Source organism: Vicia villosa, linkage group LG1, assembly GCF_029867415.1.
Source record: "Vicia villosa cultivar HV-30 ecotype Madison, WI linkage group LG1, Vvil1.0, whole genome shotgun sequence".
NCBI lineage: Eukaryota > Viridiplantae > Streptophyta > Magnoliopsida > Fabales > Fabaceae > Vicia > Vicia villosa.
The window spans coordinates 150,747,748-150,819,836 of NC_081180.1; the positions used below are offsets into that span (position 1 = coordinate 150,747,748).

Here is a 72,089-nt window from a genome sequence, read left to right on the forward strand (position 1 = left end):
AAATTAATAAGCGAATAGATTCTAACCTGGCCACTGGTGCAAAGGTTTCAGTATAGTCAGTTCCTTCTTGTTGACTATATCCCTGAGCCACCAGTCTGGCTTTGTTTCTTACCACTTCTCCCTTCTCACTAAGCTTGTTTCTGAAAACCCACTTTGTACCAATGATGTTGAATCCTTTTGGTCTAGGAACAAGATCCCATACATTATTCCTTGTAAACTGATTTAGTTCTTCTTGCATGGCAATTATCCAGTCTGGATCTTCTAGAGCTTGATCAACAGAAGTTGGCTCGATCAAAGAAACAAGACCTAATTGACATTCTGCATTGTTCTTAAGGAATGCTCTGGTTCTGATAGGATCATCTTTCTTTCCAAGGATCACATCTTTTGAGTGAGCTGAGGTGAGTCTAGAAGATCTTCTGACTGTTGGTTCTTCAGAAATTCTGAGATTCTCTAAAGATGCAGCAACTTGATCTTTTGATTCTTTGCTTCTGAGATTTTTCAGCTTCTGAAACTTTGCTTCTTGGTTCTGCAGCTTCTGATATATCAATATCTATATCTGCAAAATTCTCAAACTGCTTTGGCTTTTCAAGACCAAGCTTATTATCAAATCTGATATTGATTGATTCTTCTACAATCAATGTTTCAGTATTGTATACTCTGTAGCCTTTAGAGCGTTCAGAATATCCAAGAAGGAAACATTTTTGTGCCTTAGAATCAAACTTACCAAGATGATCTTTAGTATTCAGAATAAAACAAACACATCCAAAAGGATGAAAATATGAAATGTTGGGCTTTCTGTTCTTCCATAATTCATAAGGAGTCTTATTTAGAATAGGTCTTATAGAGATTCTATTCTGAATATAACATGCAGTGTTTATTGCTTCTGCCCAGAAATGCTTAGCCATATTGGTTTCATTGATCATGGTTCTAGCCATTTCTTGTAGAGTCCTATTCTTTCGCTCTACAACTCCATTTTGCTGTGGAGTTCTAGGGCAAGAGAAATCATGGGCAATACCATTTTCTTTGAAGAACTCCTCAAAGAATCTGTTCTCAAATTCACCACCATGATCACTTCTGACCTTTATGATTTTGCACTCCTTCTCAGATTGAATCTGAGTGCAGAATTCAAAGAGCACTGAATGAGACTCATCCTTGTGTTTTAAGAACTTTACCCATGTCCAGCGGTTATAATCATCTACGATGACTAATCCATATTTCTTCCCTCTGACAGATGCTGTTTTGACTGGTCCAAACAGATCAATGTGCAGAAGTTCTAACGGCCTTGAGGAAGAGACAACATTCTTAGATTTGAATGCAGGTCTGGAAAACTTGCCCTTCTGACATGCTTCACAAAGAGCATCTGATTTATATTTCAGATTTGGGAGTCCTCTGACCAGATTTAGTTTGTTAATCTGAGAAATCTTTCTCAAACTAGCAGCGTGTTCTAATCTTCTGTGCCAGACCCATTGCTCTTCAGAAACAGACATAAGGCAAGTCAACTTCTGCTTCTCAAGATCTGAAAGATCAATCTTATAAATGTTGTTCTTTCTCTTGCCTGTAAATAGGATTGAGCCATCCTTCTGACTTACAGCCTTGCAAGACTTTTGATTGAAGATTATGTCATGACCATTGTCACTTAATTGACTTATGGACAATAAGTTATGCGCTAATCCTTCTACAAGAAGTACATTAGTTATGGAAGGAGAGTTACCAATACTTATGGTTCCAGAGCCAATAATCTTGCCCTTCTGATCTCCTCCAAACTTGACTTCTCCACCAGATTTAAGCACCAGGTCTTGGAACATAGACCTTCTTCCCGTCATGTGTCGCGAGCACCCAGAGTCCAGGTACCATGACATTTTGTGCTTTGTCTTCTTTGCTACTAAGGATATTTGCAACAGAAATTATCTTCTCCTTAGGTACCCACAGTTTCTTGGGTCCTTTCTTGTTAGTTTTCCTCAAGTTCTGATTGAACTTGGCTTTAGCATGATAAGTAACAGGAGGAACATCATGATATTCTTTAGGCTTGGCAGCATGATATTTTTTAGGTTGTGTCACATGCTTCTTGGTGTGTGTAGTGTTAAAGCTTTTGGCATGTGAAGTGAGCCTAATATCATGTGAGTGGCCATATTTGAACTGATCATACAATGGCTTGTATGTGATTTTCAAATCATCAACAGGTTCAAATTTTTTTGAGGTATCACCCTCATAGCCAACGCCAATCCTTTTGTTTCCAGAAACACCATATATCATAGAAGCAAGATGACTTCTGCCAATACTTCTAGATAGAAACTTCCTGAAGCTCGAGTCATATTCTTTCAGAATATGATTGAGACTAGGAATGGATTTTTCTGATTCAGAAGGAGATCCAATATCTTTGGATAATTTTAAAACTTTTTCCTTCAGTTCTGAATTTTCCACTTCCAGCTTCTTAGTTTCAAATTCAAGTAGCTTTTTCAGCTTTTTGTATTTGATACTAAGATGAGCCTTGAGTTCCAAAAGTTCAGTTAAACTGGAAACTAACTCTTCTCTAGAAAGTTCAGAAAATACCTCTTCAGAATCTGATTCTGATGTAGATTCTGATCCGTCATCCACTGTGGCCATCAGTGCAAAGTTTGCCTGCTCGCCTTCAATGTCTGATTCTGAATCTGATTCTGAATCATCCCATGTTGCCATAAGACCTTTCTTCTTATGAAACTTCTTCTTGGGATTCTCCTTCTGAAGTTTTGGACATTCATTCTTGAAGTGTACAGGCTCATTGCACTCATAGCAGATGACCTTCTTCTTGTCAGATCTTCTGCCTCCAGAAGATTCTCCTCTTTCAGGCTTCTTTGAACTTCTGAAGCTCTTGAACTTCCTTTGTTTGCTCTTCCAGAGATGGTTCACCCTTCTGGAGATCATAGACAGTTCATCTTCTTCTTCTGATTCTGATTCTTCAGAATCTACTTCTTCAGCCTGAAAAGCGTTAGTGCATTTTTTATAATTAGATTTTAATGCAATAGACTTACCTTTCTTCTAAGGTTCATTAGCATCCAGCTCTATCTCATGGCTTCTCAAGGCACTGATTAGCTCTTCCAAAGAGACTTCATTCAGATTCTTTGCTATCTTGAATGCAGTCACCATTGGACCCCATCTTCTGGGCAAGCTTCTGATGATCTTCTTTACATGATCAACCTTGGTGTAGCCTTTGTCTAGAACTCTTAATCCAGCAGTTAGCGTTTGAAATCTTGAGAACATCTTCTCAATATTTTCATCGTCCTCCATCTTGAAGGCTTCATATTTCTGGATTAGGGCAAGAGCTTTGGTTTCCTTGACTTGAGCATTTCCTTCATGGGTCATTTTCAATGACTCATATATATCATAGGCAGTTTCCCTGTTAGATATCTTCTCATACTCAGCATGAGAGATAGCATTCAGCAAAACAGTCCTACATTTATGATGATTTTTGAATAGCTTATTTTGATCATCATTCATTTCTTGTCTTGTAAGCCTTACGCCAGTAGCCTTCACTAGATGTTTGTAACCATCCATCAGAAGATCCCATAAGTCACCATCTAGACCAATGAAGTAACTTTCAAGTTTATCTTTCCAGCATTCAAAGTTTTCACCATCAAATACTGGTGGTCTAGTATAACCATTGTTACCATTTCCATTGTATTGCTCAGTAGAGCCAGATGTAGATGTATTTGTTGGATTTTCACCAGACATCTTGACTTAAGCGTTTTTCTCTTCCTGAATCTTTTCTAAACACGGTTAAGTGCTTGCACCTTAGAACAAGGCTCTGATACCAATTGAAGGATAGAAAAACACTTAGAAAGGGGGGTTTTGAATAAGTGTAGCTTTAAAACTTGTAAGATAAAAACAATTTGCACAATGATATTTATCCTGGTTCGTTGTTAACTAAACTACTCCAGTCCACCCCCTTGGAGTGATTTACCTCACCTGAGAATTTAATCCACTAATCACACAAGATTACAATGGTTTTCCACTTAGACAACTTCTAAGTCTTCTATAGTATACTGATCACAACCTGATCACTCTAGGAACAATCTGCTTAGATACCCTCTAAGACTTTCTAGAGTATACTGATCAACAACCTGATCACTCTAGTTCTTACAACTTAATGTAAACAAATTCTAAGAGATACAATGCTTCTAATAAAGCTATTATCACAACTGTGATTTTCTCTTAAGTTTAAGCTTAATCTCACTAATATATTACAACAACAATGTAGTGAGGTAGAAGATGAAGTTTGAGAGCTTTTTGAATTTGATAGTGTTTCTGTATATTACTCAGAGTTGGTTATTTTGCTTCTCATCAGAACTTCATATTTATAGGCGTTTGAGAAGATGACCGTTGGGAGCATTTAATGCTTTGCGTGATCCGTACAACATTGCATTTAATGTTTCACTCTTTTGTCAACTACCTCGAGCCTTGCTTTCGCTGTGTCTACTGACGTTGCCTTTAATAACTTTCAACGTTCCTTTTGTCAGTCAGCGTAGCCTGCCAGCTAGTACTTGCTTCTGATCTGATGTTTGTGTAAACAACGTTTGAATATCATCAGAGTCAAACAGCTTGGTGCAGAGCATCTTCTTGTCTTCTGACCTTGAAGTGCTTCTTAGCGTGATACCATGAGAACTTCAGTGCTTCTGCTTCTGATCTCAAGTTCTTCTGATGCTTCCATAGACCATGTTCTGATTCTGCTTGACCATCTTCTGATGTCTTGCCAGACCATGTTCTGATGTTGCATGCTGAACCTTCTGAGTCAGTGCTTCTTGCGCTGATTTTGTGCATACTCTTTATATAATTCCTGAAATGGAAATTGCATAGTATTAGAGTACCACATTATCTCATACAAAATTCATATACATTGTTATCATCAAAACTAAGAATATTGATCAGAACAAATCTTGTTCTAAGAATATGGAGAAGTGTTGGAGCTTTTGAAACAAATGGACAAAGAAATTGCGAGAAAGATGATTTGTAATGGAAGATGATTTGTAATGCATTTGTGTTATATCAATGAAAGATGTTTTACTATGTTTTGAAGTAATAGAAGATGATTTGTAATATATTTGTGTTATATCAATGAAAGATGTTTTACTATGTTTTGAACTAATGGGAGATGATTTGTAATCTAATTCTGTCATATCAATGAAAGATGTTTTACTATGTTTTGAACTAATGGCGGATGATTTGTAATGTAATTCAGTCATATAAGTGAAAGATGTTTTTTTGCCAAGTTTTGAACTAAGGCAAAATGATTTGTAATGTGATGTTGTCATACCAGTGTACTAATGGAAAATGATACATAATTTTTTCATACAAAATGAGTTACAAAAGGGCACATTATGTGCATACCAGATTTGTTCCAAAACAGGACATGGTAACCAAACCTAGTTGTTACAAAATAACATAGTTGTTACATATTTGTTTCAAACCATTGACACATCAAACTAACATAGTTGTTCTAAAACAGGACATAGCAAACAAGCATACTTGTTCCTAATCCACTACATAGTAAACATAGATGAGACATAGTAAAAACCTAACTACTGAGTCATTCTCCTATGAATATCTTCCCATTCTATTGGTCTATTTACAGTAGCTTCGTCTTCTCCATCAACAACCATTGGTGCATCAGAATTTAAACCAGACCCATCCCATTTTTTAGCCATAAAAATAGCTTTCAACCTATCATTTCTCCTTTTAGGTCTTTGATTTACAACCCTTTTTTCTAATCAACAGTTTTGCAAAGCCTCTTTTTCTTCTTCTGACTTGGCTCAGGTTGTGCATCTTGTACTTCACTTGGTGCAGACACACTAGTAGGAACTTGCTCAAGTTGTGCATCTTGTACTTCACTTGGTGCAAACACATGAGTGGGGTTGCAAACTTGAGATTGCTAAACTTCATATGTTGTCATCATCTCATCAAGTAGTTCATCTAGCTCAACTTCATTTAAGCCATCCACAGTTTCAACAACATTTGACTTAGGTTCACCATTAATTCCAGCAGAAGATGTTGATGCTTTGTTCCTTGGTGTTTTCCTCTGAACACAAAATAAATGTTAAAATAACAGTTATGTAACTCACTAGAACATGAATTATGTAGTATAAATTATTACCTTTCTCACCAGAAGTTGACCCCCATACTGTGTCTTAAGGTGACACCCATCTACTTCAATAAAAGGCCTACATGCCTTGGTGAAACCTTTCTTGCACCCATCAAAGCAAAAATAAAATCGGTCAAACCTAGGAGGTAAAGTTGGTAGTGGCCTCTCAGTGTCAATCTTCACCGTATTCCCATTACACTGCTTCTTCACTTCAGCAACATACCTCCAAAGCATGTTGTATTTTTCCTTTGCATCTCCTTCAATTGTTTCATCTGTTATGACTCTATATCTCCAATCCTCCCCTTTGGTTATACCCAAAGAATATTTTTGACTTAGTTCAGACATTATCTCAGATACCTTTACTTTCCCTTGAGACTTCCTTTTTCAACAACTAGCTTAGATACCCATTTTGCATTGGCTGACTTGTTATTTAATACCCGTGCACATGTATGTGACCCCACCTAAGTTTTCAATTGATAAGTGTGTTTGTCACCCATTTTTCTACACAAAGCTAAAAAACCACATTTACCCTTGCACTCTACCCTAACCCTATAACTCTCATTCTTGACAAATTTTATGTCACTTCCATTTAATATTGACCACTCCCTAATAGCATCTTTAAACTCAAGCAAAGAATTAAAATCCATACCTAGTTTAAATTCAAAGTCTTTGTTGAGCAGCTTACCTTTGAACTTCTCATACTTAGGCTTGGCCTTTTTTCCATCATTGTCACTTTCATCAGGGTCAGAGCTATCCGGTTCTTCACTATCATAATCCACCTTTTTACTTCCCACATTATTCCTCCTTGAACTAGACCCCATAACACTTTTAGCAACCAATACATTCACCTTGGGTGACTTCTCCATGTCTTTCATATTTTTAGGATCTTTGGATGCCACTCTCTTGAATCTAAAAGATTTCCCATTAACATGAACCCTACTACCTTGTTCTAGTCTATCTACTTCAATTTGAACAAATTATTCATCATCTACTTCAAATGTTCTTTCTTCTTCACTATCATTGAACCTTATGCCTCCATCATCATCAAAGTTGTCATCATCACTGCACTCACTAAACTGATCAACTTCAGGCTTCGACACTTTTCTATTCATGTCACTAACACAATGTTCAACCCATATATGCCCATCTACATTACCACTTATGCAGTGATTAGAAGCTCTCCAGCTTGTACATCATCAATGACTTAAGTAGACTATTCATCCCTTCCTAGAATCTTTCTCCAAAGCCAGAACCCTTCATACCCCCAGTCTTTCACTAAGCTCACTCCTCGAAGTAACTCCACATATCAGTGTCTTGCCCTTCCACGAAGGTTTCACTCCCTCCCCTGTAAAACACATGCTTATTTGCATAAAATTTCCCCCATGGTGGAAGACAACACATAATAACCCCATTTTCTACAAAGACATAATAACCTAGGAATAAATAATCTTAAAAAAACACATGCAAGGTGGGACCAGGTAGATTTTACAGATTTCAAGCATTTGGACCACTAAAATTACTGAAAACCATACCCTATTTAGTATAACAAGAGACTTGTCTTTGTCGCTCCATCAAGTTGCATCCGGTTAGCTTCACAACAGAAGAGAGTAAACGAATCAACGAACCTGATTTTTGAGTAAACATTTCATACCATAAATTACATTTGAACATGCATTATTAAAAATCTGGGTTATGAAGATTTAGGGATTAGGTTTAACAACGATGGCTTAATGGAAAGGTGACTAATTGAGAATAATTTTTGAGATTAGGTTTTGTTTCTAACCTAAAGGTAAAATTGTCCAAGTAAAATTGACTAAACACGGGTGGAAATAAAAAATAATGAAAAAACATTAAAAACATTGACACATCAGCATTTTTGGTGACTTGACCTGTCAAAGGGTTTAAGAGAGACTTTTTCCAAATGTTGGGAGAATAAATGTGACTTTTTTTTACGAGGAGATTTTTCAAAAAGGTTCCATATGACAGGAGCTAAATGAGTATTAACCCAAATATCTTTCTTTACGCGCTTAAAACTGATTCAGGTTCTGGCAACTTAAAAAAACTGAATTTCTTTAAAAAAAATTCACAAACAACCGATATTTTTCCAAAGGTTATTCTTAAGCATGGTAGTACGTGGAGTATTAGAGACGATAGTAACATTAAGGTTATGTATGATCTGTGGCTCCGAGAGAAAGGAAGTTATTATCATAATGGCCCGCAAGTCCAAAGCACATATGAACTCTTTGTTAAAGATCTTTTGCTTCCCAACATTAAGCAATGGAATATGCGTAAGATTAACCAAATTTTTGACACCGAAGGGGCTGCAATTATACTTAGAGTTCCTCTAATAAATGATGTGGGGGATGATAGGTTGATTTGGCAAGAGGAGTAAAATGGTGAGTATAGTGTGAAATCAGGTTATAAATTGTGGAAAGGGATACAAAGTAGCACTCGGTATTACAACATTGAGGGTAGTTGGAAGAATATTTGGAGTATTTATGCGCCATCAAGAGGTAAACACCTGTTATGGTGGATTTGTAGGGGTTGCCTTCCGACGCGTTCAAAACTACAACAACGTCATGTTCAATTCCCGTCTTTATGCCGTTGGTGTGATTTAAAGGATGAAGACGAGTGGCATATTTTTTTCGGATGCGTTTCCATCATTCAAAGTTGGCGGGAAGCAGGTTTTTCATCTATCATAGACCCTCGGTTGCATACTTTCCATGATGCTAAGTCCCTTATTTTTTATGTTTGTAGTTGTGAGGATCGTAGATATACGGTTCGTTTTGCTGTTTTGCTTGAGACCCTTTGGAGGAGTAGGAATAATGTGGTTTGGCAAGATACTCGGGATGATGCTTTGAATATTGGTTTACAAGCTTACCACAATTGGTATGATTGGCTTTTAGCTAGAGATGATCATAATTCGGTAGTGGTTAATAATTTATCAACATGTTGGACTCCTCATACGGTTAACCAACTGAAATGTAATGTTGACGCAGGTTTCAATAATGTGTGTGGTACAACAAATAGATGGTGGTGCTTTAGGGACCATTTGGGAAGGTTTATTTCCGCAGGTGGTCTTGGGATGTGGGTCTTCTTTCCGTTATCGAAGCTGAAGCTACCGCTTTGAAGGAATCAATCCAGAATGCAATATCTCTCTAGTTATCCCACGTCATTTTTGAAAGTGATTGTCCATATGTTACTAAGGCTATTCATGCGGCTCATGTTGGTTATTCGGAATTTAGCTTTATTATTAAGACTATTCAGAATTTGCTGTTTATGTTTCCGAACTTTGAGGTAAAGTTCATTAAGCGCCAAATGAATTTAGTTGCTCATACGTTAGCTAAGGCGGCCAATTTTTGGTCTAGACGTAGTTTCTTTAGAAATGTGCCTTCTTGTATTGAGCTTTGTTTGATTAATGAAATCAATTAAGTTTGTTCTTGTAAAAAAATAAAAAATGCCCAAGTAATCAAAATTTTATACCAAGTTAATAGAGTATTAAATATCTATTAATATAATGATTTGCTCAAATACATATAAATGTGTTTAAAAAAAATAAACACCACAATAACAAAATCCATCCAATTACCAAACCAACTATCAAGAATAATGCTTAAATTTCACCATCTCAAAGTTCTTCAAGAAATATGTAGTCACGAAAATTTTCTTGACAAAACTAGGCATCTTAGAATGAGCTTGCATCTTCTCCATTTTCTCTCTCGCACATTACTTTTGAAGAATTTTTAAGTGTATAACAAATATGTGAATCAATCAAATTTATATTTCTAAAAAATTTAGTAATGGAAAAAATAGAGACAATAAAATGGAGAAGATCTTCATTCTATGGAGGAATCTTTCTTCAAAAAATCCATCTTACTTACAATTCATCGTACCATATTCAATCACATTGTCTTACTCCAAGTGGTATAAGCAGCACAAGCATCTTTATCTCTAGCTTTTTCCCCCTTATTACATTTGGAGGTTTTGGGTGGTGGGGAATGGCTTTTTTTAGAGAGGGAGAGTGAACCTTAAGAATTTAGAAAGAAAAAGAATAACAAATAAAATGTGTTAGAGCCTTTGTATAAAAGTGGTGTTAGAAAACCGTTTCCACCTTGGTGACATTTGGTAGAGGATCAACATCAAAAGCCTTTTGATCAAATCAAGAAATATTTGGTAGAGACATTGATGATAATGTCTGCAAACCCAATGAGATCTTTCAAGTTGTATGTTTCAACATTAGAAACCACTAAGATTAGTTTAATAGCTTAGGATAATATCTTCTCGATTCAAAACCATAGAGGAAAATATATATATATATATATATATATATATATATATATATATAAAAGTTGAAATACATATTGTATGAGGGAGGTTCCAACAATAGGAAATTATTGGGGAACATCATTCATCAAAGAGTAATGTTATTCTTACACTCATATTATACACTAATACTTACATCAAACACTGTTCACTGTATTTATACGGTGAATAGTGTTTTTTAAAATAAAATAATAATATATTTTATTTTTAAAATTAAGAACGACATCGTTCATGTACGGACGTGCATTAACCAACTTCACTAGTGTATTAACCAAGTTTTTACATCGCATTAACCAAATTTGGTGACAACTGTAAAATACTGTTCATGGGTGTAAGAATAGCATTACTCAAATTTGGTTAATGCAGTATAAAAACTTGGTTAATGCAGTAATGAAATTGGTTAATGTAACATCCAGGTATTAAAAATAATTTTTAGCAGTCACCAAACTTGGTTAATGCAGTGTAAAAACTTAGTTAATGCGGTAATGAAGTTGGTTAGTGCAACATCCAGGTATTAAAAATAATTTTTAGCAGTCCTCAAACTTGGTTAATGCAGTGTAAAAACTTGGTTAATGCAGTAATGAAGTTGGTTAATGCAACATCCAGGTATTAAAAATAATTTTTAGCAGTCATCAAACTTGGTTAATGCAGTAATAAAGTTGGTTAATACACGTCCGTACATGAACAGTGTCGTCCGTAATTTTAAAAATAAAAAATATTTTTTATAATTATTATTTTATTTTAAAAAAAAACACTGTTCACCATATAAATACGGTGAACAGTATTTGGTGTAAGTATTGGTGTATAATATGGATATAAGAATAATATTACTCTTCATCAAATTTAGATAATCCTGAGTACATTGTCGATAGAAAACTCATATACCAATCTTTTAACTTTTTTTTGTTGGGAGGAAAGTTGTACCAAAGAATGTTGATGAAAATTTGGTGCTATATCTAAATCAAGAAGAAAATGTCTTAACATTTTTATAAGTACGTGAAGCTCGTCATGCTAGAGACAAAATGGGATGGTTTTTTTAAGAACCAAGTACAACTAGTTTACAATGAAAAGAGAGAATTTACATTTTTCAATAAGTCCGTGAGGAATCTGGAAGAAATATACACAGACAGTATGTACCAATAGATGAGCTAAATTCCATCATGAAACATTTGCTACTATAGAAAGTATAGATAACAACGGCTATATTATTACGGTCTTTTGAAGAAACAGGGTGATATTTCTAATTTCAGGTGTCAATGTTTTTTTTATCTTTTAATTAAAAATTGTTAACATATTATCATGATTGTTTAGAACAATCATGGTGATATCTTTAATTTTTTATGGTTTAATATTTTAGTTGCGCCTTTCATTTTTATTTGTTTTTAGATAAAAAATAAAAGTGATATCATTATGGTTGTTTAATCTAACTGTTGTGATATATTTTTAATTTTTTAAATAGTTAAAATCTGGCGCTAATTTATAAAATTACTTTTAAGTAAATCATGCATCACCACAATGGTTTAATCTAACCATTGACATATATTTTTTCAATTTTTTTAATTTTTAAATGCTTAAAACCTGGTGTTTTTTTTTATAAAATTTTATTAAATAAACCATATATCACCACGGTTGATTTAGATAACCAGGGTGGAATGACTTATTCACTTAAAAAAAGCACAGCTAGCTAACTTGTCTATTCACTTGCATTTTTTCATTTCCATTAGCGAAACAATGCCATTTTCAACCCTATCGAAACAACACCATTTTCAATATACAATAGATTTACACTTGATATACAATGCTCAAGCGCATAAGCAATAGACTTCTAACAACCTATCTTACAAATAAAATATTGATTCAGATTTACGCTCTATATACAACCAGAGGTGTAAACAAAATACAACAAGAAAGACTTTAAGACTTAAGAACATCTAAGAATGTGCAATTGATAAGAAGTTCTAAGTGTAGATTATGAAATAGTTTTGACAGAGTAACAAATCTTTAATTGTCAAGGCACAATGTTGTGTTTTATCCAAGATTCTTCAACTCCTTTTATAGAAGAACATAAAAGACATGTTAGAAAAGACTTCGTGCACAAGGAGTCTTCGAGGGAATCGTCATAAGAGATGTTAGAAAACTTCCTGATATGATTAATTCTGTTGAGAGGCCATAAGAACATCCTTTTTTACAAGAGGAATTATTAGTTGCAATCCTTCTATCTTGTGCAGATTTCTACTAAATCTCACGTGATCAGAAGAGGAAAAATTAACCTTAGAGTTAGATAGTGACTTGTCATAATTTCTTGATCTTTGAGCTTTGACTGGCTTTAGGTTCTGATTCTTCAGAAGACATATCTCAGCTTCTCATCCTTCGGACTTCGAGTCTTCAGAGATTGACTTAGTCTTCAAAATACAACTTTTTCAGAGTATGAGTCTTTAGGTTTTGATCCTTCAGAGGTTGACTTTCTTCAGGCTCTGGTCTTTAGAATTTGACCTCTTTAGAAGCTGATTCTTTGGATTCTGATCTTCAAAATCTGCATCTTAAGGTTTCTCTTTGAATGTTCAATTTAATGTTAGAACTGACTTTAAATCAAGGAAATCTACTCAAATTAAGAAATTTGATTCTTCTCAAATTTCAAACTTCAATTTAGTGTGAATTTGAGGAACAAAATCAATCACACACCTCACGTACAGTAGTGTTTCCCTAAACAAGAACTGGAGCTCTTGATACCAATTTGTTAGATTTCACACCTCCATTGATGCACACAAATTGAAAAAGAGGAAGACGAAAGACGAAAGATAAGAGAGGGAAAAAAATGTAACTAACTTTCAATCTCAATTTCTCAAATCAGAATTCTGTTACAAATGCAACAACTATGGGGTTTATATTCTAACATCCAAATTCAAATTAAACTCAATTTCAAACTTAAAATGAAATACAAATGCAACTACAATGCTGAATTTGAATTACAACTAACATAAATTGCACACCGTTTTTCTTTTACGCTTTTTTAAATTTGATCATCTTTCTATCCTTAAGCTATTTTATTTTCAAGTAAAAAAGTATAAATTTTTTCATATAAATTCACTTTTAAAACACAAATTTACTTTGAAAATATTTTTAAAACTACCATACTCATATATGAGTCTCCTACTAATATGTACCGACTCAAATTCTTCTCATAAATTAATGGGTTAAATATGCTATTAGTCCTTGTAAATATACCAAAAACTAGTTTTAGTCCCCCCGAACATTTATGTTCAAATAATCGTCTCACAAAGTTTTTCGTCCCTAATTTTTGTCCCTGCCGTCTATTCCACTTTACAGATGCTTACGTGGACACTAATTTGGAGAAAAAAAATTATTTTTAATAAAAGTAATGCTGACCTTTACATGCCACGTGTTTATTGTCAATTGGACAAGGTAAATGATTGATATATGTACTTGGAGTAAAATTAAGAAAGCACTTAGCACACAAAGGGGATATTCGTTGTTAGAGAAAACCCTAAGTCCATCGCTTTCAACTCTTTCTGCTAGGTCTGAGGTGATGGTTCCTTCAATAATCCATTGATTTCTTCTTTAATCAAAATCTTAAATTGTGTTCAACATACATTTTGTAACACTTTGTGTTTATTCATTTTGGTACCCTCTTTAGGGATCTCGTGAAGGATGCAGCAAAGGCAACATATTTTGAGGCTCGTGAACAATACATTCAGAAAATCAAGGAGGTCAGCATTGATGCTTTTGAACGGTTAGAGGCAATTCTAAAATCTTAGTGGTGTAAGCATGCATTTCCTTTGTATTCTAAGTGTGATGTCTTGATGAATAATTTAAGTGAATCCTTAAATGCAACTATCTTTCTTCAACGGGACAAAATAATCATAACTATGTTTGAATGTATTAGGTCTTATCGTATGGGTAGGTTTGCAACCTTAAGGGAGAAATTTAATGGGTATAAGGGTAGGATCATGTCTAAACCAATTAAGAGATTGGATAGAGATATTGAAAATAGTGCGAGTTGGACAACGACTTATGCAGGACAATTGACATTCCAAATCACCCATGTCATGTGTTACTGACAATTTTGTGGTTGACTTGGCTAATCAAACATGTTCATGTAACTTTTGGAATCTCATTGGCATTCCATGTAGACATGTAGTTTCTGCAATCCAGAGGAAAGTATATGATCCCATTAATTATGTTCATAAGTGCTATCACAAGTCAACTTATGTCAAGTGTTATGAAGATGGTATAACTCCTCTGAATGGTTAGAATAAGTGGCCCAAAACCAGTGATCCTATCATTTTCCCTCCTATGTTCAAAAGAGGCCCTGGGAGGCCAAAAAAACTTAGAATAAGGGAACCTGATGAATCAACTGCTACAAGATGGAAAAGAATAAATACTACTCATAGGTGTAAGACATGTTTGGAGTATGGTCACAACACTAGGAGATATAAGCAGAACAAATATATTGGTATACACAAGAACCAAAATATAACAACAAATGAACTACCTACACAGGCAAGTCACACAGCAAATGTTCAAAAGGCAACATCAAAAAAGGTAGGTATAATGCACTTTGCTTAGTTTGTATATAATCATATGATTAGTAATTGTATTTTATTGGTATCTATGTAATGATTTTCAGGGGAGACCTAAGGGGTCACTAAATAAGAAAGGCAAATGTGCTTCAAGTAAGGCACCAGGTCAGGGTCCAAGTCAGGCAAGTCATGCTCCAAGTCAGGCTTCAGGTCAGTCTCCAAGTCAGGAAAATCAAGCTCCAAATCAGGCTGCAAGTCAATCTCTAAGTCAGGCTCTAGGTCAGGCACTTAGTAAGACTCCAAGTCATGCTCCAAATCAGACTTAAGTGTAAGATGAGGCACCCATTTATGCAATGCAAGATGAGGCTGCCATGCAAGATAAGGCACCAATTAGTGAAATGCAAGATGAGGAATCCTTTGAGGCAATGCAAGATGAGGTTGCAGTGCAAGATAAGGCTCCAAATCAGGTTGTAGTGCAAGATAAGGTTGCAGGGCAACATGATGCACCACCTCTAGTCAATGAGGCATAAAGTCCAGATAGAGGAGGATACCTTAATGAAATAGATCTAGATATACTTGAAGAAATTCTTAATGATATCAACAATGAAGGGGATACCATTCTAGACATTCCACCACTCAATGTTGACTTAAGCCATATCAAACAATAACATGCTGAAAACCAAGTCCCTTCAAAGACATCTGGTGTAAGAACCCTCTTTGGGGCTGCACTAAAAGTCAAAACCTCCAAATCAATCAAACCTCCAAGAAATATTAAGGAAACTAGCATTGATCCTGTAAGTTTGAATAAATATGCTAACATGATTTTCTTATTTTTGTCATTTAATGTTGATCATGGTTGTTTAATGACCTGTAGGTTAAGTTTATGTCTCCAAGGATGGAAAAAGTCCCAACTGTTATGGTGCATACCAGGAAGAGTGAAAGACTCATGTATGTCAAAATAAAAAACATCAAGGGGCCTGGAAGACACCCTGAAGATCTAGTTGTACTCATTCAAGAGGATACCTCAAAACAACCAATAAAGAAGAGGGGTGTGAAAAGTTGGGAGAAAATTCATAAAGACTTAACTCAATGAGGCTGGAATTTAAAGAATTCGAATATTTTGTTGTATTTCTGATCAGTGACTTGTATTTTGTAAATTTTAAGTTGTATCCATAGAGGGATATTGAAGAATTACTATGTATTTTGGTTATGCTACAATCTATGAGCAGTGACTTGTAATTTTGGTTAAGATACAATCTAAGACCATGTATTGGATCATTTTGGGTGTGCTATTTCAAAGAATCAACTTAATGTCATTTTGTTGTCATATTGCTTGTCAAATTGTATGGTACAATATCTCTAATAAGGCAAACTCTGTGTACTGTCATATTGACCTCGAATTGTTGTATGCCAAAATTGAGGCCTAACTATGCCAAAATTGAGGCCAAACTATGTCTATCTTTTAGGCTAGACTATGCCAAAATTGAGGCCAAACTATGTCAATCTTTTAGACCACCTATGTCAATGTTTTAGAAGTGACTAAACCGATTTATATGTCAGTAGCAACAACCTGTCAAATACAACACATTGATTACATTAGAAACAAACACATCGATTGCATTAGAAACATAGTGATTACATTTCTCATTCAACCTTACTTCAACAATTACGTTTCATTACTAGGTACACATTGATCAAAAGGGAAACTACAAAACAAAAAAAATTAATTTTCCCAGCATATGCCTCTGCTCTCAATTTCGCTTGCAGCTTCATGTTCTTCTTCTTTGAACCTTCATACAACTCCCTAAATAGTTCAACCATCTCCAATTCCTTCAGCTTGTTGACATCTACCTGTTCAACACCGTTACTATCTTCTTCAACCAAATCTTCATCACATATGAATAAATCACATGTTTCTTCACTCAGCCAAAAAGGACATCTTCAGAAGTAGAGCCTCCATTAATTGTGCCCATTCTTGCAGACGTATGAAACCATTCTTGCTTCACAACCGCAATTCTTACCTCGATGACATCTTACGGAGGACAAAGACATGCTCATGGGTTTCGAAGAAATATTTCTGGAAATACAACATTAATGACTTGCTTTGATGATTGGGACTGAGGTTTGCGTGTGTGGAAGCTTGGACTGCGCCTGGTAACATAGAAAGAGGAATTAGGGCACAAATGGGAAGAAGTTGTCCAATTATTTTAAAAAAATTCTCTAATCAGCGTCCACGTAAGCATCTGTTAAGAAAAATAGACGACAAAGACGAAAAATAGGAACGAAAAACTTTGTGAGGACGATTCTTTGAACAAAAATCTTCAGGAGACTAAAACTAGATTTTGGAATATTTATAGGGACCTGTAACATATTTAACCCTAAATTAATCGATACTCTATATATCTCATTATAAGTACTATTTTAGAACACTTTTATGTCTTAAATTGTTTGTATGTTTAGAATTCCAATTCAATATTTATTAATTTTATTTATTATTATATTTTTAATTATGATTATTTGCATTTTTTATTAAATGTCATTTTGACACTTTTAAATATATTAAGAAATATAGTAAATTTATATGAAAAAGTATCACTCATTATTATAACTAGTGTCTTACCCGTGCGTTCGCACGGGTAACCGTCGTTTTCGCGCATTGTGATTGAGAAAAATAAAAGATATTAGTAAAAGATTAAGTTTTGGGTAAAATTGGAAAAGTTATAAAAATAGTAATATTTTATTTGACAAATTATAATGATGGAAAAGTTTTAAAATCGCAAATTCACAAATTATAATAAAGAAATATTCAATCAAATTATATAATTCAATTAGTGATAACTATTTAATATAATTGATTAAACTACAAACTATTAGCCCAATCTCAAACTATCAGCTAAGGAGAATCGATTATTTTTGGCTAGCTAAGGAGAAAATTAATTATTTTGGCTCAATTATAACTACAAACTATCAGCCCAATCTCAAACTATCAGCTCTCTTGTAGGCCAATGAGAAACCACTACAAACTCCTATTATAATAATGATTCATTCAAAATACATAATTAATAGAAAAATACGTTGACCAGTTACTTCATGTTCTTGTTAATATTCATTATTTTGATAAGTAACTTCGTATTCCCGTTAATATTTCAAATTTCTTCCCGTTAATTTTCAATATTTTGGTCAGTAACTTCATGTTCTTGTTGATATTCATTATTTTGATCAGTAACTCCTTGTTCCCGTTAATATTCATTATTTTGATCAATAAGTTCGTGTTTCCGTTAATATTCCAAATTCGTTTCCGTTAATATTCAAAAAAATTATCAGTAACTTAATGTTTCTGTTAATATTCAAAAATTTATCAGTAACTTCGTGTTCCTGTTAATATTCAATATTTTGTCGATAACTCCGTGTTCCCGTCAACATTTATTATTTTGATCAGTAACTTCGTGTTCCCGTTAAAATTTGTTCCCGTTAATTTTTAAAATTTGGATCAGTAACTTAATATTTTTGATAATATTCAAAATTTTGATCATTAACTTTGTGCTCCCGTTAATATTTAATATTTTAATCAATAACTTCGTGCTCCCGTTAATATTCAATATTTTGATCAATAACTCCGTGTTCCCAGTAATATTCAATATTTTGATCAGTAAACTTCATTTGCCGTTAATATTCAATATTTTGACCAGTAACTTCATGTTCCCCTTAATATTTTGATCAGTAACTTCGTGTTCTCGTTGATATTCAATATTTTGTTCAGTAACTTCATGTTCCCGTTAAAATTCAATATTTTGATCAATAACTTCATATTCCCGTTAATATTCATTATTTTGATCACTAACTTCGTGTTTCCGTTAATATTCCAAATTTGTTCCTGTTAATATTCAATAGTTTGATTAATAACGCCATGTTTCCGTTATTATTCAATATTTTTAGCAGTAACTCCATGTTTCCGTTAATATTATATACTTTGCTCTGTAATTTAATACTCACGTTAATATTCAATATTTTGATTACTAACTTCATGTTCTCGTTAATATTCAATATTTTGATTAATAACTTCATGTTCCCGTTAATATTCAATACAGTTTGATCAATAACTTTGTTTTCCCGTTAATATTCAATAGTTTGATCAATAACTTCGTTTTCTCATTAATATTCAATATTTTAATCAGTAACATTATGCTCTCGTTAACATGCCATTTTTTATCAGTAACTTCATATTTTCGTTAATATTCAATACATTTAATATTTTGATCAGTAATTTAATATTGCCTTTAATATTCAATATTTTGATTAGTAACTTCATGTACCCATTAATATTAAAAAAAACTATTAATATTCAATATTTTGATTAATAACTACATGTTCCCGTTAATATTCAATTTTTCTTATCGGTAACTTCATGTTTCTATTAATATTCAATATTTTGATGATATTTTTAAAACAAAAATAAATTAATTTTAACATTGTTTAAAAATATTTGATGATAATTAAAATATTTTATAATAACAAAAATCTTAAATTGACAAATTATAATGAAGAAATATTTTATAAAATTATATAATACAATTAATAATAAATATTTAATATAATTGATTAAACTCAATTTACAAATCAAATATATTATTCCATATATAAAAATATTTGAATCAATAGTTAATTATTCCTATATATAAATATTTTTGTTTTGGAATTATTTATAAAACTATTTAAATCAATTGTAAACTTATTCTCGTATTATTCAACATTTAATTAAATGTGTTAATATCAGTACCATATGCGTATACCATATAATTACCCGTGTGTATCCGTAATATATTATTTTGTATTTGGATAGAATTGACCCATTAAAGTTTTAATGGTAATATTTCAATTATATTATATTATATATAGATAAATATATATTGATTATTGATGAACTTGTCCAGTTAAATTTTTTAATTTTATAAATGACAAATAAATTGTATGATTAATACAAAATAGGCTAAATTACTGTTTTGGTCCTCCTATTTTGGCCAACTCATGAAATCACTCCCCCTATTTATTTTTTAAACAGTTTTGGTCCCCATGTCCATTTTTCATTCAAAAAACACTGTTGTGTATTATTTTTTAGATACGTAGCATACTTTTATTGACTTGGAATAAGAAATATTAATTATTGACGATGTTTTCCTCCTTTAATCGTCTTCTTTGATCGTCGTCTTTTTCTCTCAGCTTGCTTGTTCATCTCTTTCATTCTCCAAAAAAACGCTCTCTACGTTCTCTCTCGTTTAGAAAGTATTCCAGGAATACAAAAAACTAAAAAAATCAATATTTTTTGGACGAAAAATGGACATGAGGGACCAAAACTGTTTAAAAAATAAATAGGGGGACTGATTTCGTGAATTGGCCAAAATAGGGGGACCAAAACTGTATTTTAGCCTACAAAATATCATACAATTTTGATATTATTTATTCATATATTACTTATGTTTCATTCTATTACTATTTATTCATATATTACTTATGTTTCATTCTATTACTATTTATTCATGCAGTACTTATGTTTTATTCGATTACTTATGCTTATTAACATCCATAGTTATTTTTATATATGTTTTTTTTTTTAAAAAGTCAATAAATCTAATATATTTATTTTATTTAATAATCTCTAAAAAATTTCACACATATATATATATATATATATATATATATATATATATATATATATATAACTTTCAGATTTTATATTTTAAATAATTTAGTAGTATTAGTAAGAAATCTTATTAAAGTGGAAATAGAAAATAGTAGTTAGTTTTTCTATACAGAGAATGACGATGGCACATGTTGTGTTTTAAATATTTTAAAAATATATTTTATTTTTATAATAATAATTATGCATTTTTTATCAAAAAAAGCCATACAATATATAAAAGAAATGATATGCCTAAAACACTTTATTAAAATATGTATCTAATAATATTTATCCTTTTGTTAAATGAGAGGTTAGAAATCTTCTAACCATATGAAATTTGGTTTCAAAATTATGTTGATAAATTCATTATTTTGGAAAGTTTCTATTAAATAATTTTGAAGGAAATCAAAGGGAGATAAATTATTTTTATTAATTTTTAATGATAATTTGATTCACTCAATTTTTGGTGATACAACATCAATATAATTGGAGTACTAAATATATTTGTAACGTATTTATTTTATACTAATTAAGATATTGGTAAGTAATTGATATAATTTTAATGTATTGATTTTATATCAATTAAATTATTTCCAACGTAATGATTTTAACGTAAGGGTCATTAAAAAAGCTTTTATATCTTACAAAATTAGATAATTTTAGGTAAATCATACAAAAGTACAATATTTTCTCAAAATTTTTTTTTTAAGGTAAATGATACAATATTGTAAAAACAGTATAATTTTGTAAGATATAAAAGTACAATATTTTCTCCAATCTAATAATTTAAAAATATATATTATAAGTACTAAAAGAATAAGAAATCAAAAGTTACAATCACATGCATTAAATCATAAATTAAGAGTTGCAATTAATCGATCAATGAATACTAAAGGTAATTATGATATTTAAATTTTTTATAGGTAAGTGATTTATAACTTTACATGCTAAACTCTTTATTTACCTAAAAAAATGTACTGTTTTTTTCTTTATTCTTTGATTCTATTTTCATATACATTTCAAAATTATGTATATATTTTTAATTTGTAATATTTTATTATATTCTATCTTTATTTTGTTTTGTTTTGTTCGACCTTACAATAAATAAATATCAATAATATTTTATAAAAATAACTTTATAAATTATATATATATATATTGATAAACTTAATTTTTTAATTTGACCTAACTAAAATATTCTTTAGTTCTATGAATTAATATATAATATTATGTTATTTATATATTATAATATCTATAATTTTTATAATTACCACAGTAAGATTTAATATAAATATCACTCAAACATAAAATCAATTAATCAATGAAATTTATTTATTAAAATTTGCAATAATATACCAATTATTTCCATATCAAGAAAATAGGTGTCATAATGCTTGGACTATTATGGATAAGAAGTTAAAAATTGCAATCACATTAAATCAAAAATCAAAATAGTAAATCAAAAGTTGCAATCAGATTAAATCAAAAATTAAAGTTGCAATCAATTAAAGATGATTATGATATTTAATTTTTTTATAGATAAATGATTTATGTCTTTTCATTTCAAAACTCTTTATTTACCTAAAAAAATATACTGTTTTTTTCTTTATTCTTTGATTCTATTTTCTTATAGATTTCAAAATTATGTATACATTTTTAATTTGTAATATTTTATTATATTATATCTTTATTTTTTGTTTTGTTCGACCTTACAATAAATAAATATCAATAATATTTTATAAAACTAACTTTATATATATATATATATATATATATATATATATATATATATATATATATATATATATATATATATATATATATATATATATATATATATTTCAGGGCAGTCAAAGAAGAATATTTATTTCAAACGAATCGTATAGACGAAGTTTGCTACTGTCTGCACCATAAAAAAATCCAAAACACATGGATTAGGACAATATTTAAATTGTTACTAAAAGAATAGAAAATAGGGATTGGAAACAACCCATGTAAAAAACGAACCATATACTATGGAATGACGCCAATTGGTACTTCAGAATAATACACTACAATTTCAACCTGCAAATAACATGAAACGCCAATTGGTACTTCAAAATGATATACTACAAATTCAACCTGCAAATAACATGAAAGATATTTTCTATCGAGAAAAGAAAGGAACAAATGTTAACATGAAACGCCAATTGGTACTTCAGAATGATATACTACAAATTCAACCTGCAAATAACATGAAAGATATTTTCTATCAAGAAAATAAAGGAACAAATGTTAAATACCGATCTGTCCATGAATAGTCGTTGGAATGGCTGGAATTGCAAAAATAGTATAAACCAAAATTTCCACGATTAGGTTTGATGAACATGATTGAGAATGTGAAAGGATGATCGGTTATATATAGTAATGATAAAACCGTTTCGGAATGTGGAAGGTGGAGGGCTTGGAAGGCAGAAGGGTTGGAAGAATAGAAGGTTGAGGCTGCTGAAACTTTTCTTATATGATAGATAAGAAATAATATAATACTATTATAATATATTAATACTAGAAGAAAGAGAAATTAAAAGGAATGGAAGAAGAGAGGTAACAATACTATGATAATTATTTTTCACCTTGATTAGAAAAAGAATTTTATTTTGATAGCGTCGAGGTAACATAAGGTGTTATGAAAATTGTGTCACTTTTCCCTCGAGTCACTAGCCGAGGCAAAAAATTAGAAAGTGCGCCAGTTTTCCCCTCGATTAAGGTTTATCTGAGAGAAAGTCTCTGACTTTTCACATCTGATGAACTGTGAACCAAGATGATGTCCTCCATTTTCCCCTCGATTTGGATTGTTAACCATGGAGATAGGGGATAGTAGACCACTTTTCAAATCGATTAGCATCACAACCGATATGAAACACATTGTTAAAATATAATTTTTTAAAAATGTTATATACTTTGTTATAAATTGTTTTTAGTAACATAACCTTAATTAAAAAGGAACAATAACGTGTACAAGTATAATTTTTATTTATGATTCATAGAAAAATATTACAAAAGTAATGTATTATAAAAACTTTGATTTGTATATATGGTCGTTTTGTTCTTGTTTTTGAAAAGGAAAAATACTATATTTAAAAGAACGGGTTGTAGAACCACTAGATTCAATAAGAACTTCATAGCAAGTGCATGATACTAAAAATTTAAAATAAAAAATATAATATATATATATATATATATATATATATATATATATATATATATATATATATATATATATATATATATATATATATAAAAGAAAAACTCTCTCCAGATAACATGTTGCATATACCTGCATAAGAAAAAAAGTATTCAGATTTATAAAAGATGAGAAAATTGACAAATAAATGGAATTTAAGACAAAAGACATTGTTAGAGTTACAGGAAAACGTTATCATGTGATCTATGAAAAGAATCATATCCAACATTAGGTGAATCAAAACAACATAGTAGTGAATAAAGTGAGCCATAAGAGCATAATAGCCTTATGGAAATAAAAATTTCCATAACTAAGCAAATGACCTACAATTTCGGGTGGATGATCAAACCCACTTTGAAAAAATCCAATTTTCCGTCGACACTTTATTGATTTGTGATGATTCTTGGAGAAATATTTGGAGCATTAAGGTAATTCTTAGAGGTTTTGAGTTGGCTTCCGGGCTTCGAGACAACTTGTCCAAAAGTAGGCTTATGGGAATGAACTTGGAGGGGAATTTCATTCATGTGGAGGCTACTTTCCTTAATTGTAAGTTTAGTTCAACAACTTTCAATTCTCTAGGCATCCCCATTGGTGTGAATCCAAGAAGAAAGGAGGTATGGAAACCTATGGTCTCAAAGTTAAAACGTCGGATTTTGAGTTGGCATAATAAGCATTTATCTATTGGGTTTGGATGGTCCTTTTTAATTCTATTTTTTCATTAAAGAGAAAATTATGCTTCAAAGAGTTTTTTTTTTGGAAGTGTGGAAGAGAGTAAGAAGATCAATTAGGTGAGTTAGAATAAAGTGTGTTTACCAAAATACAAAAGGGGGGTTTGGAGTCAAACATTGCAGAGTTTTCACTCTTGCGCTTCTTAGTAAATGGAAGTGGAGGATTCTAAATGAGGATAATTCCTTTTGGACTAACATTCTTTTTTATAGGTATGGTGACATTAATAGGAGCATGCTCAATGGTTGTGCGACTAATGTCTCTAAGAGATATTCCATTTGGTGGCGCGACATTTGTTATGTTGGTGTGTCGGAGACTATTTCGGCGGAGAATTAGTTCAAGGCATCTATTGTGTTTAAACTTGGAAATGGTAATACTATTAATTTTTTGCATGACCATTGGATTGGGGTAGCCCCTCTTCCCCTTCAATTTCCTTCTTTGTTTGTTTCTTCCTCGTCGGAGCATGTTAAAGTGGCAGATTTGGGTTCTTGGTCAGGTGATGGATGGGTTTGGCAACCAGATTTCTTCTTGGTTGGTCCCCCTTCAACCGTTTGGCGCCTCCTTTGGATTTTCATTTGGTTTTTCATTCGGTCCAACCGTTTTTGGATCGGGTAGATTTATATGTGTGGTGGAGGCATAACGATAGTTATTCCATTAAGTCTTACTATGATTTCATTTGGTCGGTTGGTAATTCGAATGGTGAATTGGATCATACTCGTGGCAAGTTTTTAAGAGTCTTTGGAGGGAAAAAGTTCCAATTAAAATTGCTTTATTTGGTTGGATATTGACTCTAAATAGGTTTCTGACTAGAATGAATTTGGCTAGGCGAGGTATTTTGGTGGGTGTTCATAATTTGGTTTGCCCTATTTGGTTTTTGCTAGATGAAGATTTGGAGCATCTTTTTGGAGGTTGTCAAGTGGAATGATTTTTTTCGGTGGCTTCGTGTGGACCTTGTTGATTTTTTCTGGATCAATTACTGCTCGATTGCAAGCGTTGGAGGTATCTTGTTTATCTCTCTTTAATTGTGATTTAGGTTGGTTGTTTGAGTTAGCTTTTTGTTGGATGATTTGGAATTGTAGAAACTTGATTATTTTTTATGGGGGAATTTTGAGTAAATTTGATAGTTTGGGTATGCTTAAATTAATATCTTGGGATTGGTTCCTTTTAGGGAATAGGGTGGGTAACGACTCCTCTTGGTCGGATTGAAATTCCTTTCCGAGTCTTTATTTTGGTTAGTTTTTTTGTTGCCGTTTTTCATATTGGTTTCGTGTTGTATTGATGGGTTGTGCTTCCCTTACGCCGCTTATTAATTCTTATTTTTCTTATAAAACAAATTGGAAAGGAAATGAATTTATACTTGGGTAGTTAGTTGTTGTCAATGGTGGCGATGCAAAAGAGAGCATCCACTACAACGAAGAGTTTTTTGAAAATGAAGAATAAGATCTTGCATCCATTTTGTGTCGCCCATTTAAGAGAACAAACCAAAGTAGAAAAAAAAAACACATACATTAAATTAAAATTAGATATATTGAACCTCAAACACGCTTGGTACATAAAGCGAAAAAACAATAGAGGGGAGCACCATTGGTGATCGCGGTGATCAAAAACGATAGAGGGTGGTCAAAGATGATGGGTCAAAATGAAGAGCAATTTGATTAAAAGGGAAGGTTGAGATATGATTAGCACAAAAATTTCATTTGTTTTTCTATTGGTAGCTGAAGTTGAAGGGAAAAAGGGGCAGCGACCATTAGGATTTTAGAGAGAAAGGAGAAGAGTCTTTTTTTTATTTTTTCTACTAACGAGGAATGAAATGAAACGATTAACCCTCTTTCTCTTGGTTCCTTATGGGTTAATTAAAAAAAATGTTTTGGGAAATAGTTTTTCTCTCAGATGCTAGCTCAACCGAGGGAATAGGTCATATATAAAAAAAACTCTAAAATGCAGTTATTGGAATTTAGATGGGGGTTGATTTTATGCGTTATGATTTTACTTTAAAATTTCTAAAAATCGCATTTGGTTCGGATGTGTTCGAATCATTTTTTTAATAAACCGTGCGGTTTGATTCGGTTTGCGGTTTGTATTTTACAAACCAAACCAAACTGAACCAAACTGCATTATGTTACAACCCTCAAACTTCTCTTAACCTATATCCAACTTAAATTTAAATATATTATGCCTTAGCCTTACGATTACGAATGATTTTCTCTTCTCCACACTTAAAGTTTCAGTTTAAGTCTTCTCAAATCTCTCCTAGCGGTATTGCGCCTTCTTCTCATCTTCTTTTCCAAGTACACGTCCCCTCTTCTTTTCTAGTCTTTCATCTCTTAAGCTCTTTCTTTTTCATCTTATTATTTTAATTATATTGTTCTTTCTTCCAATTATATTTTTAATGTTCCTCTTCTTATCTAATCTCTCCTGTCTTCTGCTCTTTCTTTTTCATCTTCTCTAATCTTTCATCTCCTCTTTTTTCTATTTCATTATAATGTTTTTGATATTGTTTTATGATACTATTTTATGTTTTTTATTTCACTTTTTTCTAATCTTATTTTTGTATATTAAATGTAAAGTTGTTATCTAAATATGATAGATTTTTTTGTTATTTGATAACGCATAAATGACTGAATACAAAGTTATGTTGTCATATGTGTATGTATGACTAAATAATTTTTTGTAAAAAAATCGAACCAACCCAAACTGCATTGGTTTGATTTGGTTTTATTTCTAAAAGCAACCCGAACCGCACAATTTTTTTCTTGCAGTTCGGATATTTTTTACGTTAAAATCGCCCAAATCATACCGCGAATACCCTTAAAAATATGTGTCTGACATCCATGTAAGTAATGTTTGGCATTGACACTTTTGTGATTGACTTCACAACGAAAATATTTATTGTGGTTAAATGTCATTTTCATCTTCTTCACCATCAAATGTATGAATAAAATTAAAATTCTATATGCTACCTAAGTTAATGAAATCCAACTCAGAAAAAAATAAATCATTTATTCCACGTGCGCTGCCACATAAGCAGGCGTTAGTGGCATTTGACGTTAGAGATTAATTCTTCAGACGAAAATTTTTGAAGGGATGATTTCTTGAAGGAAAACTTTGGAGGGACTAAAATGAAATTTAGAATATTTAGAGGGACCAAAAACTTATTTAACCCTAAACTAAATACACATGACAAAAAGTTATTAATCCAAGATTTCAATAAGCAAAACATATATTTTATCATCAAAATTAATAATTATTAACAGAATAATGATATTCTTACACCAAAACATACATTTTACCGTATTTACTGTTCACCAATATGATAAATAGTGTTTTATTATAAAAATATTTTATTTTATTTTACTTAAAAAATATAACTTTTCTTTTTTTATTTTTTTACTTTTTTTTTGAAGATTAAGGATGACCGATATAAAATTGTGTGATTAATCAATTTCTTCACTTTTTTAACAAATATTTACATCTATTAATCAACTTTGTTTTACTACTAAAAAACATTTTTAATATCTAAGCGTTTATTAATCAAATAATGAACAATATTAACCAATATTTTACGCATCATTAGTCGACTTTGTCCATGTAGTACTATTGATGCATATAAAATTTTATTATTAACCAAATAATAAAAAATATTAATCAACATTTTATATATCATTAATAAACTTTGGTCATGCGTTATTCACGCTCATGTCAATGTTAACCGTTATTGTTCAAATAATTATTCTCATCACTATTCATGTTAGGAAAATACTTATTAGTAAGAAAAATTGAAAACAAGAAAAACAAGAATAAATCTCAATCATTATTTATCACAACCACTTCATGATTCATATTAAAAAGGAAATTTGATGTATAATAAATTAAAAATTATTCACTAAATTAATCACACATATACATTCTTGTATTTCTTGTTCAAATTCGTTCGTACTAAATATCATTACTTTTATGTTATTGATCATTCATTATGGGACGGATGGAGTAATAATTATTATTTAATGGATCTAATGCTTATTACGTAGTTTAATCAAAAATTACATGGACACTATTTCTCCGACAGGAACATATAATTGGATGATTAATGACCACACTTTCCTTTTCAAAAAAACAGTCTAATCGTTTCTACAAAGTTTCACCCTATGGACCACACTTTGTTCACATTACACATTTCTTGCAATGGCAAAAAAATGTTCCATCACATGACCACGAAAACTCCAAGTGACCAATTTCACAAGTAATCTCGAAAGTATATTCTTCTTGTTTACATGCTACGTCGTTTTACCATTTAATTATCATCATTTTTCCCTATTTGTCACATTCACGTTCTCAAGAGAATAAAGACCAGCTCCATTTCTTACTTCATTGAGCTCATTATGCATAAAATGAAAATAAATAAAAAAGTTTAATACCGAAAATATATAAAAAAATGACGTGTGAGAATCTTATGATTGATTAAATAGTTGGAACAAGTGTTTTTCATTTTCAGATTTGGAATTATTTGAATGATATAATAGTTGAAGAAATGAGGAGAAGGGACCCTCCCAATGGATCATCATCTGCCAAATATACTCTTATAATTATTATCATTTATTTAGATGATACAAATTGTGACAAAAATTGATTTTGTCTTTATATATGATATTATTGCTGCGACTTGTTTCCATCACTCTTAAATAAATCAAAGAGGGGGGAAAATTATAGAATATAAATTCTATTTTAGATAAGCTAGATGGATTACAACACGGACTCGTAATAATTAGTTCCTAAGTAGACCCAGATCTTCTATGACCCACTACACGTATTATCCTAAATTTGTTGATATTTATTTGATATTATATATAAATAATTAAAAAGAGATCTATCGAGAATGTAATGTAAAATAATTTTATATTGACAACCCCAGTAAATTTGTTGGGAACTCTAGAGATGTTGTGTGGAGTTGTAAAGCTCTTATTTGGAGGTGGTCTTTTATCGGGAAAATTATGCGTACCAATTGTAATTTCTTTGAGTTTAGCAATAACCCATTGTTTTACTTAAGCTAGATTATAATAGGTGTGTAATTTTCTATGATGGGGGAGTTTTTGTACTGTTTGTTTTTTGCTTCTTGAGTTAATATAATGGTTTCTTGCTTAAAAAAAAAAAATATTTACAATTGTGTATGAATTTTTTCAATAGTTATTATCACTTTACAATATATAATGATTATCTAATGAGCATTATGTGTTATGTAAAATTAGATATTTCAAATATTTAGGTATAGAATGTGTTTATATTAGTCCTCTGAGTGGTTCCAAAGAGATACGTGTAAATTTGAAAATAGTATAATAATATTAATTATAAATTAAAAAAACTGACTCAACATTAAAAAGTGAAAAAAATTATTTTAAAATAATTTTTTGGTTAAAATTACACTACTTAGGAAGTGTTCTAAGAGGTTTTAAGCCTATGCATCATGGGAAGGTGAATGCGGAGGGTAAACTCATCTTAAAATTTTTCGTTAGCCTTAGATCTTACTATAACAAATATCTAATTTAGGAAAGGAAATGGACATCTTATCACATCTAAAAGTGGAGTGACATGTTCTCAAATAGATTTTTTTTTTTTTTAAAGTTAGATAGAAAGATTTGCTTAAGTTGTAAAGTTATTTTAGGAGAGAGTTTGACTATACAATATATAATATTTTGACTATGGATGTAAAAATCAAGGGGGAAGAAAAAAAAGTCCCATAGAAACGTCACAGATCAAGTGGTGGCATTTGAAGAATCAAGAGGTTTTGCACCTATGGGTAAAAAATCGTGGTGGTGAAATGAAAGATTTCAAAGTAAAGTTTTTGACGAATTATAAGAATGGTCCAGGTGTAAAAAGAAAAGTATAAAAAAATCAAGAATGAGGTCAAGAAGGCGGTGAGTGAAGCAAGAGTCCAAGCTTTTAACGAATTATACCGATCTTTAGGAATCAATGAAGGAGAAAGATATATATATATATATATATATATATATATATATATATATATATATATATATATATATATATATATATATATATATATATGGGGACGACTCAAGTGAGAACACTTGGTTATTATGAGAAATGAGAACAATGAATCACGACCATTAAATTTTGATTTTGTTGATTTTAATGAACTGGATTGGTTTCACTTTCTATGTTGATTTAAAATAAATATTAAGGATCCTAGAAAGAGAAACCAATCCAGTCCATTAAAATCAACAAAATCAAAATTTAATGGTCGTGATTCATTGTTCTCATTTCTCATAATAACCAAGTGTTCTCACTTGAGTCGTCCCTTATATATATATATATATATATATATATATATATATATATATATATATATATATATATATATATATATATATATATATATATGTGTGTGTGTGTGTGTGTGTGTGTGTGTGTGTGTGTGTGTGTTTGCTAAAAGAAGAGAAAGAAAAACAAGAGATTTGGATAAAAAACATCTTAAAGACAGAGAAGGCAAAATTTTAGTTTAGGAAAAAGATATAAATGATAGTGGAAAACATACTTCTACAATTTATTCAATGAAAGATATAAAGTTTGGGAGATCATATCATCACTCAAGTTATACAGTTTAGATATTTTGGGTCCGTAATACAAAATGGTGGAAAAATAAAAGGGGATGAAATCTATCGAATTCATACTAGGTGGCTAAAATGGAGGAGGGTTTCAAAGATTTTATTTGACGCAAATGTACCGCTTAAGCTAAAGAAAAATTTTTATCTGACTGCAGTAAAATTTGCGATATTTTATGATATTAAATGTTGGAAGTTGACTCATGTAAACAACTCTAGATAATAGAATAAAATTTAATTGTTGTTGTCGTAAAATTACGCTATTTTGAATCGGATAGAGAATGTAAAATGAAACATCTATAAAAGGGTCTTGCATTTCATGATTGGTATAATTAAATTGTAGAAATTCCAGCTACTAACCTGAATTATTTAATTTATTTTGTTTTTATATTAGAGCTGTCCATATTGAGCGGGGCACACAAAATAAAATAAATGGTTCAGGTAATTATCAGTTGGATCTTAATTTAAGATAAAATTTTGGAGTGTGATATAGTTATACGCCTATGGCTGCTGCTCAAAAATAAATAAAACAAACAGATAGAGCCAAACGTCTACTTTGTTAAATTGTGCAAAGTTCATAAATGCGTCACTGAGAAAGATTTTGCATGCAAAAAGATTGTCTCGCAAAAGTGCTTGAACAAGATTGCTAAAAACGTGACTTTGGGATGATTTGCAAGTAAATGCACCTACCTTGATACAATGAATTCTAAAAATTTTAAAATATAGTAATTAGTTGTTCTAGACAAATAAAAAGTTATTCAGATGTGATCAATATATTAATTAAAATTTAATTATTTTTAAATTATTTAATATCATTATTTTTAAAATATCAATTAATGCAAATTAATGTAGATAATTAACCCGAGAGGGTTGGCCTAGTGGGAGGGTGCTTGGGTCTCAAGGGTTTGTTCCCTTTGAGGTTTTGAGTTCGAAGGAGTCTAGGACCAACTTTCGGAGGTTACGTAATGCTCTCGGATGAATTAGTCGATACAGAAGGAAAGAGACCACTCTATAAAAAAAATAAAAATTAATGCTTAGTCGGTACGGAAGGAAAGAGACCACTCTATAAAAAAAATAAAAATTAATGCAGATAATTGAATAAATATTATTTTAAAAGGAAAAAACATCCAATAACTAGAAACCACGAGTCGGAGATCTGAAAAAAAAAACAAATAAATAATCTATTGACTCCACTTAACCAGAGAAACATAACACCTCAGTCTATATGCTATCGGGTGAATTAGTCGGTACGGAAGGAAATAGACCACTCTATAAAAAAAAATTAATGCAGATAATTGAATAAATATTATTTTATAAAAAACATATATTTAGCAAATTTTATATATATATATATATATATATATATATATATATATATATATATATATATATATATATATATATATATATATATATATATATATATAGGAAAGAAAAAAAACATCCAATAACTAGAAACCACGAGTTGGAGATCTGAAAAAAATAAATAAAGAATCTATTGACTCCACTTAACCAGATAAACATTACACCTCAGTCTACAATATACAAGAAAAACAAGAAAAATACTTTGCTTAAACAGACTTTGTCTAGTAGCCTATCCTACAATAACAATAACTAGGAGAAGACAACATCTTTGGAAGGTTCACAACTCTTCTAACCCTGAACCACCCTTTAGATCACCCTAATTGATCGGCAATCCACCCCATTTCTCAACCTAGAGAAATGCTCAATGCCTAAACTCCTAAAAAAGTCACAAATAGAATCAAAACTCCAAATTCAAGTATCTTCTTTACCCGAAAAAAACAACTCATCTGAAAGAACTAACTAAGATCCTACAAGCTCCTCCTCCTAGACTAACAAACTAAGCCTCCACCTAAAATTCCAAACTTAAACATTCTCCACCAAAGAACTCATCCCACTCACGACCTTATACTTCTGCATAGAGATAAGGAACAACCCCCAAGAGACACACTTCGATTCGTTCCTATCCTCTCATCATTGAATAACCAAGTGTGTAAACTATACTCAACCACCTTGTTAAAAGAAAAGGCAAATCAATCAGTCAGTTAACCAAGCTTACAATCCTTGAGAGAAAATATACGCACTAAGGAGAAACCCTCATCAGACCTCAATTCCCCGAAACCCCCTCTCTTAAAAACCTACCACTTAGGAATCATATCTAGCCACAATGATATCCCCTGCGTGAAAAAGGATGATCCACCAGGAGCCTCTAGTGTCACTTGATCAAAAAGGACATATAAACTTGTTTTGAATTCTTCACCCCTAAATCACACATCTTTATAACTTAACACAAATTCTCCCACTTTGCCCAACCTACATTAACCCCACCTTTGAAATCCAAACCCCTAATGGAAGCACTTTTGGAAGCCAATTATCTTCTTCCACTCTGACACTAGCATCTTCATAAAAGAGAGAAAGAAAATTGAGATTGAGTCATGACCAAATTCAGAAAGACCAATCTATTGTCAACACTAACTATCTTATTCCTCCAAGAAGTCAACCCGTTACTAATCAACTTAACTAGAGACTCCTAGGTCTCATCTCTCCTCAGAATCTTACCTACTAGAAGCCCTAAATATTTAAAAAGAATTGATCCCCCTTTACTGTATATATAATTCTCAGTAAACTCTAAAAAATATCCATCAACATTAACACCATGGATATAACTCTAAGAAAAATTCATCTTAAGACCTAACATCATTTATTCAAAGGATGATCTAATATGAATCTGATCCAGATATCAAACATTTGTTAGATGAAATTAGTTATTGAAAGTATATACTTTTAAATACATCAGGATTTCAATATTAGGAAAATTCTAGTTCTACATTAGATCGAAATAGAGTATTGAAAGAGTTTATATAGAGTGACATCCTTCATCTTATAAGTCGATTTTGTTAGAATGAGTTAGGGCAAATTTTAATATAGTATTAGAGTTTATTGATAAGACCATGGATCGCTCACCGTTTATATTCATGCACCAAGCTCAAAAAAGAGTGTTGGTTGTGTGGAGGTATAATGAAAAAATTCTAATTAAGTCCTATATTTCTTAAAGATAGAGCATTGAAAGAGTCAATATAGAGTGACACTCTTCAACTTATAAATCGATTTTATAAAGATGAGTTAGATCAAATTCTAATATATAAATATCTTATTTTTAATTAAGGATAGACTTATTTTTTTCAGAGCCGTTTATTGAGCAAACATATTATATGGTGTTCTTGTGGAGCCAAAGCATTAAAGATTAAACTTCTTCTCTAATAGCTAGCTAAATTAAAAGAGAAGAAATTGCAAAGATACGGATAGATCCATTGGCTGCCATATATTTTAATTATGGTGTTATGTTAGATTTTAAATAAATACTTAATTAAATTAATATGAATGCTGATTAGATAACTTAAACCAGAATCGGATTACTGCCAATGAGGTTCTCGTTGCTTGACTTCTTGGAGACAAGAGCCTTTTCTAACTAGATGCAACGAAAAGATGATTACTAAACGTCATCAAAGAATTAATAAATAGATTTAATTTTCAAATTCTTAAATTATATAAATACTATTCTTTCTCTCTCATAATATTTAACACACTCAAATATTTTATAGTAAATATTAAAAAAGTGATAAAATAAAGAATGATGAATTTAACAAAATAGCCGTATTATCTATTCGTCCATTTTTCATTATCGTGAATATAAAATAAAAATAATAATTTGAGGATAATACACTACATTAATTGGAAGATACAATTGTTTTTTTTTTAAATAAAAAAAATGGGATTAATAGTTATGCACTGTCATAGTAAAAAATTTTACACTGTCATTTCATCACAACCATTCATGATTATTATTTTATATATAATTAAAATAAAAGTCAAACATAACTTAAAATCTGACAGTTACAATTTACTGACGGTGTAAAACTATTTTATTGTATTTTTTTCAAAAAAATATATTTATAACAAATTATATTGATAATGTGACTTTAGTTTTTATATTCATAATTTTTTTAAATAAATATATATATATATATATATATATATATATATATATATATATATATATATATATATTTGAGATAAAAAATAGAAAATATATAGTGATCAAGAAAGTAACCGACACAAGAATTGCATCAAAAGTTAAAAAAAATAAAAACAAAAATAAGATAAACAATGCTTCAAAAAATGAGAGCTACTAAAAAAACATGCTAGCACTCAAGAAAAACAAATTACAAACAATAAAAATCTCCAAGCAAAGTTTAGAACCACTCTATAAGAATATCAGATGACATCTTATTAAAAAAAAAATAACAAATGACACACTTGAATCGTTATTGTACAGAAAGAGAATAGAGTATATTAGTGAGAAAAAAAAAACAAGTAGATTGTAAAAATCTATCAAAATATCTTTTTCAGACGATTTATACACATTTGTTTTTCGAAACTTCTTCGTCAATCGATGATCTTGTAAAGGTTAAAATAATTTTTGGTTTTCCCAATTTTACATATTTACAATTTTTTTATTTGTTTTTAATATATTATTCAAAATGAACAAGTAAAATCAAAATAAAACTCTTAGTATAAAGGAATCATTAATGTTTGTAAAAGTACAAACACGTTTTCTTGTTGTAGAAGATAACGAGTAAAAGACTGCTTTTTCAACAATCAAATAAAGGGCTCCATTAATAACTTCACATAGCTAAAATGAAAAATGAGTAAAGTAATATGAATATCAATAATTATAATTTCATGAAACTTCCGTATGCCATGCAACTTGAACAGTACTACAATATATCAAATCAACAAAATTACACCTAGCATGCCCCCTGCCCGAATCTTGTAGTAAAGAAATTTTAAAAGCCATATCTTACCATATAAATACACCTTACATAATAACATCTTAATATAAGTAAACTCTCCAAGCCACCTTCAATTATATAGATTCTATACTTTATATATATCCTCACATCTACCATATATATCCACAAACTCACTACCTCTCCAAAATTTCAAAAACATACATATCTTCCTTAGATTTTCCTCTCTCTCTCTCTCTCTCCATCTCTCTCTCTCTAACTAGCAAACAATATCATGGGTCTTAGAGATGTTGGTGCTTCACTTCCACCCGGGTTTAGGTTTTATCCAAGTGATGAAGAATTAGTCCTTCATTACCTTTTGAAGAAAATCACAAATGAGAATGTTATCAAAGGTACCTTAGAGGAAATCGACTTACACACATGCGAACCATGGCAACTACCTGGTATTAATCTTTCTATCTCTCTGTCTATCTATCTGTCTCCTCATATTTATCTTCGTTTGATCTCGATAATTTTAACTTGTTGAAATCATTTTGAGTAGAAATATATTTTACTTTTTCTTCATTTTTTTCAATGTTTTGTTTAAAAGGTTGCATGTCTTTGTATCAGAAAAAGATGAGAATGAATGTATAGAATAAAAAAGAAAAAAGAAAATAGGTTATGGGGTGTTACAGTTACGTTACGGTTAATATTTTATTGTTCAGTTTTTCAATGATTGATTAAGGACAGTAATGAAACTTCTTCATCACTACTTGTCTTATCTCATCCAATAAATAAATTATTCAGTTTTTTCTTTATACAAACAAATAATTATTTTATATTATATGATTATGGTACCATATGATTATGCCTTTACATAATAAATTGCTTTTGTCCTTTGTCAAATTATATAAAAAATAATTTTTTGTTTAAATAATATTTTTCTTCTGTAAGCGCGTCCCAAACATTATTTTTAATTTTTTTTTTTTTTATGAATGATACGATCTTTATGAAAATTGAAACGATGTTTTTTTGTTTGTTATATACCTCTGCTATGAACTATGAAGATTCTATATATTCTTCTTGCTTTTTACTTTATCAGATTATTTTCTACTTTTTTTGTGTGTGGTTAATTTTCATCCTTTTCAGAATAATTTTCTTTACACTTTTTTTTCATATGATTAATTATTACTACATCATTCGTCATCAATTATGATTTTTTCATATTTTTAGAATTTTTACTTTTTTCTTCTTTCTAATTCGTGCATGTATCTATATCTAATAAATACATGAAAGCACATGTGTTCGGTGTACCATACAGCTTTTGTTTTCTCACATACAAATTATGTTTTGCCTATGACATTAAATAAAAATTAGAAATTATATTAACCTATGCTCACTCAATAAACTCAATGAAATTCCCATAATTGATAAATACAATTATATATTTTATATTATTTTTATGTCGATGGAGGTCTAGATCGCCAAAATACAAAATATCGATCATATATTTAATATATCCGTCGGTATATGTATATATGACAGAGATATTTAAACGATAATATAACCATCAATAATTTTACCTGAATAATCATCATTAATTTTAACGTGTGTTTTGTGAATATTCTAAAAGTGTCTTAATAATTGTATTTTAATCAACTAGGTAGTTTCTAATTTTAGAGACAATTATGAAATTAATCAAAGTTAGCTTATGGTAATTTTGATATTTCTCTTTTGCCTAATTTAGATACAAATATGTAATTTTTGATAATTTTTTGTAAAATAAAACTCTTTCTTCCTTGTAAAAAGGTGTAAGTTAAGAAAAAAAGAAAAAACCTATGTTACGCTATTACACATAAATAGCAAAACATGTTCAAAAATCAAAACTCCCAAAATAAAAATTCTCACATGACTTTGAAAATCACATATATCATTTATGAACTAGTTGACACGCCATGGATTGGTGATCATCATAATAATAATAAAAACCTAATTATTTTTGTCATTATCTTCATAATTATTAATTAATGAATTAACTAATTAATTACACAAACATACTTATCTATCAATCAACGTATTTTACCTACCTTAGTCACATGTTTTTCCATATGGTACCTAAAACTGACCCATTATCTATAATTCATGCATGCGTGCTTTTTCAGAAGTGGCTAAGCTCAACGCAACTGAATGGTACTTCTTCAGCTTTCGTGACCGTAAATATTCCACAGGCTTTAGGACCAATAGGGCTACGACATCTGGATACTGGAAAGCGACGGGGAAAGATCGAACGGTGTATGATCCAATCACTCGTGAGGTTGTAGGGATGAGAAAAACTCTTGTGTTCTATAGGAATAGAGCTCCTAATGGAATCAAAACAGGTTGGATCATGCATGAGTTTCGGTTGGAAACCCCACATATGCCACCTAAGGTATATTTCTCTGTTTTTTACTTTTTTCTTTTCTTCTAACTTTCAATAAAATTTCAAACTTGATGGTGAGATTTGGTGTTGTCAGTTATTGAATTGGATAGATAGAATAGAATAATTCATAAGTGGAAAAAAGATGATGTTTTACGCGTATATTTCTGGTGTGAGGTTAAAGCTTCTTTAAAAATATTGAATGAGATGATAAAAGTCTCTTTCAGCTTAACCAGATATTTTAGGTTTGAATCCGGTCCAATTATTTGCATGCAGTAATGTTAAATTTTTTTAGGGAGGATTTTGTCGTCTCTTTCAGTTTAACCTGAGGTCCTATGTTTGAACCTAACTCGACTCTGGGCCGACTCTAAACACCCAGCTGTGTTAAATCTCTTGAAAGAAAATTTTGTTGTTTATTGTGATCACCTTCAGCTTGACGGATTAGTCTGTGTAGTTGTCTATAGATAATATGCGGTTTATAAAACAAAATATTTTGGTTTCACATTTATTATTGCTAATTAGGTCAAAATTTGATTGATTACAGGAAGACTGGGTATTGTGTAGAGTATTTCATAAAGGAAAAACAGAAAACAATGGGAAGATAAGTCCACAAGACATGTATGAAACCATAGCTCCATCCTTAACCAACCAAACAATGCCAATTGGTTATAACTATAACCAATTTGCTTCTATGTCATCATCCATGACAACTCATGATTACAATCAAAATGATTCTTTGTTGAATCTCCTTCAATTATCCAAGGAAACAAACACCAATTGTAGTAGTATTACTCAAATTAGTCCTAAATGTGATGATGCATATGGATTCTTGTGGGACATGGATTTGGAAGATCATCATGATGGTGTGGAGTCATCAAACTTGGAAGGAATTAGATTCGAGGTTGATAATAATAATAGTAGTATGGTCTTGATATAAAAAGTGTGATGTGTACATATTATAGATATATGCATGGTTGTTAGTTATCTCTCAAGATAGGGGAATTTGTGGCTTTGTGATGTGATCATAGTGTTTGGCTTCAAAGGGTAAGCCACGTGCTTGGTTGGGATTACTTGTTCCATGATCATAGGGTTTTTTCTTCAAGTGTTCAAGTGTGATTAGTTATTGGGGTGGGGTTATACACATTGATTATCATTTCTAGTAGGAATTTGAATTGTGAATGTGATTCATTTGTCATGTACATCTTGTATTTTTATAATTAAATATTTATTATTTCTTATTTACTAGAAGAAAAAAAAGTTGTTTGCATTTTGTTATCTAGTTGAGTTAAAATTTACAGATATTCGTGATATTTAGTAAAGGTTAAATATAACTGTTTTTGTTATATTATTTCATTATTAATTAGTTAAGATTACTTCTAGTTAGTTGGTTTATATGCCCTCTATTTTAGGAGAGTTGGTTGGTAATTTATTCTAAATTTATCTTATGCAAATTCTTAAATATACTTTGTCATTATTTTTTTTATTTCAATGAAGATTTATTATATATTCATTTAGTATATTAAATAATATGGTGTCAATTAATATAACTTTTTCACGAAATACCCTTCCAAAATTCAAACAAACAAACAAAATTAATAAAATAATAATCAATTGTCTCATACTTCAAGACTTACTCTTGACTTTTTACATTTTAATTGATCACTCTAAGATGTTTAGCGCAATATCAAATAAGCTTTAAAAATTTCACCACTTCATATCTTTAAGTTCTCTTGCTTGATATAACAATGACTTAGCACTCTCAATAGAACTTGAATCTTCTAAATGATGAGGCGTGAGATATCTTATTGATCAGGTGTCGTTATGAGAATCTTTCCTTAAAACTTGAAATCAACTTTGTCTGTCACAAATAACTCTCAACACTCAAAATTTATTTGACATATGAAGTTGTTATCTTCAAAAGTGCTTCATCAGTTATCATTATAAAAACTGATGTTATACCTACAACCACGTATATCCACAGACTTACCCAGTGAATTAGCAAGAATATGTGTATTTCCAACTTCTAGTACTAAATCATGTTTCCAATAGAAGTTCTTGAATCTTTGATACTCGTTAAAAATACACTTTTTGAAATCATTTCCAAAGGTTTTTAATATCAGAGAACCATCTTTGAAGATTTTCTTCATTTTTATTTGGTGTCTCAAATTCTTGATCTAATGTGTTCACCTTTTCCCTTATGACCTCAATAGAGCTTTCATAGATCATTTCAAAGGTGTCTCACACTTCTTAAACAATGTTATCGTTAAAAATATAATTGTACTCTATCGTTCTTAATACATTTATCATCAAGTGCTTTGCTTTTAAACTTTGTTGCATTTTTTCTCTTTCTTCTACGGTCAATAATTTACTCGGTTTGTTCACTACTTTATTATTAATAAAATGAGTAGGAACAAACGAATCGTTTTGAACATAATTTCACAAATCAATATCAATATCTTCAAAAAATGTTTTCATTCTTGCTTTTCATAAAGTAAATTCTTCACCATTAAACGTCGGGGTGTATTCATAAAAAGTCATTTGTTAAAAAAGTATTTGAAGCTATCATACTACCTCCGAATAGATTAGTTTTTATAATATGAGTTAGATTCTTTTTCACGTGTTGACCAAGTGATTTCGAGCACAAGGGGGGATAAATTGTGATATTCAAATTTCCACCCAAGATTTTTACAAGTTTATCTTGTAACCTTCAGAATTATTACAAAAGAATCACAAAAGAGCTATGCCTTTAGAAAAACAAATTCAGCACAACATCATTACAACTCAACTCTCGAATGAATTCATTCTCTTAGAACTTATAAAAATCAAGTTAAAAATAACTTTATAAAAGACTAAGAGAAAGAAAGATAATACAAAGATTCTATTTCGAAAATTTATGTATTTTGAAATGAGGAGAATCCTCATTTAAATAAGAAAAAAATATTTCTCAAAAGGAAGCCATTTATAAGCCATTTTAATGATTTAATCTATTAATACTATGGCTCTGTTTGGTAAGGCATAATTTTGAGCTCATGTCTTATAGCTTATAGCTTATAAGCTCATATGACAATTTAGACCTGTTGGATAACGGTTTTCTCATCAATAGCTTATAGCTTATAGCTTATTTTCCAGAAACTATTTCAAATAGCGTTTTAGCTTATAGCTTATAGCTTATCATTTTTTCTTCCTTTTTTAACCTTATTATTTTAGCATAAACTCATTTTTATCTTTTATCATTTATTTTAATTTCAAATTAAATAATTATGAATTAGATATCTTTTATGTCATTTCACATTTATAAGTTACTTGTTGCCAAACATTTTAATTAGCCTATCAGTTATTAGTCTCAACCATCAGCCATAAGCTATAAGCTATCAATCATCATCCATCAGCTATAAGCTATAAGCTATTAGCTAGGTTATCAGTCAATCTCTATTTTTATCAAACACACCCTATGTATTAGTCGATTAACCCAACCAAAATAGAAAATCTTGAATTTCAATGTCACTTAATCAATTACCAACTTCCTTAATTGATTTGGAGGTGTTACATTTTGATTTAATTGATTAGAAGGACCTCTTAATCAATTAGTCGGTGTATTTTAACTTTCTAATTAGTTAAACAAGCTTCTTATCAATTTAGAACTTTGCCCGAATTGGTTTTAAGAAGTTTTATCAACAAATAAGAGAGGTTTTGAAATACTTTTATGTGTGTGATGAGGACATAGATTACCAAGACTTAAATGAATTAATACAAAGCTTAGAAGATCTTATGATAAGGGAACATGCTAGAAAAGTCAATGGCCCCCAATACAATTTAGGACCAAACTAATGGGGGAAATTTAGCAATTCAGAGTAAATGGGCCATGCAACGTTCGAAAATTTGATTATTCTCTTAATCTAGACGTTCGGAGTATTTAGTGAAGTTTTCGTATTTTGAGACAATTTAGTCGGTATTAGTTCGGGATAGCGGATCGATATTTAATCAAGAGTTTTGATATTTTCAGTATTAGAAATATTATTGGAATAATATTTGAAGTTTTGAGAATTTTCTGAATAATTAAGATTAGACTGGAAATATGATATATTGGTCGAATTTGGATTGTCGGAGTTATTTTAAGAAGCGTATTTGAATTTATTAAGTTAAAAGTCGGATTTTAGTCGGACGGTCGAAGAATAATATTAAGAGTAATATTATTTACAAGTCGGAATTTATTATATTGTTGGAATATTAATAAAAGTGATATTTTGATTTAATTGGAGTTATTTATCTTATTGGGCCTAAATTGGTTTAAGGAGTATAATAAAGAATAGTTTTAATATGTTAAGCCCAATTGGAATGATAAGTTAGGGTTTTAGAGATGAGAAGTGTAGTTGTCATTTTTGGAGAAAACAAGATTTGAAGAGAAAAGGCAAGTCTTGGAGAAGATGAACAAAGCTTGAAGATTTCCATCCATGGTGCTCAATCGGAAGAGCAATTGGAGACTTCATACTGAATAAGGTAAGGGTGAGATTCTCTTCCTATAATGGGGCTTATGAACAATTGTATGTGGGGAATCGGGTATGTAGATTTATTGCATTATCTTGTGTTGATTGTTGCTGGAAATTAAAAAAAAAAACTTTCATTTCATACTATCCTAGTGTTCCGTCATTTTTTCTTTCTCACTGTGTATATCGTGTCGTTTCCATGTTTCGACATTGTCACTTAAGACACAATATTTTCGTTCCCATCTATTTCATGGTGTACTGCTATTGACTTCTTTTATGCCTCATATATATATATAAATATGTGCCCCGTGTGTTTCCATGTTTCCAATACTTTTTTACTTATGAGATATAATGGTATTATAATTGGAAATAAACCATAAAAATGAAATGAAAAATATAATTGAATTTACAAACAGTAAGTTATAGAACAATGAAATTCAAAACAGTCCCGTTCGATCAAAATAGTCAAATTAAAAGGTATAATTAGTTGTCCGAAATTTGGTGGAAATTTACGTGGTAGCTAAGTTTAATTAGTACATTAACATGGTGGTGTTATTTTGTCAAAATTGTGATATTAATCGGTCGATTAAATTAATGGTTGAATTAATGTCCAATAAGCCTATTTAATTGGAATAAACTTGAACTTAGATTAACTATTCGGTTTATCGGTAAATTACGATATCTTCAGTATTTAACTGAATGAATCGGATAATTGATGAAGTAATTGAATTGTGTCCGATTAACCCGATTCGAATTATGCTTTTAGTGACTTGGGAGTATAACCTGAAAATTCGTAAAGTCGTGAATATTAAGGATTTAACCGGAACTTAGATAACCGGTAGTGACGTAGGATATATATATATATATATATATATATATATATATATATATATAATTAATTAGAGAATATTATGTGAATGATTTTGGTTAGTTGATAGTGGGTTAGTGAGTTGATTAAACGACTAATTTATAGAGAATTATGAGACTAATGTGAATTAACTCAATGTGTTGATTTGTTGTGATATACCGAAACATGATGATGTTGTGATGATTTTGTTAATGTTTGAAATTATATGTTTGTCGTGATGTGTCAAAACATGACGATGTTTGTGATGATTGGTAATACGTGATGTTGTATATATATTCGTGACAATAATTTTGTGACTAAGTAAAGGTGAAATATTATGGTGACGTGAATTACCTCGTATAATGGTAATTGATTGTGATATAGGCTTATGCCTCGTGACGATATGTGATTGTGATGAGTATGCTGTGTTGTCTTGTTTGTCGAGTCACATTTCATATGCATACTCTATGACGGCCTGGATTGACAAATTAGTGACGAAGGCTTATGCCTTATGCCTCAAATTCGGGCAATTGGTGACAGGGGCTGAAGCTCCGATTGGTACCACATGCATATACATGAGTCATGTCCCATGTGTCCTATGTGATTTATAGTTGTGACGTTTTGTGACTATGTCGTGATTGTATTTCGTGACTTACTAAATGATGGATATATGTGAAAATGTGAATTGATGATTTTGTCAATAGTATGAAGATATCAATACTTGGGAATGCGATTAACTGAACATGTCTTAAGTGAATTATATGTGATGTTTTGTGACTAGATGCGTCACTTATATGTAATGTTTTGTGACTATATGTATGACTTATATGCGGTGATGTTTTAGGACTAGAATTGTGATTCATACATGTGATGTATCGTGAATTGGCTTGCAAAGTAAATGAATGAGATATATTTATAATTGATGTGAATATGACGTGTTGTGACTTGTAGTAAGATGAAAAGTATGTGAGATTTGTGAGTTAGTGAAGATATGAGGAGTATGGCAATATTAATACTTGCGATGTGATAACTATATATGCCTGAATCCTAATATACAATTTATCATGCGCTCACTTATATGATTTGATATCTCACCCTTTTCTCTTGTTCGCTGTTGCCTTTATATTGGTAACGTGCAGGTATTCAAGTATGAAGATTTAGTTGTCGTTAATCGAGTCGGTTGTCGCTCTGATACGTAGCACTCGGGGGAATAATTTATGATGTTATGATGTTGTTGTTTATTGTTTTATCTTAGCTGAATAAGATGTTATTGATTTAAATATTTAGAACTATGATTCCGCCATGTTCTAATGAAAGAAGTTATTCTGTTTTGAAAAGTATTTTACGTTGAGTATTTGTTTAGTTGGTTAAATAAAGTTCTATGTAACTGCTAAATGCGATGATGTGATTTATTGTTAAATGAATATATGACGCCTCATTTGTTTGTCCAGAAATTTTTAAATACTCTGATAGTTTCCATATTATAATTGTCGGGTAGGAATGGGGTGTTACATTAGTGGTATCAGAGCAGGTCGGTCTATCCGGCCAATATTGTCTAATTGTTGTCTATCCCTTGGAACGCGACGAGTGTGTGAACACTGTCGGTACTTGTTTGTTTTGATTTCAGGAAGTAGTTTGACAATAAGTGGGGGAGAAACCTTGCTTCTCGAAGAGGTTTATGTTGTAAGAGATAGTCTGGTATGCTGTCGATAAGCAACGATGCAAGTGTTGTTGAGAGTTTTAGATGTTACCCGGATTCGAAGGCGACGTGAAGTTAAGAATGATTTTGGGAAGCAGAATTTAGAGAGTTGCGATGTTCGGCACGGTTGAAGACTGTGAAGTTGTCGGTGCGAGTAACCTTTGCGTGAGATGCTGATGTTTAAACAGTAATAGAGTAATGAAGTTGCAGTGGACTTTATGTTGGACTCGCATAAGTGATTGTCGGATATAGTCGATGCGTGAAGTGTGGTGAATCGCGAGTTCGAGTTGAAAACTCAAAGATGTGCATAGATTGTGAAAGAAATTGTTGTCTCCGTGATATCAGGACTAAAATTTAGATGAAAGAATGCACATTTCGAGTTATAAAGAGTTTAAAGATGAGAATTTATGCTAGGGGTTGTTTGGAACATGCTTGAGTCGAAGAAAAGTGAGTTTCGGAGATGGATCTCCGTAGGCGAATCGCAGGAAATCCAAAATCAGTGTGAAACCTAAAGAATTCATAACTTGAGTTTCAGATATCCGATTTGAGTTCCGTTTGAAGCGTCGGAAGGATAGTGAGAGGAATTGTGAAGTACGAGTATAGAAGTAATTTTGGCGATGGAAAGACGTTGACGATTGTGTGATGCTAAGTGACTATGAAGTGGACTTTGTAATATGTTGGACGGCGGTGTCTTATGGACAAGATCAAACGAGTAGGAGGTTACGGGAGTTGTGAAAAACCCAAGGTGAATCATTGGATTATGACGTGTTAATGGATTTGAGTGAAAATTCGGAGATGACGCTATTACGAAGTAACGATGGTTTATACTCCACTATGGTTGTCGAATACTAATTGACAAATTAGGGAACTGACCACCCTTAATCCATTGTTAATGGTAGATGACAATTGTACTGAATGTTATAGATCTGTCTTGCTATCTTAATAGTAGAGAAAGAGTATTGATGTTACGTCGCAAATGTAGTCACTCACCAGTTTGTGTAACTTGATAAGAGGAGTGGTTGAGTAAGAGTTTGACGAAATGAACAATTCGGAGTAGTGAGTATTGTACAAGCGAATGTCACAGGGGAGAGATTTTGAAGTAACAGTGAAACAACGATGTGAAAATGAGTATTAAGGAAAGTTTGTGTTGGATTGAAAATTTATGAACCATACAGTTGACGGAGTTTTAACAAGGCAGTGACTTAAAGAAGAATTATCAGAGTTGTGCAGCGGAAGCATTGCGTTGCGCTGTTGTTATACGACTTGTAAGAAGTGAAGGACGATATGTCAGAAGACTGTGAAGTGGAGTTATCTTGATGTTTGGATTGATAGATTGTTGGAATAAGTGCGAAGAGCCAGGATGCTGCATTGGGTCGTAGATTATTTTGAATCTGGTATGAATAGTAATGTGTTTGTGTTCTTGTGGAATCATTGTTGTGCCGAAGAAGTAGTGATTGAAGTGTTACCAAACGTGATTTAGATATTTGAGAATTGGATACAAGATTTGGTTGCGATGGTGTTGTCAAGTAGATTTTCGAGGACGAAAATATTCTAAGTGGGGGAGAGTTGTAACGTCCGAAAATTTGATTATTCTCTTAATCTAGACGTTCGGAGTATTTAGTGAAGTTTTCGTATTTTGAGACAATTTAGTCGGTATTAGTTCGGGATAGCGGATCGATATTTAATCAAGAGTTTTGATATTTTCAGTATTAGACATATTATTGGAATAATATTTGAAGTTTTGGGAATTTTTTTAGTAATTAAGTGTAATACGGTGAACTGACTTTTAGAGAAATGTCGCGGTAACCAAGAGTCGCCACCGACTTTTATTTATCCAAATTAACAGAAAGGCTAAAAGAACAGGAAAAACCTTTTAAATAAAAACTGAGTTCGGGGGGTAATTTATACAAAGGGAAGGTGTAAGGCACCCTTTGCATCCGTGGTTTTCCATGGGCTCTTAATTGCTTTGCTCTTTTTGCTTTCAAAAGTTTAGAAATGTAGAAGAAGAAGAAATAAGGACTTTAGCTCGTAAAATGAGCGTAGCCTTATTGAAGTTTTCAAGAAGAAGTGTAATAAAAAGATTTTTAAACCAGAGCAAAGCAATTAGGGGCAAATTACCTGGTTAGATGAAAAATGTTCTTTTAGCCTTTTAGGGCTATCCATACCATAAGAGGGTAAGGAAGTCCTTTTATTTAGAGGTTAAAGGGTCATCGAATCATCGTTTGCCACAAGACTGTCCCTGCCATGGAGGGGCAGGTAGTCTAAGGGAAGGATCAGAATAGCCATTGTTAGGCAACCAGAGGATACCTCAGCACTTTGTAGGCAATTTCGAGGGACGAGATCATATTAGTGAATCGAAGGCAGCATCATTGGGACTTATGATCTTAAGAATGAACCGAGGGCAACATTGCTGAGGTATCCTCGTATTCGAGGGACTTGGCTATTTTGCACTGAAAAACACAAGGCAATAGGCAACAGGCAACAGGCAACAGGCAACAAGAGAGGTACCATAAAAGGTGTGTGGGTGCAACAATCACGTGATCAGATTCAAAATAATTTATCTTGTAATTAGGTGATTCTACATTCAGTTCGAGGTTATCACTCCCTAGTATTACTAACCACGCAGTTAAATAATATACAAAGTTAAGTGCCTTCAAGGCCACACAATACAACCAGAAGCAGTTACATAATAAATTATGGTGGAGGGGCCACACAATACAACCAGAAGCAGTTACATAATAAATTATGGTGGAGGGGAAGAAGCAATAAGAAAAACCCAACAGAGCAGTAGATCTGACACAAATAATAATTTAAGAGAAAGAAATTAAAATAAGTTAGGTTTTAGGGTTACCAACTAATCGAGCTTTGACCGGTTGGTTAACCCTGAAAATTGGAAAAGGAAAAAATAAACAGAAGGGGTGAGTGTAGGCGGAGTTCATTATCACTTGAAGGTAAACCCTAAGTTTAAATAAAAGAGGCAAAATAACAAATATTTAAATAAGTATAGAATCAGGACTTAGCTTTTGATATGATATGGCGCGTAGTCGGAGGAAACCCTGGTGCTAACCCTGAAAAAATTGCATAAGGAAAACGTTTTCAGTGTAGGCACGATCTTCGTAAACCCTGATTAGGGCACGAATTAATTATGATTAATAGAACAAATAAAATCAATCTAATTAATTATTGGTATTCTACCTAATTAATTAAATCGGTGAAAATAAGGTTTTGATTAAATATCCTAAACATAATATTTATTTTTAATCAATGAATAAAAGTTAAATACAATTAATTAAATAATTTAAGCAAATTAAGTTATTTTAAACAATTAAGAAACAACTTATTAAAATAAATAAATATTTTTGTTTTTAATGTTTTTATGAGAAAAAAGAATTTTGGAGAAGTTTTGTTTTTGAAAGGATATTTAAAAAAAACATAAATAAATAATATATGTAAATAAAAACAAGTTATATAATAAAAAAGTAAAAGAAATTAAAAGGAAAAAAAGAAACTCAGCTTGGATCGTATAGGGTAGGTCCTGTGAAGTCCATGGTAGAGCTTCATGCTGTGGAGCATTGGATCAAGCTGCTTTTAGATCCAAAGGTGATGATTGAAGGGCCTATGGCAAGGCGCATAGAGTCATGTGTACTAGATCAGAGAACCAAGTTTGCTAAAAAATAAAGTGTTCAACCTGGGTATCAAACCCAGGTTCTTCTGATAATAACCAAAACGCGCTTCCACCACGCCGTTTCCCAATCATTGTTAACCAAATCATCCACGAACATAATATACGAAGTAACAAAATTTCCAATATTTCAAAGAACAAAAAACGTGCGCGCGGGCCCAGAGATTCGAATCACCCATTCGTACGAAGACATGTCTCGTCTTCTTCATCTATTCTGAAAAAAACACAAAGATCTATACCCACGGTTTTGGGTTGTTGCTATAGCCCTGCAAACATGGAAAATCTCCTACACACAATAGAAATTAATTCTACAACCATGGATAAGTTCCTACCATCGTCCTGAATTCAACCATAGCACTTTCGTTGGCCAATTTCCCCTGCACATAAAAACCCTAATATGAAGCTTGCAAACCCTAATAATGGTGAATTATGATCTAAGCACATAATGACTCAATTAAACGCCCAGAATTACTCAGAGTATCATCACAAACAAATATGCACCATCAAAATATGTTTATGCATCGTGAATTACAGCAATCGAATCCAAAAAGTTCAAGAAGAGATATGGCTTACCTTCACCAATTCTGAGCGTGTGAGGATGTGAGGAGTACCAGGATAGCTTCAAGGATCTCCAATGAACGTGTTTGAAGGATTAAAAACCTTTGAATCAATGTGCAACCTTGAATTTGTGTTTTGCTTTAGCTTGTAATTTCAAGAGCTTAGTGGTGGTTTATGGCTTGCAAAAAAACGTCCCCTAGGGGTCTGCCCTTGCTTACTACTTATCATGGTGTGAAATAGGTCAACAAATTTGTATGAAATCTCCATGAATCTTTGATTGGCAATTCACAAAATTTGATTTGAAGTTATTACTAAATTTGTTCAATATTTGATTCAATTGTTACCAAAAAGATATGCACGAAATTTGATTGGTATTTTGGTATCAATGATGATTGGATTTGATTTCAATAAGATCTCTAATTGAATATTTGAATTTCATATGATTTATATAAACTAATCATCATTTTTAAATGATAAAAAATTCATAAAAAATCAAATAATATTCAAAAATTCGTGGTAATTAAATTTGAGACCCTGGATGACTTGGGGAAAAAGATTGGGTAAAAAAAACTTGGGCCTATTTGCAAAAAAATCCATTTTGAAGCCTTTTACTTCACATTTTTTTCTCTTAAAATCGACCAACTTTGACAAGGCATATCTCCCTCAATTTATAAGATATGGAGAAGTTCTAGGACTTTTTGGAAACCCCAAGAGGTCCTCTACAAGCCACTTGGGAAGCTTTTTTTTCATTTGAAGAATTTATCTTGATGATATTGGCTTTGACAAAAAACTGCTTTTGGTTGACTTTCAAAAAGGACCTATAAATCTTTTGATCCATATCTCTCAAATGGAGCATTTTTAGACTTGGCATGTGAGAGACAAAATTGTAGATAATTCAATTTCCTTCAAAATGAGCTTTGGGATGGGAAATTTATGATGTTCCATGTGGGAGTTATGGCTGGTCAAAGTTTAGATGACTTTCTCCTATGAAAACCCTAATTTAGAAACTTTTGAATTTGTTGATTTCTGATCTTTTCTTGATGAACCATGATCAATCCTTGATCAAATGGTGAATGATACTTCAAAGTAAGGATGTTGACAAAAAATCAGGAGTTTTGACTGTACTTTGACCACAATTGGCTTTTAGGTCAAATTAGTCTACTGTTGACTTTCTGAGCAATTGAATGACCAATCCTTTGAATTGAGGCCTGAATTTTTCATATAGATAGTTTGAAACATTATAAGCCATATGAGATGCCTTGGAGCCTTTGGTTCAGTGATTTTCTTCAGGAAACCACAAACCCTAGTTTCTTGAGCCTTTGTTCAAGAAGGATGTCTTTGAGTCATGAACTTTGATAGGAGTTTGATTTAAGAGAAATGAGATGGGCAAATTTTGGGTATGACATTAAGATTAGTTCGAAAATATGATATATTGGTCGAATTTGGATTGTCGGTGTTATTTAAGAAGCGTATTTGAATTTATTAAGTTAAAAGTCGGATTTTAGTCGGACGGTCGAAGAATAATATTAAGAATAATATTATTTACAAGTCGGAATTTATTATATTGTTGGAATATTAATAAAAGTGATATTTTGATTTAATTGGAGTTATTTATCTTATTGGGCCTAAATTGGTTTGTGGAGTATAATAAAGAAGAGTTGTTATATGTTAAGCCCAATTAGAATGATAAGTTAGGGTTTTAGAGATGAGAAGTGTAGTTGTCATTTTTGGAGAAAACAAGATTTGAAGAGAGGAGGCAAGTCTTGGAGAAGATGAACAAAGCTTGAAGATTTCCATCCATGGTGCTCAATCGGAGACTTCACATTGAATAACGTAAGGGTGAGATTCTCTTCCTATAATGGGGCTTATGAACAATTGTATGTGGGGAATTGGGTATGTAGATTTATTGCATTATCTTGTGTTGATTGTTGCTGGAAATTAAAAAAAAAACTTTCGTTTCATACTATCCTAGTGTTCCGTCATTTTGTCTTTCTTGCTGTGTATACCGTGTCGTTTCCATGTTTCCACATTGTCACTTAAGACACAATATTTTCGTTCCCAACTATTTCATGGTGTACTGCTATTGGCTTCTTTTATGTCTCATATATATAAATATGTGCCCTGTGTGTTTCCATGTTTCCAATACTTTTACTTATGAGATATAATGGTATTATAATTGGAGATAAACCATAGAAATGAAATGAAAAATATAATTGAATCGATAAACAGTAAGTTATAGAACAATAAAATTCAAAACAGTCTCGTTCGATCGAAACAGCCGAATTAAATGATATAATTAATCGCCCGGAATTTGGTGGAAATTTACGTGTAAGCTAAGTTTAATTAGTACATTAACATGGTGGTATTATTTTGTCGAAATTGTAATATTAATCGGTCGATTAAATTAATGGTTGAATTAATGTCCAATAATCCTATTTAATTGGAATAAACTTGAACTTAGATTAACTATTCGGTTTATCGGTAAATTACGATATCTTGAGTATTTAACTGAATGAATAGGATAATCGATGAAGTAATTGAATTGTGTTCGATTAACCCGATTCGACTTATGCTTTTAGTGACTTGGGAGTATAACCCGAAAATTCGTAAAGTCATGAATATTAAGGATTTAACCGGAACTTAGATAACCTGTAGTGACGTAGGATATATATAATTAATTAGAGAATATTAGGTGAATGATTTTGGTTAGTTGATAGTGGGTTAGTGAGTTGATTAAACGACTAATTTATAGAGAATTATGAGACTATTGTGAATTGACTCAATGTGTTGATTTGTTGTGATATACCGAAACATGATGATGTTGTGATGATTTTGTTAATGTTTGAAATTATATGTTTGTCGTGATGAGTCGAAACATGACGATGTTTGTGATGATTGGTAATACGTGATTTTGTATATATATTCGTGACGATAATTTTGTGACTAAGTGAAGGTGAAATATTATGGTGACGTGAATTACCTCGTATAATGGTAATTGATTGTGATATAGGCTTATTCCTCGAGACGATATGTGATTGTGATGAGTATGCTGTGTTGTCTTGTTTGTCGAGTCACATTTCATATGCATACTCTGTGGCGGCCTGGATTGGCAAATTAGTGACGAAGGCTTATGCCTTGTACCTCATATTCGGGCAATTGGTGACGGAGGCTGAAGCTCCGATTGGTACCACATGCATATACATGGGTCATGTCCCATGTGTCATATGTGATTTATAGTTGTGACGTTTTGTGACTATGTCGTGATTGTATTTCGTGACTTACTAAATGATGGATATATGTGAAAATGTGAATTGATGATTTTGTGAATAGTATGAAGATATCAATACTTGGGAATGCGATTAACTGAACATGTCTTAAGTGAATTATATGTGATGTTTTGTGACTAGATGCGTGACTTATATGTAGTATTTTTTGACTATATGAATGATTTATATACGGTGATGTTTTAGGACTAGAATTGTGATTCATACATGTGATGTATCATGAATTGGCTTGCAAAGTAAATGAATGAGATATATTTATGATTGATGTGAATGTGACATGTTGTGACTTGTAGTAAGATGAAAAGTATGTGAGATTTATGAGTTAGTGAAGGTATGAGGAGTATGGCAATATTAATACTTGCGATGTGATAACTATATATGCCTGAATCCTAATATACAATTTATCATGCGCTCACTTATATGATTTGATATCTCACCCTTTTCTCTTGTTCGCCGTTGCCTTTATATTGGTAACGTGCAGGTATTCAAGTATGAAGATTTAGTTGTCGTTAATCAAGTCGGTTGTCGCTCTGATACGTAGCACTCGGGGGAACGATTTATGATGTTATGATGTTGTTGTTTATTGTTTTATCTTAGTTGAATAAGATGTTATTGATTTAAAGATTGAGAACTATGATTCCGCCATGTTCTAATGAAAGAAGTTATTCTGTTTTGAAAAGTATTATACGTTGAGTATTTGTTTAGTTGGTTAAATAAAGTGCTATGTATCCGCTAAATGCGATGATGTGATTTATTGTTAAATGAATATGTGACGCCTCATTTGTTTGTCCAGAAATTTTTAAATACTCTAATAGTTCCCACATTATAATTGCCGGGTAGGAATGGGGTGTTAGTGGCCAAGCCATGTCATTTTGATCCAAACTCGTGAAGAGGGCATGACATGTGGACTAGCTTTCCCATTTTAATATTTTAACTAATAATGTTGTAATAATATGAGTATGGGCCTAACTTGTCCACTATTGTCCCAAAACACTTAACTTCTTTTGTGTGTGTGTGTGAGTGTGTTTGTGCGCGCTTCTGTGTGTCTGTGTCTTTGTTTTTATGTGTGTGTGTGTGTGTGTGTGTGTGTTTTTGTGTTTAACCATTTTAAAGCTTCAAAGGCTTTAAAATTCTAAAGAAGAAATATGGTAGTATGAGGTTGTGCATGGATTATCGACAACTGAATAAAGTAATGATCAAGAATAAGTATCCACTTCTGAGAATATATGATTTGATGGAGCAACTTGTGGGTGTGTGCGTTTTCAGCAAAATCAACATAAGGTCGGGTTACCATCAGATCAACATGAAAGATGGGGATTTTTAGAATATAGCTTTTAGAACTCAATATGGACACTACGAATATTTGGTGATGTTGTTCGGAGTTTCCAATGCACTTGGAGTTTTTATCGAATATATGAATCGTATATTTCATACTTATCTGGATCAGTTTGTGGTAGTTTTCATTGATGATATTTTGATTTATTCCAAGTCGAATGAAGAGCATGTCGAGCATTTGCGAATTGTGTTACAAGTGTTGAAAGAGAAGAAGTTATATGCAAAGTTGTCGAATTGTGAGTTCTGGTTGCAAGAACTTAGTTTTCTTGGGCATGTTATTTCAAGTAATGGTATCACTGTGGATCCATCCAAAGTAGATGCAGTACTGCAATGGGAGGCTCCTAAGTCAGCTACTGAGATTAAAAGCTTTTTGGGCTTGACTAGTTATTACCGCATGTTTATTGAAGGTTTTTCTAAATTAGCACTTATGTTAACCCAACTGAGTTGTAAAGCTAAAGCGTTTCTTTGGAATGTTCACTATGAGAAAAGTTTCAGAGAGCTGGAGCAGAAGTTGACTACAGCTCCATTTATGATTTTTCCAAATCCTATTGAACCGTTTGTAGTGTATTGTAATGCATCCAAGATGGGTTTAGATGGTGTGCTGATGCAAGACAGCAAAGTAGTGGCTTATGATTCATGACAGCTGAAGGTTCATGAGAAAAACTATCCTACTCATGATTTAGAGTTGATTGCAGTAGTGTTTGTGTTAAAGATTTGGAGGCATTATCTTTATGGTTCTAGATTCGAAGCATTTAGTGATCACATTAGTTTAAAGTACCTGTTTGATCAAATGGAATTGAATATGAGGCAACAAATAAGGTTAGAGTTTATAAAGGATTATGACTTTGGCTTGAATTATCACCCCGGTAAAGCTAATGTCGTGGATGATGCTTTAAGTCGAAATTCCTTCATATGTCTGCTTTGATGATTAAGAATTTAATAAGTAGTTCAGAGATTTGAGTTTGGTGTGCGAGCTAACACCACAGAGCACGATGTTTGGTATGTTAAAGGTAAACAATGAATTTCTTATTAATGGATTTGATAGTTGCGAGTAATGTGACTGAAGGGGTGATTTTAAAATGGATGAGCATGGTGTGTTGAGATTTTTAGGTAGGATCTGTATACCTGATAATCCTGAGTTGAAGAAGATGATCTTAGAATAGGGTCCTAGAATTAGCTTAAGTATTCATCCAAGAGCTACTAATATGTGTTAGGATCTAAAAAAGATATTTTGGTGGTCGTGACTGAAGCGTGATGTGGCGCAGTTCGTATATGCATGTTTGACTTACCAGAACTCAAAGGTTGAGTAACAGAAGCCTGCAAGAATGATGCAACCATTGGACGTTCCAAAATGGAAGTGGGATAGAACTTTGATGGACTTTGTGACTGGATTACCGAATACTCCTGGAGGTCATGATGCAATTTGGGTGGTAGTTGATAGACTGACGATATCAGAATATTTAATTTCGATTAACATCAGTTTTCCTATGCAGAAGTTGGCAGAGCTATACATCCGAGTAATTGTGAAGCAACATGGATTTCGGTCTAGTATTGTTTATGATAGAGACCCGAGGTCTACATCCAGATTTTGGGAGAGTTTGCAAAAGGATTTGGGTTCTAAGATGAGGTTGAGTTTTTTCTATCATCCATAGATAGATGATCAGACAGAGAGAACTATTCAGTTCTTGCAGGATTTGTTGAGAGCTTGTGTTCTTGAGCAAGAGAGAACAATCATTTATTTTATTTTATTTAGTTGGAATACAATTTTAATTAGAATTATAATATAATACAATGAGAAAAATGGAATAGGAGGAGAGAACGGTTAGAACGTAGAATTGAACATAAAGGGAAAATAGAGCTAGGGTAAAGGAGAAGAAGAACCTCTATTAGAGAAGCTTTAAACTCATCATCTACGGTAAGGATGGGTGGGTGTTTTTTTTCTTTATGTGATTGCTTTTCTCTTCTCTATATTCTTAACATTTGATGTGATGATGCTATTGTGTTGTATGTCTTGCTGAATTATGTGTTTGGGGAAGGATTGGTATGTTGTGTTTTGTGGGGAGTCAGAGTGTGAAACTTGAGTAAATGATTTTTCCCGGTGATGCAAACCAATACCTTCCCTTTATCGCTCTCATTATTGAGGATTCAAATCGTGTGATGCGATTCAGAGTTGATTCAATGGTTTTGATGAGTTGAATTGTGCGATGCAATTCGATGAGAATCCATGTTTCTCTACGGTCCATATTATTGAGGATTCAAATCGTATGATGTGATTCAGATTTAATTCCATGGTTTTAATGAGTTGAATTGTGCGATGCAATTTAATGAGAATCCATGTTTCCCTTTTTGTTCCATACTATTGATGAGTTGAATCATGTGAGGCGATTCTGAGTTGGAATTCCATGGTTTGAGGAGTTGAATCGTGAGATGTGATTCAATGTTAATTCAAGGATTCTATATAGTCCATGCTAATAGGAAATTTATAGATTGAGATAAGGATTCCACGTATGTTGAAGTGAGATGCTTCAGAACCAAAAAGAATTTGGATTCTTATTAACAATGTTAGCAAAAGACCTCGTAGAGCCGAGTGGACCCATAAGATAGGGGAACTCACTGAGATTTAGTAATCTCACCCCATTCATCTTATTATTTTTTAGGTACTATGCAATTTTGAGGTTTCTCTAGTGCTTGGTTCGAGAATATCACGGTCGGATGACGTGAAGACCGTACCTGATCTCTTCTTCCGTTGTGTAGTTTTATTTTGCAGACATATATTGTTGTATCCATCTTCGAGATGATTTTGAAATGTATACAATTTATGTTATTATTATTGTCTTTTGTATGTACTCAGTACCAAATTTTAGTATTTTACTAATATGATTCTAGACGCATATTAGTAGGGTATTACAATTGGTATCAGAGCAGGTCAACCCTCGACCTAGCCGTGAGGCATCATTAGCAAACTTCTTTCTTCCTCCCAAGTGTGTGTTGCTAACACGATTCTAATGTCATATTATTTAGTTGTTGAACTTGATCAACTCACCAACTGGATACATGATAGACAGGATCGTGGCAGAGCCTCCACGAGGACGTGTTAGCCCGAAGTGACTCGTGTGGTAGCAGAAGTCCAGTAAGTAATTGTGGAGAAAGGTTGGACTTGGATAGTGTCACGGATTCAAGGTAGTTGTAATAACACTCTCTACGAGAGAGGTCAAGGAAGTTAGAAATTACCAAAAACACCTTCTGGGACAAAAGTGATCCTTGTAGACGGAGTGTGTGTTAGGGGAATTTGTTGGAGTGGTAGAAGTCGGTTAAGTTAGGAGAATGTTGGGATTGTGAGACATACGAGGAGAAATTGTCATAGAATAGTTGACAACCGAAATGTCGTGGTAAAGTCTAAGAAGACTGGAAGTTCCAAGACATGGATTGGATGGAGTGAACCTTCTCTGGACCTCAGTAGCAGTAAGGGAAATCCATGAGACACATGAGTAAGAATGGAGTAAGGGAATTCCATGATGGGGTTGAGGTTGAAACTTTTAGGAATTCGTTACTCGAACGTGATGCTAGTAGCAGACATGGATATAGAAACGATTGGATAAGAGACTTTAGGAGTTGGACAGAGATATTGGATCCTTCCAAATACTTTTGCCAGGAAGAACTGGATGGACAAGTTTATTACACTTTTACTCGTTCTGGTGTACCTGAAGATATGTGTCGTTACCTGTTGAAGGATTGATAGAACAAGTAGAGGTGGTGGTCTCCAATTGAGAATCTTAGATACCCGGCCGGTGGAATAGGATAGTTGTATTTCCGTTCTTATCATTTTGTGCTTTAGTTCTAGAACTACGATAGATGGAAGCTGGATTGATGAAGAAGCGTAAAATGCAGTAACCTGACTTCCTTGCTAGTTATGGTTCATCTGACCCCGAGTGAGGCCATAGAACTACGCTTGGCATTGGTCATTGGGTGAATGAGAATGAGCATCTATCTGGAGTATCAACGAGATGATCGCTATTGTGTTGGTTGTTTAGAACCATGATGTTCCTATCTGAAGTGGACTATCCTTAGAATCTCTTTTGTATGCGCTGGACGGGTGAGTACGCACATGGCATAGCAATCTAAACAGAAATATCAACTCTTCATGTCTGGCTTATTATCTTTCGAGTAAGTAAACCTTGAAGTGTAGAACTCTTAGGTTTTAGCATCCTGAGGAGTGTGATTGGAAGGATTTAAGGAATAACGACCCTAGTGGAGACCTGTTCAGACACTTGTCAGTGTTAACTATAGGATATACGTGGAGATCGTTATGCGCTGTTGAGGTAGGTCGCTTGAGTACATGGCCTCGGAGTTAGACCACCATCTAATTACTACCAGACAGGTATAACGCCACAGTATCACTATCGTACACAAGATACGTGAGTTATCCTCTTCCGACACGTGTGGGACAGAGGTGATCTGACGCTCAAGGTAGGATTCTGATTGGATAATCGTGAAACACGGGTCCAAACTCTCATAAGGTATTTGTGATAAGGATCTATATATCACTCTCCATAGTGGAGAACTATCCAAGCAGGAGATAGTGGAAGGGATCAAGTTTCGATACTATGCTTATAGAGACTCTGAGTGATCGTAATCGCGTGAGTTAGTATCATATTATACCTTATGGATGTTCTTGTTTCGGGAAGTGATAAGTTGGCAATTGTGCGCGAATGTCTAGATTGGAACTTATGAGTGATCATCTTTCTCTGGTCATCATATTGAGTGGCTATTCCATAACATTGGTGACCAATGTTAGACTAGATGAAGTGTACCTTGGGATGGCTCGATGTGAACGTATTCGGAATAGTGTATGTAGATACTCCGAGTGAAGGGATGTCAATATTGGTAAAGCTAAGACACATATGTTTTTAAGGTGCCAGGGAATCTACAGGGGAGATGTTCAAGGTGCGAAGTGCGAGGTATAGTTCCTTGTATTATAATTACACTAACCATTGAAAACGCTGCATTGAAGGATGCAACCGGGGGAATCAGCTTAGTGTCAAGTTTAGAGACGAACAAGGCAAGAGGTGATTGTGTGAATGGAGTGTGACTATAAGAGGATTGTAATATCAGTTAAATCACATGAGTTATCGTAAGCTGCAGTGCAATGGTGAAAAGTTTGTTATACCGGCTAAAGCAACATGAGTCGTTGGAAGAGCAATCATAGTAGTTATACGCTGTGACCATCGGTAGTGAAATACGAACTTCTAAGTCAGCGAGTATTCAGCTTTCGATGCCATGGAACTAAAGCGTGTGCCTAAAGTGTGTTAAACAGGTTTGACCCAGAGTGATGGAATAAGTAGTGACTTGGTTATGGGAAGTGCCCGACCTCGAAGAGTAGTTGGTGATGGGTGTATGTAAAATCCTAGCACGTATAGTAATGGGACAACTACAAGGAAGGAGATGTTGCTACTAGGGGATTAAGTATGGTGAAGTAATGGAACTAAGTAGTTGTGGGTATAGCATGACTCAGAGTATTTTGAGACATATGTTGTTGGATGAAATCAGAGTAACGCAACAGATACGAAAAGAACTCGATAATCCAGTAGTAGGTTGGGAAAGACTACTTGTACGACTATGTTGAGTGAGGACATCTTCCTAAAGGACTCGTCGAAGCAATGTTTTATTCGTCTCATATTCTCAAGGATCCACCATAGTCTAGAGAAGTATTGACGATGGACCATTATAAAAGAGGTACCGTGATTGACGTGTGATCAGATGTTCTTGGGTTAGCGATTGACTATGAGTATTGTGATCATTGGGAATGCTAGAAGTAAGTAGAGGATTTCTCTTGACGTATTCTAATTGCGAGTATGTCTGGTACACTTGTGAGTGTATGTGGAGAATTTGAGCGACGTTGCAGGTCAATCGTTAGAGCTCGCTCCTCATTGGCAAGACCTAGTATGAAGTAGTTAGCTATCAAGATGAATAGTTGCATGAATTGTACGCTCTTGTGGATTTTGGCGTCAGTTGTTCCAACCAAGACCGAAGGGAGGATCGAAGTGGGAAAGTTGTTGTTGTACAGTGAAGGTGAACTTGGAACCAATCCTCATAAGCATTTGGGAATTGGAAGTCAAGACCCAAGGACTTAGCAAACACCTGTATGACTCCATATGGATTCGTGTAGTATTGAATTTGGCATATTGTTGCTAGATATGTAAGTTGTAGCAGGGATTCCTTATATTGGAGGAAAATCAAGGAACCAAGAGAAAACATGTGGGAAACCAACGACGTACATGAGTAAGAGGCTACGGGCTATACGCAGATTGGAGTCGACGATTGACCCATCCGAGTGAGGGGTATTGATGTATAGAGATATTAAGACTCGGTGCAAAGAAGTAAGGGTTGCTAACCTTGGAAGGATCTATCCCTAAGCGTATTAATAGGAGTATCAGAAGAGGCATGTTTATATAACGGCCTAGGTGACCAGTTGAGAGACACTAGGACGCAAGTGTATCGGAGGGTTATGTCTCCGGTGATGGAACAACGATGAGACGAAGTCACGGGGTTTATCCAAGAAAGGAACGTAAGGAACACTTTACCCTCTTGTCAAAAGAAGGCAGTGCACCCTGATGATTGGAAGGAATTTGAGGGCGAATTTTATTTAAGGGGGGAGAATGTAATACCCCAAATTTTCTAAGTATGAGAATAAAGACTAGGACCTAATGGCAATTAAGAAAAGAGAAGTGAATGGGAATTCTAAGATTTGGTTGGAAATAAACTAGATGGCAAACTAGAGATTATTGCTTAGTTGGAGGGCACTATGGTAATTTCCCCTTAAAGGAAGAAGGACTTAAGGTTATTTGGTGGAGTTTTTCATTCTCATTTCCTTGCCAAAAACATATTTTTAGGAGTAAAGAGAGGAACACGTGAAATTTGGAGAGAAGGAAAGTTCATCATCTTCATCAAGCTCTTGCATGTGTGAGAAATTTATCAACTTTGGATGGAGAACCATGATCAAAAACGAAGAATAAGGCTGTAATCATCTCTATATCCTTGTCATCAAGTCAGAATCTCCATGAAGTTGAGGTGAGTTCCATTAGTTAGGAACTTGGGGTAGGATTTGGGAACTTTGCATGATTAAGGGATTAGATTGTGATCAATGCCTTGCATTTTAATTTTATCAGCCAAATATGTGTTCTTTTGATGCAATTGTATGCTATGGAATGTTGAAATAGGATGGGGTTCGAGTTTGGATTGTTGGGGAACCTAAAGATGAGCTAGAACACCTTTGGAACTGATATAATGCAGGAAAAATGGTAATTTTTGTTTCTGGTTCAGTAAGCAATCAATTGCACTACAATGTAAATCGATTGCACTGCTCAAAATATGTGTTTTTTGCTTCTTGTTCAGTGAGAAATCGATTGCACCATAGTGTAAAACGATTGCACCTGACAGAAAATTATTACTTTACTATTTTGATCATAACCGGAGTTCCATAACTTAGAATTTAGCATCGTCGGAGGCATTGGAAATCTAACGGAAAGGGCTATGAGGTTATTAAGCTTCTATAACTCTAGCATACTCCTAAATATTACTAAAATCCAAGTGTATATCTTGTATCTTGTTTAATAAAAGTATAACTTGGTGAACAATTAGTATACTACATGTATGATTGACTCTTGGGTTTATATAAACTAACCTAAGTATAATACATGATTAATTAAAGATAATTAAGACATACAATGACAGATTGTGTCATATGGACCAAGAAATGAAAGGTTCTACAATTGACATAAGTGTTAAAAGGATGTTTACTCAATAAACATAATGGTGAGATAATCCTTAGAATGCATATTGTGAAGGATTAACGGAGGTCAACTAACAAGGTTCTGCCATGGACACGGATTAATGGTGAGGTAATCCTTAGAATGCATAATGGGCATGGGGGAAGTAACCGGTGTGATGCTTGTTACTTATATGTAGTTGTCCTTTTGATGCGATGTCCAAGGATGCTCCCAGGCCATATATGAAGGTCCTTCTCGGGTGTGACGCTCGGGATTGATTGGTGCTCTATATTTCAAGAGTATTCCCTGGGGATGAACTCTCGGGGATGAGAACCAATACCTTCCCCTTATCGTTCTCATTGTTGAGGATTTGAATCGTGTGATGCGATTCAGAGTTGATTCCATGGTTTTGATGAGTTGAATTGTGCGATGCAGTTCGATGAGAATCCATGTTTCCCTACGGTCCATATTATTGAGGATTTGAATCATGTGATGTGATTTAGATTTGATTCCATGGTTTTGATGAGTTGAATTGTACGATGAAATTCGATAAGAATCCATGTTTCTCTTTTAGTTCCATGCTATTGATGAGTTGAATCATGTGAGGCAATTCAGAGTTGGAATTCCATGGTTTGAGGAGTTGAATCGTGCAATGCGATTCAATGTCAATGCAAGTATTCTATATAGTCCATGCTAATTGGCAATTTGTAGATTAAGATAAGAATTCCTTGTAGGTTGAAGTGAGATGCTTCGGAACTTGAAAGAATTTGGATTCTTATTAACAATGTTAGCACAATACCTCGTAGAGCCGAGTGCACCCATAAGATAAGGGAACTCACAGAGATTTAGTAATCTAACCCCATTCATCTTATTATTTTTCAAGTATTATGCAAGTTTGAGGTCTCGCTAGTGCTTGGTTCGAGAACATCACGGTCTGATGACGTGAAGACCGTACCTGATCTCTTCTTCCGTTGTGTAGTTTTATTTTGCAGGTGTACTTATTGTATCCATCTTCGAGATGATTTTGAAATGTATACAATTTATGTCATTATTCCTGTCTTTTATATGTACTCAGTACCAAATTTTAGTATTTTACTAATATGATTCTAGAGGCATTTTGGTAGGGTATTACAAAAACCAAAAGCATTACATCTTGTTTACTGAAACAGTATAGCAACTCAACCAACAAAATACACCAGGAGGTTATACATCCCAAGCAACTCGTTATACACATGTACTCCACTACAAGTAACTAGCACACTTGTACACTTCTGAACTATAACACCCCCTGCTGCTGAGAAATAAATAGCAGAACCCCTCAAAATTTTGCTGTTAAATTCAAATGGTTTGCTAAAACTTAGGCCTTTGCAGCGGGCTCTAAACTCCCAACAATGAAGATGCATGATATTGCTCCCACCAGACCTGAAGAGAATTCCACATTAAGCGTTGGCAGATGCAGTTTCTGAATTACCAACTGTGAACTTCGGGATAAAACATAAATTGCTTGTAAACATTCAACCTGAACAAATTCAATAGCTAGCTTAAAAAATATGATAAATCACTTTTCAGAACAATTTGAAATGTTTTAATAAAAATGTGAAATAACTTTTTAATATACAAATAGTAAAAGCACTATAGGATGCCGAGATATTAACTTACCACCCCATAAATTGATCCTGCAATCCCTTTTTTTTAATTTCCATTTTACCCCTGTTAAAAAAATTGAAAATCAAAGAATCTCCGAACAAAATTTCCGGTATACACTTAAAAATTTCTGGTAAAAAATACCGCAAATTCAGTTAGTTTTAAACTTTCGGCATACACTTAAAAATTTCCGGTAAAAAATACCGGGAATTCAGTTAATTTTAAATTTCCGGTAAAACATAGCGGAAATTTAGTTTATTTGAAATTTCTGGTACACCGGAATTTTAAAGTTTCAAGTATACAGGAAATTACAAAATTCCAGTATATCGGAAATTTCAAATAAACCAAATTTCCGGTATGTTAAAATTTTTTGTTTTTTAAACGGTTGAGATTTTGGCGACACTTTTGAAGGGTCTGATTGTCAATTTTATGCTTCTTGTTTGTCATCTGATATTTTTTAACTATGTTTGTGTGTTATTAATGTTATTTTCTTTATCTACTCGAAACATGTACTAGCCAACAATATTATGCAATAAAAAAGATGTTCAAACATAAAATGTTCGTACAAAATATACAAATAATACAATGATAACAAAATAAATCTACATAGGTCCTCCACGGGCAACATCCGTCAACCTAGCTAAAATACAGTGAACATTACCATCAGGGTTCACCATACCCATGAGGCTATCCAAGTGAACTGCGATGTACTGCAGGCGGCTGTCCTGGTCACCAGTGAGAGGTGGAGGTGGTGGTGGCGGCGGTGGTGAAGAAGCCCTGACACCTGAAGCCCCTGGAACATCAGATGCAGCGGCAGATGTAGGGCTAAGGAACCACTCCAGGTATCCATCCGAACACTGCCCAGGCTGCTGAACCACAACGGATGTATCCATGATCTCACGAGGGAGCTGAGGATGTGACACTGAAACCAGCGATCAATGCCACCAGCTGGAGCCTCCGGGACCGGCTGTGGGATGCCCTGTATATAACCATACTAGCGTAGATACCTCTCAGGCAAGTGTCTAGCCACATGGCTCTCCCATCTGACATAACCTGAATATAAGGAGGATGGATCAAAAGGACGATGCTCGCGGTGACCTGTATATGGTGTCCAGATGACATTATCCAGCGTCCGAGCATCCAGCCTCCGCTTGTACTCCATCAAGGGTGCCTCTCTTGGAAGGGTCTGTCTCGCCTTCCACCTCATCGCACAATGGGTCATCAGCCGCACAACGGGAAGTCCTCCGCTCACAGATGCGAGGGAAGTGCTCGTAGATCCAACACTGCATAAATACAAATAATCAAGGCCATATAAATATAATAAAACACAAAAAACATGTTAAGAATATATACCTATAGCAAGCTCAGATAACCAGCAAGCTGTCTGGTGTCAGGACGAGAAGCGACATCAAGCGTCGTGTATAGCATCATCAGAGCAGCCACTCCCCAAGCCCAACACGGGGTATCAAGGTCGCTGAAGAGAGTCAGATAGCGGACATCTATATAATATGAAGATTTGTCCACAAAGAGAGTACATGCCACTAGATGTAGCATGTACGCCCTATCGGCAACCTCGTAACTCCCCGCATCGACCAGCTGTCATACCCCAAAATTTACCCGATGCGATTCACGCCTGTTAATTTATTTAAAGGTATTAAAATTAAGAGTCATGGGGTTTAACATATCAATTGTTAAACCCAACCTCTTATGAAACCTTTGACCAAATTTAGGTGTGCAATTAGCAGATATTTGGGCCCAAACTGATGGCCCATGTATCTCATTCTAAGGTTTTCTCTTTTATCATTTTTTGTGGATATTCCACTACCATTATTTACTGGTTTTATGATTATCTAGATTGTTATTATTAAGGCTCATTAACTTATAAATAAAGAAAGGGGGGTATATTCAAAAAAAAAATGGAGGGTGTTTTGTAAGCCCAATTAAAACATAAGCCCATTTTTGGAAAAAAACAGGGAGAGAGAGAGCTTTGTTTTACATATATAATTATGTTGCAAAATATATATTGCAAAATATCGATATAAAAAAAATAAAAATGTTTAATTGATTTGGTTAAAATATACTTATTAAGATTATTATTAGTTAAATATTTTTATTCATTAATTATTAAGAAAAAACAAACAGATACGTTTTTTATTTGTTTTTGGCGTTGACCAAGTCAACAAAGGAAACTAGGGTTTCCTGTTCACTATCTTCCCCACGCGGCGACCGCTTCCTTCATCAACTAAACCCTAATCTCAAATGCCCAGGCCCATAGTTTGAATCGGAAACATAATCAAATCTCAAACAGATTGCAATCAAATCTCATAATAGAATCAACAATTAAACTTAAACGAAATCAAAAATTTCATTTCAATAAAAATCTGAATCAATTACAATCGAATCTCCAACAATCAACTTAAATCTAATCTAAAACTACCTAAACTAATTTAACCTAAGTCTATAAAAGAAGCCCTAAAACCTAATTGAAGGGGGACGAAGAATTTTTGGAGACGTAGATTGAAGCTCGAGCATCGTCGACGACGAACCCAGAACCTCCTCCGTCGTTCACCTTGCGCCGTACCTGTGAATCAAAAGGAAGATGGAAAGGATTAGGAGCTTACACAGTCCTGAATACAAGACAAAAGGTGAGATTTCATAACGCTTAGCTTAGGGCCCCGATTGCATATTCGCATGTGTGTTTCTTGATGTGTTTGTTCTGAAATTTGATAGAGGTTGGGGGTTTTTAAGTGTTAAGGTTGAAAGTGGGGAAATCTGGGTAATTTTGTGAAAGTATGTGGCGGAGACGATGAAGATTCATCGGAATCTTCATCGGAAAATTGGGATTGTCGGTGTTTCGCGGTGGGGGAGGGCGGTCGGAGGTTGTTTTCTGGATTGTTCTATGAACATTTGTGTGGGAAATGGGGAGAAAGAGAGAGAATAGCATGGGATATTGAAAAAGAAAGAGAGAGAACCGAAGGGATTTGGGGGTGGTTGAGAAAGGTGAAGAGATGAGGTTATCTCTTCTCGTCCAACAAGGGTTCGACACGTGGCCACGTATAGGCCTTGTGATTGGTTGTTTAAATCGTAGTCCACCATTAAGTTAACATGTTCCTTCTTTTAAGCATAGCATCCAGACCGTTAGATTGTTCTTGTTTGGATCTGAAGCTATCAGATCTAGATCCAACAATCAAGATTCTGCAGGCATACCTTAAGACCATACGCCCATGCATATAGGATCTAACGGATTATAAAAATAAATTGGGCCTACCCTGCGCTATTCACACCCCTTCCAAATTACCATCCTTAAGTAAAATACACCCCCTGTATAAAATAAAAATAAAATTAATTAATTAATTTCATAATTTTAATAAATTGTTTAATTGTTTTGATTATTTAATTTTCTCCTCGATCCGACTATACCTATTAGTCGCATTGGCGAGAAATAAATTTTAATCTAATTAATCATCGCACCTATCGGTCAGAATAACCGGCAATACATTATCTAATTCGTTAATTATAATGGTCAAATCTATTGATCATCGCACCTAACGAAAACACATCAAACCAGGGTTGTACGCCATAATTAAAACACTCATTGCATCTTCAAATTACAAAGTTCAAAACTACGATAGGCCACTCAAAAAGCCTTCAAAACAACTTCATAATCAATCCTAAGGCATACAACCCGTGCCCCGAACTACGTTGACTCTGATTAGATATGTAGGCACTTGACAACAAGGCGAGTCCCCTTCCCCAAAATTCTCATCAGGTTCAAATCTTGCCGTTCACCCTTTTCACTTCTTTAGCTATTAACCTGAATATTTTAGCCATAAGCTTGACCTGATTATAATAACTTACCCAGATTTATTAACTGCGTAGGGTTTCCTATTCGCCCTGGTAGAATAGGTGGCGACTCTAAAAGTCTAATTTTTAGGGAAGGTTGCTACAGCTGGCGACTCTGCTGGGGATAACAAAATTGTAAATTATTATGCTCCTATAGGTTTTGGCAGGGTTTAGGTTTTTGATAAACTATTTAGGTTTTTTGGCAAACTTTTTTTTAGGGTTGGGCTAATTCACCATTTTAGGGTTTATTTATTTTTTATAAATATTTAAAGTTTTATTTTATTTATTTATTTATTTATAATTCCATCTATTTACATCAGTCTAAATAAATATCTGTTTATTTAAATATTTGTTGTTTTACTGCATTTTTTTATTATAAACAGCCGGATTTTGAGGTTAGTTTTTTTAATATTTAAATTTAATTTAATTTATTTATTTACAGTCTTAAATTACCGTAATTTTTTCTTTTACAGTAATTTAAATATTTATTTAATTGCTTGTTTGTTTTACTGTATTTATCGGGTTATATAAATTATTGTTAAAACCTAAGTGTGGGAATTATCCTTAAGACCAGGGGGGACTTGAATCGCCTATGAGTCTTATTGATAATTCCACTCAGAGTGGGTTGAATATCCGGAAATGTCCGATACGAGGCTTGACTTTGTTGAGGGCAAGACTTGGTATTTGGCTGATCTCTCTAGGAACCTACCCCAAAAACTCGAACCTCATGGATAAATGAGTTGTTCTAAAATCCAAAGAGACAAAAAGTCTCGGAGGCTTCGAACGACCCCATGAGACCTTCTAGAACATACCAATGGGAAGGGTAGCCTCCCTAAGCCGTCATGCCGAACCTATGAACTTAGGACTTTTGTGCTTTTGTGCTTGTTATATGCTTGCGATTCATATGCTACGAATATATGCGTTTTAATTTTGCAGGTATTCCTACGCGTTCCCTGGCTTGCAGGGACTCTATTTCCAAGACCATGTCCTTCCCACGAAGGACATCTCCATTTATGCACATCAATTGGCCTCTCGATGGCCATGAGACCAAGTGAATGTCTTGAACAGTCACCCCGCGCCTGCATCTACGCATTCCCTAGCCTATAGGGATTCTATTCCTAAAGTCGCATCCTTCGTACGAAGGACATCTTCGTTAGCATACGTCAATTAGCCTCTCGATGGCCATGAGATCTAGTGACTGTCTTGAACGGTCACCCTCGTGCTTGCTCCTACGCACTCCCTAGCCTGTAGGGATTGTCTTTTATGTCCATATGATTTTACAAATGACTTCGTCCTTCCCTTGAAGGACGTCCCCATTAACGCACGTCGATTGGCTTCACGATGGCCATGAGATCTAGTGACTGTCTTGAACGGTCATCCCGTGCCTGTTCCCGTGCACCCTCTAACTTGTAGGGTTTGGATTTCCATTTATGCATCTTCAATCCCTAGCCTGTAGGGATTTCACTTCATTCGATATCGTCCTTAGATAGGTTGCGTTCCACACAGAGAACCTTCCCACGAGGGACAACTTCATTGGTACACGTCGAACGGCCTCTCGATGGCCATGAGATTTGGTGACTGTCATGAACGGTCACCAACCGCTACCTTCTGCATACTCCCTAATCTAAGGGATGTCCATTGGCGTGTCATAACATCTATCTTGCAAGGATTTCACTAGGGTCTAATGTCACCTCTAAGGCTATCCCTAAGATTATACGTCACACGTCTGCATTGCATACAAGGAGTTATAATACAAGGAGTCTCTCGCATACGCATGCATTTTCATTTTCATACATTTACATTTTCATTTCTATTTTCGCCCGCATCCACACTTACCGCGCTAGCCGATTTCCCGAGACTCGCTAAAAAATCAAGAGGATCACAAAATATGGAGAAAAGAGGATAAATTATTGAGAATGATCTTAGTCTTACTAAGGAAAAGAGGATGTCTTTCACCATGCCTTCCGCATGTCCATGCCTTGTCAGGATTATAAATACAACAAAGGTTATCGTCGAGCAAGGATTAGTTCAACAAAGAAGTTCCCTCATAGATACACTCAAGGGGTATCTAGTCATAAAGGGGTTCATCTATGAACATAGAAAAACTTACAAGGACGCTCTACGATAACTTGGGGGGCAAAGGTTTGTCCAACTGGGGCAATATCCTGAACAAAGATGCATAACTACGATGGAGGAAAGGCGATATGTGTTAACTCCACACCAAGAGGCAAAAGGGTCATAGGTTTTCTCTATCAATCTACAAACTCTGAAGGTTGCAAACGGTGTGATACTATCCTTAGAAAAAGCAAAAGAGGTTCAATCAAAGGAAACTCATGAAGTTCCGATACGACGAAAACTCACCGCTAACAATTTATTCCCGACAGGTCTGACGTGCCCAAGAAAAATTCGAGGTTACCCTTTACTCCTACAAGTCCATGAACTAAGGAGTAAAACAAGGTCAACGGAATTACAAAGGAGATTGTCCCCAGGATCAATAGGTTTTATCATGTCAAAATTTCAACCCTTACAATCGCTAAGTGTTACTCAGGATAAAAGTTGTACCTTCGGATTAGCAATTCTAATGGGATGACCATGCAGGTTTTGGAATCAATTCATTCACTTCATTCGCTCACTACTACGACGTTCCACTCGAGCACTTCTATGCTATTTTCAATTTCAAATTTAGGGTTATTAACAAACTTAAGGGAGAATGAAGAATACAAATAACTGAATCTCGCTAAACATATGCTTTCAAGGTAAGACTGAACTGATGATGTACATGCATTGTTTCAATTCCTAAACAGTGGAGATATAAGGATGTTAATCCCTCGTCACCCCCTCGAGCCAGGAGTTGGAGTCTGTTTCTACTTCTCAAAAAAACCTTGATTTCAACCAGGGGCAGGGTAGATTTTTATTAATTCAATGGTGTATTTTGGTTGTCAAGAGAATCAGTCAATCCAAGCAAGGATTCAAGCAAAGGATCAGGCAAAGCAAAGGTTCAAGCATGTTTTCTTCCTCGCATTCATCCAAGATTGAGGAAGCAATGGAGATAACATTCACAACAACGTCCTCCTCAATACATCATCGAGGACGTATCTGACGTACCAGCCTCATTGTCGGCCCTAGCACGAGCCTCTGCCCTATCGGTTGCCCGAGCCGCAATTGTACCATCCCTGCCTCTAGTCCTCACTGAAAAAAATAAAAATATAAGAAAAATGTAATTTTTAAAAAATATACAAAGTACCGGAAATTTCAAATATCTCAAAATTTCCGGTACTTGACAATATACTGGAATTTTTGAAATTTCCGGTACAAAATACCGTAAATTTCAAATTTTCCGGTAAGAAATACCTGAAATTTCATAATTTCCGGTAGAAAGTACCGAAAATATTGAAAAAATACTAATAACTCACTTGTTTTCACAGAATTTCCGGTACGCAACTCAAATTTCCGTATCGTCCTAAAATTTGAAAAATCTGGTATTCTCTGTGAATTTCAAAAAATTTAATAAATGATTTTGGTTGGATATTTTAATCTTTTCAATACTTTTGAGGGATGCCAGGGACAATTTGAGGGGTGGCAAGATGATTTCTCTAGGATGCCATGTATCATTGAAGGTGGCAGGACAATATATGAGTTAACGGGCTTGGGCCATTTCTTTATTTTTTTGGCCTTTTTTCCTTCATTTACGATACTCAGAAACTTTGTTCAAAAATTGATTTCATCGAAAACTAATATACGCATATTTTTGCACATAAATATATGTAAAGAGAAGATCCAATAATAACTATTTGTAAATATTTAATATTGTCACAATTTTTTTTGTTTTGCATATTCCATTAGTTTTTTTTTTTTTTTTTACAGCGCATATTCCATTAGTTGAATAACCAAGTTAGTGATTATAATGGAAATTTCAAAAGTATTTTTCATAATATATTTTGTAATCCTTTTCAAACAAATAGTATAGATTTTTATTGTTATTACAAATAAAAAGACACTAAAGATTAAAATAACCAGTGGTTAGTTGTCTAAACATGTTATAATTATGGTATGAGATAAATTTATAATTGAAAGTTAAATATTAATATAAATTAATGTTATGAGATAAAATAATAAATATAATAATTAAATTTTATATCTGTTTGAATGAAAGAAATTTACTAATTTTGGAATTGGCCCTTGTTGGGCTTTTTTTACTCTGGTGTTTGGTAATTTGTCATTTCAAGCTTTGGAGAATCTATCATGTCACCCAATTAATTTGACCTAGCACCTCTCTACTGCGTACAATTTTATTAAAATATTTTTTAATAAAAGTGTTTGAATTTTTAAAAAAAAAAAACACCTTTGTTGTTTTTTGAATTTTACGAAGTTCTTAATTTTTGGTTTTTATTTTAATTTTGTCGGATTTATGTGTAATGTATTAGATTTTGAGAAAATTCATGAATATTTAACAAATTTTAAAAAATTTTGGAATAAAAGCATATATTTTATACATGTTTTTTTT

At 33.0% G+C, this 72,089-nt stretch overlaps 2 protein-coding genes across 2 annotated transcripts; both read left to right on the plus strand.

Moving 5' to 3' along the window:
- The first annotated feature begins 36,141 nt into the window (after nt 1-36,141).
- Nucleotides 36,142-39,683, plus strand: LOC131619004 (protein CUP-SHAPED COTYLEDON 3-like). Its single transcript, XM_058890150.1, has 3 exons — nt 36,142-36,491; nt 38,190-38,455; nt 38,988-39,683. Exons 1-3 carry the CDS (start codon nt 36,323-36,325, stop codon nt 39,378-39,380), a joined length of 828 nt encoding a protein of 275 aa, XP_058746133.1. The 5' UTR covers nt 36,142-36,322; the 3' UTR covers nt 39,381-39,683.
- Nucleotides 39,684-45,274: 5,591 nt separating this feature from the next.
- On the plus strand, nt 45,275-54,972 carry LOC131657369 (uncharacterized mitochondrial protein AtMg00860-like). The gene is made up of 3 exons (XM_058926784.1): nt 45,275-45,305; nt 45,402-45,472; nt 54,487-54,972. Exons 1-3 carry the CDS (start codon nt 45,275-45,277, stop codon nt 54,970-54,972), a joined length of 588 nt encoding a protein of 195 aa, XP_058782767.1.
- The last annotated feature ends 17,117 nt before the right edge of the window (nt 54,973-72,089 follow it).

What these genes read in the sequence shown, in the direction of transcription:
- LOC131619004 (XM_058890150.1), top strand. Translation starts at nt 36,323, where the DNA reads ATGGGTCTTAGAGATGTTGGTGCTTCACTTCCACCCGGGTTTAGGTTT. An exon ending in CGAACCATGGCAACTACCTG is followed by an intron (nt 36,492 to 38,189) that starts GTATTAATCTTT and finishes GTGCTTTTTCAG; the next exon opens with AAGTGGCTAAGCTCAACGCA. An exon ending in CCCCACATATGCCACCTAAG is followed by an intron (nt 38,456 to 38,987) that starts GTATATTTCTCT and finishes GATTGATTACAG; the next exon opens with GAAGACTGGGTATTGTGTAG.
- LOC131657369 (XM_058926784.1), top strand. Translation starts at nt 45,275, where the DNA reads ATGGGGTGTTACATTAGTGGTATCAGAGCAG. An exon ending in CATTAGTGGTATCAGAGCAG is followed by an intron (nt 45,306 to 45,401) that starts GTCGGTCTATCC and finishes TTTTGATTTCAG; the next exon opens with GAAGTAGTTTGACAATAAGT. An exon ending in ATGTTGTAAGAGATAGTCTG is followed by an intron (nt 45,473 to 54,486) that starts GTATGCTGTCGA and finishes ATTTATTCCAAG; the next exon opens with TCGAATGAAGAGCATGTCGA.